The sequence below is a fragment of the Mytilus edulis genome, chromosome 8 (assembly GCF_963676685.1).
Source record: "Mytilus edulis chromosome 8, xbMytEdul2.2, whole genome shotgun sequence".
NCBI classification, from domain to species: domain Eukaryota; kingdom Metazoa; phylum Mollusca; class Bivalvia; order Mytilida; family Mytilidae; genus Mytilus; species Mytilus edulis.
In genome coordinates, this window is record NC_092351.1 from 76,987,709 (window position 1) to 77,043,222 (window position 55,514).

At 32.6% G+C, this 55,514-nt stretch overlaps 1 protein-coding gene across 1 annotated transcript; it reads right to left on the bottom strand.

Moving 5' to 3' along the window:
• Window positions 1–5,162: 5,162 nt before the first annotated feature.
• On the bottom strand, window positions 5,163–50,323 carry LOC139486316 (uncharacterized). The gene is made up of 18 exons (XM_071271171.1): window positions 50,238–50,323; window positions 40,263–40,944; window positions 38,995–39,220; window positions 36,780–36,869; window positions 36,022–36,357; window positions 35,533–35,685; window positions 33,935–34,015; window positions 33,153–33,260; window positions 28,740–29,066; window positions 27,861–28,010; window positions 20,594–20,647; window positions 17,348–17,416; window positions 16,726–16,788; window positions 15,348–15,454; window positions 10,521–10,646; window positions 9,433–9,472; window positions 7,294–7,330; window positions 5,163–6,393 (listed from the first exon to the last, which is right to left on the bottom strand). The coding sequence occupies exons 2-18, from the start codon at window positions 40,935–40,937 to the stop codon at window positions 5,454–5,456; spliced, it is 3,582 nt and encodes a 1,193-aa protein (XP_071127272.1). The 5' UTR covers window positions 40,938–40,944; window positions 50,238–50,323; the 3' UTR covers window positions 5,163–5,453.
• Between the last annotated feature and the right edge of the window lie 5,191 nt (window positions 50,324–55,514).

Sequence of the window (55,514 nt, forward strand, 5' to 3'; positions counted from 1 at the left end):
AAACTAGTTACAGTGTTAAATTGGTAACCTTTAAGAAAAGGTTTATCTAAAGTATCGATAAGTTTACCACCGTCGTTTCTCAATTTCCGTGCTCTGTAAACAGCATATCCGTCAAAATTAGGATGTGCTATACCATTTGAAATAAGTACTTCCAAACTTCAAAAGCATATCTTTATATTTATTAAGGAATCTAATTCCTCACCTAAAAACTTACCAGGAATACATAGAAGTCCAAAACGTCACAACAGACACTGTAATCACGAACGATTTGTGATAATTAATCACGACAAGATGGTACCACAAAGGAACATCCCCGTCCAAATAAAAGTTAGCAATAGAGTCCCTTTTGTCTTTAAACGTAGTGTAGAGTTTCCCGTGTAACGGAAATATCTTATTTAAGTTAAGGGTCAAAAGCTACTATCGTTTATATTTTTTATGTATTTTCAGTAACTTTCTTTGGGTAATGTCGGCATTGAAGATTAAGAAAATTCTTGATTATTCCACGAAAAATTTATTATCAAGATAGCGATAATCGTTGCTGAATTTGTTAAATAAATGCATTTTAGACGGATGCTTACTGAGTTTAGTCATAAATTGAGATATCTAACAGTACACGAACAAGTCTGCTATTAAAGGAGCGCAATTTATGTCAAGAGGAAAACCTGCAACCTGTTTGTAAACTCTATAGCCGAAACGTGTATAAATACTATCAATTGACATTTAACAGCTTCAATCATCTCACACCTCCAGTAAGTATATTTAGAATTGAGGATGGAAACAAGGAATGTGTCAAAGACCAAAGAGCAGAAAGCAGCCCAAGGCCACCAATGGGTCTTCAACACAAAAAAAAACTCCCTCATCAGGAGACGGGATTCAGCTTGCCCCTAAATAAAATTTGTACCATAAAATTGAGAATGGAAATGGGGAAGATGTCAAAGAGAGAACAACTCGCCCAAAAAGCAAACAACAGCCGAAGACCACTAATAGATCTGCAATCCTGCGATTAACTTCCGCACCCGGATGGGTGCTTTATATGGCACCAAAACAAAATGTATGCTATTTCAGTGATAATTGACGTCATAATGAACTTCAAAATATACACAAGAATATAAGATTTAAAATCATACAAGACTAACAAAGGTTTTTTGAAATCTCAAACCTCCCCCGATACGTCGTAATTAAGCCCGTAACATAAAAAGTACCATAGATATAAAAAAAAAAAAAACCAAGACAGGCGCTAAAACGCTTTGGGGATACACATGTTTTTTTGAGATTTCAACTCTCTCCAATACCTCTAGACAATGTGAAATAAACAAACACACAGTAAATCTTTTAAAAGAAGTTCAAGTCCGAAAAAGAAAATACCAAAGTTTTCAATTTTTCTTGACGATCAAAAGTCAGAAGTGCAAGTTTTGAGTCTAAACTTGACAAAATAACTGAATTTATCAATCTAACAGTTATGTCCATAATCTAAAAATCAAAAATTGGCAGCAACGTTTACTGTTGTGCTTACACCTTCTTTTGCACGTTCAAAATATGGCTTTAACATATTAATCTGACACAGTCTATTTTGCTTTCGCCGACCTTGATTTTTTACAATATAATTCAATAGTTATCAAAGGTACCAGGATTATAATACATAAGACTCAATCATTGATTTTACTCTCTATAGTATGAAGATCACAGAATTCAGCCTGTAAAGAATATACTAGCACTAGTAAAAATACAAGTACCTTATCACTAGGCTTGAAAAGTTCTTCAAAAACTGGTATCTGCATACTATAAGATTACATTTGAAAAGGTTATCTGTTTGTCCGATTGATCTCCAAATTTTAGAAACTGTTCAGAATAAGATGAAAATATGGTATAAAGATGACACTGACAGAGTTTTGGGGTCTGGTAAAACTGTACTTGTATTTTTGCCAGTACCTTGACATCTTGTACAGGTTAAAAACTGTAATCCTTATACTATAGAGAGTAACATCAATGATTTGAATTATATTGTCCAGGTCGGCGATAACAAGAATGCGTCACGTTAATGTTAAAACCATATTTTGGTTTGTTGAACGTGCTACATAAGGAGAGGAAATCAGTTGCCACTTTATCAATGGTTAAAGTGGAGAATGATTACGACAAACCGGATATAATTGACCTTTTAATAATAAGACTATTGAACAAACAGTTAGATTTAAAAATACAGACATTTTTAACGCATCAATGTAAATATAACGGAATTTGATGAGACATATCATCAAAGTGAGAGGATTAGCGCTATAAAACCAGGTTTAATCCAACATTTTCTACATTTGTAAATGCCTGTAACAAGTCAGGAATATGACAGTTCATGTCCATTCGTTTTTTATGCGTTTTGTTATTTGATTTTGCCATGTGTTTCCGAATTGATTTTCCTCTAAGTTCAGTATTTTTGTGATTTAACTATTTTTTTTTACAAATATTGATTAAAAAATTGCACACCTGACTTTTGATCTTAAAAAAAAGAAAACTTTGGTATTTTATGTCGGGTGTCCCAAGGGTTTTTTTCTATGGTTTCTGGGATTTTATGTCGTCCATTTCGGTGAAGTATTACATAATTGCAATTAGTGGGAAGTTGAATCCTTCCGCCGTGTGAGGAATTTTGTAGCTGTGTTAATGAACCATTGTTGGCCTCAAGCTGTTTTCTGCTCAAGTGTCGGATGGTTGTCTGTTTGACTTTCCCCGTTTCTCAAATCTGCACTAAGCTTCGTTTTGTTATGGAGATAAATAAGTACCCTGCCACGATTACTCTTTCTTTTGTTAGATGCATTCATCTGCCATGTCTAACGAATTAAGCCTTTTTCAACTGATTTTTATAGTTTTTTTTGTTATGTTTTACAGTTACACCACTGAACCATGTTAAGAGAGGTTCTGCGCCTTCCTACTAGTCTAATGTTAATGTTAAAGGCCGTACGATGACCTATAATTGATCATTTCTGTGTCATTTGATATCTTGTGGAGAGTTGTTTCATTGTCATTCATACCACATCTACTTATCTTTATATGAATGTGAAAATATCAATGACTTTCCCCATCATTAGATACCAAAGCATAGAAAACCAAGACCTTCCACGTAACTCATATAAAGCCTTCTACTGTAAGGGGAAAAGGTAAATAGGCTAGACATACTTACTGATGATTAAAGTTGTAATTTATCTCGTTGACAACTCATTTTTAGAAACACAAGCTTGGTTTAAGGGTTTGACCGTTTCTGCTAAAAACAGATGAACATACACGGTGTCACCGTATATCGATCCTTGGTCGCTGGCTCTCCTTTTTGTTTTTTGCGTTTTGTTTGTTCATAAATCAAATAGTTGGTAGTTTTGCTGTAACTGTTTGCCTTTCGTCATTTCGGGAATTGTTTTAAATTACTGTACGGTATTGGTTTTGCTTATTGTTGTGTGAATGCCATCGAAAAAAGGAAAGTATAATGTGTTATGATAATAAAAATAATATTTAGATATGTTGTATTTTTTTTTCAAAATGATCTAGACATACAAATAACATAAGACATACTTCTGTAGAATAATTTTACTAGATATTTTCCTTTATTTATTGATTATATTTTCAAAATTTACAAGCTTTACTATTTGAAAAACTACAAAGCGTACACAAGTATCTATAATACTAAAATAACGAGGTCCAATTTGTCAGCCGTCATGGGGTAAAAATGACAAATCAAAGAATTCAACTTAATATGTAGCTAATATAGGACAATGGTGTAGATTAACAAGCTCCACCTCGAATCCGATACCGAAACCAATAGTGTATTCACCTGTTACCTAGTATCTTATTTGTACGTTCCGCATCATAGAGGCGCAACACCGCCGCATCTGAGAGGCGCACCACCAAACGGTGTATTTAGGATTTTGCTATACACACGGTCATAATCACAGGGTTGACACTTATAAATTCTATCATTGTCAAATTGTTCCCCTTTGTAGTATTTAAATCAGTAAGACTTTCTAAGATTACAATACGAATAGTAAAAATCTTGACTTAAAATAAGGCGGAAAGGTACAGTGTTCAATTTGTTAGCGGACATGACGTAAAATAGCGAATCAAAGAATTCAACTTTATTTATAACTTATATAGGACAATGCTGTTGATTAAAAAGATACTCCGTTCTAGGACCTTTTGTTTTCCAAATAATTAATATTACCAATAATTGTTCCAGGTCGACGAGTTTACACAGAAAGAGTTTGAAAGCAGAGAAAACTGTGTATCTTATAATAATAAATCTGGTGCAGAAAAATTGGTATTGTTAATGTTATATTATAATCGGCATGATTTTATCTCAGATGACAATACCAAAACTAAAATAAGGCTAACACATAGTTATATATTTTAATTCAGTCACGGACCCGCAATTTCACGGATGTGTTCTAGTTTCTATAATAAATCTATTCCAATATCTAACATGCAAAACATGTGCAATTTTTGAGATAACAAATCTATACCATTATATTAAGTATCATTTGCTGTTTTCTTGAGATTAAACATTTAGCATATACTTTTTAAATTAGTTAATTTAATAACTATTAAGAACTTAAAAGTTAATATAAAATATTGAAATTATTGCACAATGATACAAAATCTTCATTACAAAATGACGACTAAACATCTATCTGGTCCAAAGAAAGGATATATGTCTTGACTTAATATTTATTGTCTGTTGTTAATCGCTGTATACAAAATGTAGTTTTTGATTGTTCCTTTTGTAATTTCTGTCTCCGTTTCGAATTAAAAACATGATAAAAAATGGCAATATGACGGATTATCTACCTGAAGTTATAAAGTGGTACTTGAACTATAATTCCAATACTTCCATACTATACATCCGAGTCCTTTTTCGGTTATATGATTTATTCAAATTTATCGAAGGTTTTTGATTATTCAAATTATTCCATGTCGAGAACGCTGACAAGACTTTAATTGTCAAAATTTGCATCTTCTGCAATTGAACATTTTTTAAAACCATATTAACAAAAACCATTTTTCTAATTCAAATTATGAATACGGACATTAACACAAATACATCAACTTTTTATATGCATTAATTACTCTTCTAAAAAAACATATTTAGATAATAAAAGAAATGGTATAAAAAGTAATGAACAAGGCGGTTATGCGAACAAGATATTTTAATAGACTTAGTCACAGGTTAATATGTTTGGATACAAAATATGAATAGACGCCACCTTGGCGTACGAAAGATCACAATGTTGATATTAAAATAGGCAAGTAGATATAATGTGAAATACACTTTTATTATACAGTACAGAAATATATTTATTATACTATATTTTCTGTTATAACAATTGATCATTCATACTGGGCTTATTCAGTTTTATCTGTCACCAAACACGCGGCAGCTGCATATTGTTGACATTTGAAATTGAATATAAATGTATATTACTTTAATTTTTCCGGTATATTTTTATTTCTGTGCAAGAAGTCTGAACAAGTAACAATTGTTTTGAAATATCAAAGCAAATCGTTTCTGGAAGGAATGCATTGGTGTTGCCCCCCAAATTAGATAAAACAACAATGGATTCCTCCCCGTCGTGTTTAGCTTTCCACAGAACTCTGTTAGAAATAAAATATATGTCACCCAATTCATCGGAAGTTAAACATTCAGGATGAAAGGGAAATTCTAATAGAGTATGCTCTTCTTTATCTGTCATATCTATGTATGAAATGTGTTTTTGAGGATTACTACTTACACAATACAGCTTTGTATATCCTAAAGGGTGAAGCATCTGAATATCGGGAAGACCAATATTAGCAAGGATCTCACCTTGTAAGTTCATTGTTCGAATATGTCTTATGCTTGCAACATATAGATTTTTGTCAATGAAGGCTATTGCCCCAGTCATCATTGTCATTACATTAATCGTTGTTATCAAATCTGTCTTCAAATTTACAATAAGAATATGACTTTTACATGGAACTGTAATTGCAACAGTATTTTCGTCGATAATAGTCATCTGACTTTTCTTCTGATCAAGTTCTATTCTCGTTTGGTTTTGAAATTCATTCTGTGTTCCCATCACCGCGCTATAGACACGTAAAAAACAGTTACGATTCATATACATTATTATGACAACCATTCCCTTTATACTTTTCATGTCCATCACATGAAATACGTCAAATTTTGACAAATCGAGTTCTTCGCTACAATCAATTAATATTTCGCCTTGATATTCAAATCCACGTGTGATGTTTTCTCTAAACACGAAAACATGATCTGGAAATTCTTTCCTATGTTCCCTTATACAATCGTCACAGAGAAAAAGCTTACAGTAAGTGCAAATACATGTCATTATACCACAGCCTTGGGAGCTGCATTGCTGACACCTAAAAAGAAACAAAAAATACTAAATTTTATTAACATAATAACAAGTATTTGCATTTTACTATTGGATTAACGGATATAATTTACTCTATCCCATGCCTCAGTGGTAGACGATTTTGGAATGTCTTCCTCTCATGCAGACCAATCAAAAATCGATAATACAAAGGACAATGCTTTTGAATTTACATCGATGAATAAAAGACAATGCTCATTTTCTACGTTTTGACTTAAGGCCGTACATTGACCTATAGTGGTTTACTTTGTTATTTGGATGGAGAGTTGTCTCATTGGCACTCATACCACATCTTCCTATATCTAATTAAGTACTTATTCATAGGCTGTCCAAATAATAAAACAAAAACATTTTGTTCACTTCTGTTGTTTTTCCTAATAACTGCAACGTTGTAACTTCATAGTTAAGTAATTAAAATTTAAGATTTAATAGTAAATAGTAAAAATAATGGAATATTCTGTATAGAAAAAATAATAAAATGAAGGTGAGAGGGGGATAGAGCAGATTGATACGCTCTGAAAGAATTTTGCATACATCGTCTTCGCCCAAGTTGATATTTTTTTCTCGGGGTAACAATCTGCTCTATCATCCTCTGATCTATGTGTTGAATATATATATTGTCATATTGGGAACATAACTTACAGGCAAACACACTATAGAAATTATATAAGAGAACATCCGTTTGAATGCATATAATTAGGTCAAATTCGCCAAACCTCTATAATTGAAACAATAAATGAGTAATTAACTGTTCTTATCTGTGTGTATAATACAATTTTGCGAGAAAAAAATGACTCTTTGTCCGCCCAGCGAAATAACCTTTAACTAACCCTGCTGGTTGAACCATGATTTGAAAGCTTTTTCATTGTGCTGTAATTGAAATACGTACTTGTTACTCGGAGATTCCAAATCAAAATTGAGAAAATCTGCAATTGAAATATTGTTAATGTTAGGCTTCTTTTACATTAAAAAAATCATGACATTTGTATCAACTGAAACATTTTTGAAAGATTAAAGAAAACGAACATATGTATAAAAAAAACAAAAAAAAACAAAGGGGGATGAGTATGTTTGCCAATGAGACAAGTCTCCATAAAGACGAAATGAAACAGAAATTAACAACTATAGGTCACCGGCCTTGAACAATGAGTAAAAAACGTGTCTCAAGGTAAACTATAACGAAATGACAAATGTAAAACAAGTCAAAAGAGGAAACTAACAAGCTGATCTGTATAAAATAATGAGCGAAAAAACAAATACCGCAGCAAATGACAACCATCGAATTAAGGGATCATGACTTGAGTCATGCGCATACAGAATGTGGTGGGGTTAAACAAGTTTGAAGGTATATGCATGCCTTTTATATGCCTTTTGAAAAACATCTTTTATTTTTAAATCTGGCCGTCAGAATAACCATCTTACTTTTAATAGTATTATCATTATGGAACTGAAAAACAAATTTTAGAATAATATAAGTATCGAATAGCTGTTGGTACCATCTAAAACTGTAATCTTACTAGTAGCACAACATTTGTCACCATCGTACGGTGTTTATATATCTCGACTTACACGATTCGCTCGTGTATGTAACAGCGTTTAAGATTTTAACGAGAGAAATTTATTTATTACTGAAAACTTATTACACCAGGGTTTTCGATATCACAAACTAGTCGAAACAGTTACTAACTTTTATCATCGGCATAAGGACATCATTCGTTAACACAACTAAACACGCAAACATCTTATACGTTCAGGTACTTCACATCCAATCTTTTATGGTAATTATCTTTACAAAGCACAAACATGTCAGTATTCAGCGTAGAAGGTAACAAAACCTTTAAACTTAATAAAAAGGGATACTGTTGTCAGGCCATTAAAGATTGCAAATTTAGGCTTTAATATTGATTCACTTATAAGGCTTTGCATCGGAATTAAACACATTTATTTTAAAACCAGCTGTTGGCATGACACGGGTTATGTTCTTCCATATTTCTCATATATTTTATGATGGTACATGTATAATACTTAATCCCTAATGGGAAAGATTGTGCCTGATAATCATATGATGAAGGCATAATTTTTCAATCAGTTTAATTGAAGTCTGGAGATGGATGGCATGTCAGTAAGTGCTAGTACGCTGTTGTTATGTATATATTATTGGTATTTTGATTATTTTCTTTTGTTACCTCTTTTGGCAGCGGACTCGGACTTATCTTGAACGGAATTTTACTGTGCGTTTATTTTCTACTTTTGCTAGAGGTATAGGGGGAGGGTTGAGATATAAAAAAAAACATGTTTAACCTCGCCGCATTTTTGCGCCTGTCCCAAGTCAGCAGCCTCTAGCCATTGTTAACTTAACTGTAACAAATAAAAGATATATTCAGCCGTCAGTGTATTGTTGAAACGTTTGAATGGTTGTTTTTTAACAATTAGAACAAAAGGTGTACCATATCATGCATATTTTGCAATTCTTGATAGTTTGTTGTCTAAAAGAACTATAATCTTTTTATGATTTACCTATTATGTCTGTTTGCTTTACTCTTACTTTGTTGTCAATATAATGGAATTCATACTAGTGAGAGGTTTAGCTGTTTAATCCACCATTTCATACGGAAACGCCCGTACCAAATTATGACAGTTGTTAACCATTCGTTGCATGTTTAACCTTCATGTTGTCCCAAATCAGGAGGCTCTGGCCATTGTTAGTCTTGTATGATTTTAATTTAGTTTCTTGTGTATAATGTGGAGTTTAGTATTACGTTCATTATCTTTGAACTAGTATAGATACTTGTTTAGGGGCCTGTGGAATGACGCTTCCGGGTGCGGGAATTTCACGCTGCATTTAAGACCTGTTGATGACATTCTGCTCTTATCTGTTGGGTCGGGTTCTTGTCTCTTTGACACATTCTCCATTTCCATTTTCTATTTTATTTTACAACATGTTTTTACTTGCATGCAAGTTTATCTTATAAGATATCCTGTAACATTTAAAATACGCTGTACAGTCGTCACAAATGTATATACGTACCCAAATCTTCCAAATATCTTTTATCTTCTTGTGTAACTAACTTCAGTAATATAAAAAAGAACGTTTATCAACTGGCAATGTAATATATACATATGAAAAGAAAGCTGATTTAATTGACGAAATTTAAAACTGTTGTCATAGATCACAACAATTCTCATTCATACTGTTCTATATCAGAACTTATTTAGACAGATCTCCCCAATGCAGATTCTAAAAGAGGGACAAAAAATACCAAGAGAACAGTCAAACTCATAAATCTAAAACAAACTGAGAACGCCATGGCTAAAAATGAAAAAGACAAACAAAAAACAGCACACATGACACAACATTCTAACAATTATATTAAATTTGGCATTTTCATATTGTTCGTCTTATGAGCTTGAATATCCAAATGATACCTTTCGCCCCTCTTCCTCTACTCCATGACGTTAGGGAAAATGAACTGACAGATTATTCTGATAAAAAAATGGTTAAAACTTATCCCAAAAACTGGAAAACAGTATTTGTTTTTATTATCAGTAAGATGTTTTGAATTCAAAAGGGTATATTTTCGTATTTTTTATTTCTTGATGTTTTTTTTCATTTAAGGAAGCTCGCTTGTCGTGTTTTGGATTTTTGGTTAGATTTTCGGAATCCGCTGGTTTTATCCATTTGAATGCATTAACAAATTTTGCCCGGTGACACCGATTTTGTTGTTTTTTATAATTCGTTTAAATGTAGTATGATAGACTGTCTATTAAACTCTTATAAAATTTTAATTATTTTTAATGGTTTTTGAGGATTTAAACTTGTCAATAATAAAGCTATTAAAAATCAAGATAGAACATTTTCCCGCCAAAATTCCCATTGGTAATATCTCGAAAACAAGCACGGTGACCTATATATTTGTTTTGCTCTTTTGATTCTTTAATTAATCCCCTATCAATATATGCTTGTGTTTCGAAAAGATAATTTCTTTGAAACTGAGAAGCCAACTCCCTTAAGCGACATTTAGATATTTAAAACATGTACCGACAGTATAATAATCGGCCTACTACATGTGTATTGATTCTTTACTGCTCGAAGTATAGGTAAAACTAACTACTTACTTTATTCTTGTTCGTTGTGACTATTTCTGCCAGTGTTTCAACAATACCGCTTCTTTGTTTACGCTGTCCTCTTAAGTCAGATATAATGCAGTCTCGTATGATATTTTTATATCTAGTGTTCCTTAACTGTAACAAAAAAAAGACATATTCAGCCGTAAGTGTATTGTTGAAACGTTTGAATGGTTGTTCTTTAACAATTTGAACAAAAGGTGTTCCATATCATGCATATTTTGCGAAAAATAGACATACTCTATGCAATTCTGGATATTTTGTTCTCTAAAAAAACTATAATCTAATTGTTACAGGACACCAAAATCAATAAAAATGTTGTATCTGCATTCTACCTCAATGAAATTTCATAGTACACATGTACAAGAAGACGTTTTTTTTTATGATTTACCTATTTTTTTCTGTTTGTTTCACTCAAACATTGTTGTCAATATAATAGAAATCATACAAATGAGAGCTTTAGCTTGCTATAAAACCAGGTTTAATCCACCATTTTCTTCTTAAGTAAACGCCTGTACCAAGTTAGGAATATGACAGTTGTTTTCCATACGTTACACATCTTTGGGATTTTGCAAGCAAATATATCAACAAAGATAAACCAACAGACATATGGACAAAGAACATTCTAAAAACCGAAAGTCAAAAATACAAAAATTACCATAGCACAATAACACATTGACGGTATGTACAAGTACCGAAAAAAGTAGATCACAAAAATACTGAAGTCATAGGAAAATGAAATCGGAAAGTCCCTGATCACATGGCAAAATCAATTGACAAAACAAATCAAAATCGAACGGACAGGAACTGTCTTATTCCTGACTTGGTACACGCATTTTCAAATTTAGAAAATGTAGTTCACTCCCATCGAAAATCTCCAAATTCAACAAATATGTAGTCAATAAGACACACCAGCATACTGATCAATTGCTATTCTGTGTAGCTTGCTTTATCTTTTTGTTCACTATTAACAAAACTATGTCGTTTGGTAACCCAAAGTAATACATTTAGAGTGTATACTACCATTTTTATGTTATGAAGCATTGTGGGTTATTTCTTTTAGACGAATTAAAATCAGAAAATCGGTTTATCAGATTGTGTTTATGTGTTTTTCACAATTGAGACTAAAATATTTCTTCTTTAATCCAGCAATCTGGACGAAAACTTGATCAAACTTATTAAAGTTGAGTCGGATATTATAACGTCGATGATCCGGGAGAACAGTGAAGAGTCAAATCTGACAGTGATGGGGACATCACATGTGTTATATGTTTAATCCATTTGTTCCCATTGTATCAAATGTCTTACTGCCAAAGGGAGGAGATGCAAAGGCAGCAGTTAAAAACATATGAGAAAGACAAATATAACACCGTACAAAAACTTCAAAATCGGCAACGTCTCCCTGCATGTTAATACAGTCCGGTAAAATATTCAATGTTATTTTACACTGGATAATTTAACAAGTTCGGAAGGGAATTTGATTTAGATAAACATGTTTCAATCAGCTCTTAAATATATGCATAAAGTTTTGGAGTTCTCATTATTTTGAACACGATTGTACCGAAGTCCTGACTAATGAGCTGATGATTCTTTAGAGGACTGAAAGTCCACCAGCAGAGGAATCGACCAAGTAGTGTAAAAAATGGAATCAATACGTTATATATTACAGTTGTCAGACGCGCTTTCCTTGATCTATAGTCACCAGGAATGATCAAAGTTGAATATGTAAAAGTCAAGGTTGTAAAAGATCTGACACAGATAACCAAAGAAAAGACAAATTAAACAAGAGGCTCTCAAGAGCCTGAATCGCTCACCTGGTAAACAATGCCTTATTGAACATATTGAACCATGCCAGGCAAACATGTACAGCTAACAATTCTTCAATATTACAAATATATATGACTTACTGTTTATAAATAAAGATAATGAGACCAAAACACAAACACTTAAAACTAAGCAATGGACCTAGGAAATGAGGTCAAGTTCAAATAAAACCTGCGTAACCGACATATAGATCATAAAATATTTTCATACACCAAATATAGTTGACCTAATGCATAAAGTATTAAAAAAATAGACCAAAACTAAAAAAGTTAACTTTGACCACTGAATTATGAAAATGAGGTCAAGGTTAGATGACACCTGTCAGCTAGACATGTACACCTTACAATCATTCTATACACCAATTTTAGTAGACCTATTGCATATAGTATAAGAAAAACAGACAAAAACACAAAAACAACATTTACCCCTTAAGGGGTCAATTGACAATTTTGGTCATATTAACCTATTTGTAGATCTTACTTTGCTGATCATTTTTGCTGTTTACAGTTTATCTTTATCTATAATGATATTCAAGATAATGACCAAAAACTGCAAAATTTCTTTAAATTACCAATTAAGTGGCAGCAACCCAACAATGGTTTGTTTGATTCGTCTGAAAATTTCAGGGCTGATAGATCTTGACCTAATGAACATTTTTACTCCTGTCAGATTTGCTCTAAATGCTTTCGTTTTTGAGATATAAGCCAAAAACTGCATTTGACCCCTATGTTCTATTTAAAGTAAGGGCGGCCATGTTTTTTGACGGATCAAAAATCGAAGCACACACTTTGTGCAGGATAATCTAAGAAACTATCATGCTAAGTTTCATCCAAATCCATTCAGTAGTTTCAGAGGAGAAGACTTTTTAAAGTTAGCAAATATGATGAACAAATTGTGAAAAATTGTCATTAAAGGACATTTACCCCTTAAGGGGTCAATTGACAAATTTGGTCATATTAACCTATTTGTAGATCTTACTTTGCTGATCATTTTTGCTGTTTACAGTTTATCTTCATCTATAATAATATTCAAGATAATGACCAAAAACTGCAAAATTTCCTTAAAATTACCAATTAAGTGGCAGCAACCCAGCAATGGTTTGTTTGATTCATCTGAAAATTTCTGGGCTGATAGATCTTGACCTAATGAACATTTTTACCCCCATGTCAGATTTGCTCTAAATGCTTCCGTTTTTGAGATATAAGCCAAAAACTGCATTTGACCCCTATGTTCTATTTTAAGTAACGGCGGCCATGTTTTTTGACGGATCAAAAATCGAAGCACACACTTTGTGCAGGATAATCTAAGGAACAATCATTTTAAGTTTCATTAAAATCCATTCAGTAGTTTCAGGGGTGAAGATGTTTGAAAAATTGTTAACGACGACAGACGACGACGACGACGACGACGACGGACGCCAAGTGATGAGAAAAGCTCACATGGCCTTTTAGGCCAGGTGAGCTAAAAAAGGCGAACTTTGCCTGAGGAAGTTGAAACCTTATTTTTTTTATTATTCCAAAATTTATTTTTAAAAAAATACAAAAAGGCTGGTTTTAAGTCACAGTATGGAAGTGCCAAATACTGAGCTGATTATACCATCGGGGACCGATAGTCAACCAGCAGAGGTATCGACCCAGCTCTGTAAAAGTTAAAATCAACACGACATAAAGGTCATGCGTTTGGGGCGCTTTTCGTGATTTACATTTACAGGAACTGTCAAGGTCGAATATAGTCATTGAAAGCCTAGAATGTTAAAGAATCGAAACAGTTTAAGAGCTATATTACCAAAGAGAACCAAACAAAATGAGAGATGGAGAAAAACATGATAACATGATAAATAAGTTTTTCAAAACAAGTTGAACATGTCTATGTGCAACCCATTCCACAAAATCCGGCAAGGTTCAAGTCAGAAATAAGTGAAGATTCGTAGACAAGAATCGATTTTCCTATAAGAATTTTTTGTTCAGAAGTTTACTTGTGGACTTTGCCCATCCAAAAAAAATGAAATCTTTATCATGATAATAGAGAACACTGGACCTAAACAATCGCCTATTATTGAAGAATTAGATATATTTCCGCTACATATTTTATTGATACTGCGCATTTTGTTCGCAGTTGTTGATGTTGAAAAGTTTGACTTGAGCATTTAGCATGTTTACACAATTATTTTGTTTCAATGCAGTTTATTTTTTACTGCTTCAAGTGGTCATCTAATTATGCAAGAATCATATGAGAGATATTTAATTGAACAGTTAATGAACCATTCAAATATTTCAAAAGTAATTTATTCATTAGAATAATCAAAGGTACCAGGATTATTAATTAGTACGCCAGACGCGCGTTTCGTCTACATGAAAATGAACACTTCAACTAAATTGATTGTTTGGGAATGTGCTTTCTTTTAACATAAAAAAAAGAAATTGACCAAAACAATATACAATATATTATCAATTGTCAATGAACGTTGCTACATCAACAGAGTAATGAAGAAGCCTTACTATAATTAAACCCTAGGATTTTTTTGTAATCACGAACTGATATCTCTAAGATGTTTGTGTCCCAACTTGTAAGTCACTGGATACCTTGTCTGATCCGTTAATGTACCAACTGTGTCATATGACCAATTGGCTCATTTTACTGATTGTCGATTTATATGGCGGTGATGAAACCATAACAGCAGACAATTACATTTGAAGTGGTTGAGATTTGTGGTCATTTTTGGTAATTATTTAATGGACTGATGACATTTGACATCGATTAACTACTGTTGGCTCGAATTTATCAACACAGTGCCAGTACGAGCTTGATATACTATTATGTACTTTTGTATAAGTCATTGAATGCTAATAATGTTAAATTTTAATACGTTTTTTGTTCTATGGGGATTTTCATATGATATCAAGGTCTAAATACATCACAGTTTACAAAATTTTTGTATAGATTTATGTATTGACTTTTGATGTTGAATTAAAACTATTAAAAACATAATTTTACCATTGTTCTCATTTCTTGTTGTATTTGTCTTATTTTCATGTCAATCAAAGGTATCTCCCCAAGTTTCTGTAAGGCCTTTTCTTTATCAATCACATAACCCTGTAATTCTTTGATAGAAAGTAAAAGAAAAACTATAATATATTTATGAAATGCAGATGAATACAGATAATGTTCGCTTATTGTCCATCAATTATTTATAGGATATAAGAAGAAATATACTAAATGTTTAGCCTAAAACTAGTTAAGGTGTCATAATTGAAGTCCAAAGTGTTGCACACCTAATCCCTTCCATTCAAAAAACTGTTGTTACATTAGCTATACAGTATTTTAGGAAATGTAACTGTGATGTCACTTTCTTTGCGTAATTACATTCGTGTGATACACAGTTCTTAATTATATTGGGTTGTACTTGTGTACTGTCGTAACATAATTTTATCTGTTCGTTGTTATTCTGTGGTTTACATGTTGAAATGTACTATTATGTTGTTTATTAGAGTATTGCTATGTGCTAAGGGGGTCTTGCTTTTATTTGTACTGTATTCCTGTCACGTAATGTTGGCATTTTAGCGGTATATTTAATATTGCCATATAAGCGAGAGGTTTGGCTAACCATAAAACCAGATTCACCCAATAATTTCTTTCTTAAAATGTCCTGTACCAAGTCAGGAATATTGTAGTTGGTTTCGAATAGTCGATTTTTATGTATGTTGGCGTTAGTTTTTGTAGCAGTTCAATGTTTCAGTAAAACGTTGTTTTCCTCTAAATATAGTTGATGTGTTTCCTCGGTGATCTGAATTGTTTCTGTTAAATCGATGTATGACAATTAAAAAGCGGTACACTATTATTCCTTTTATGTATTGTATTTAATATATCAAGATTTGAGATAGATTGGTGATGGTTGTGGTTACCATAAAACACAGCCGTGTAAACTACCTGTACAGAAGTAAAACTTAAAAATCAATAAGGAAGTTGGTGAGCAAATGTTACAGGTCACCGTTCAGCCGTTGATTCAAGCACAACTGATTAGCCTCATAAAGAAAAAAGTGCCACATTATAAGGCTATTATCTTTGATGAGCTTCGTCAACAAGGAGAGAAAAACAAACGATGTATACACAAAACAAAATAGTAACGAACAGCCCGATTAATGCAAAAACAAATACAATAGAAGGGAACATCTCATAACCATTGAACTGCAATAATTTCCAATGTGACCAGCGGAGATGACATCGTAAAGGTTCAGGCCTGCACTGTGGGGACACTTGATTAAATAATCAACATCAAACGCCCGTATACCTCTAAAAGAAATGCAATCAATTTTGGCTTACATAAAGTTATTTTTTAATATATACAATACACAACTATAATCAATAGTCTAACCTGTGTCAGTTGACTCGTCTGTCGTTGCAGTGGACATTTTTATTTTCTTCAATGCCTGATCTTCTGCAATTACGGAAAATTAAAAAAAAACATTCGGACAATATATAATTACAGTAAGTGAAAAGGCAGATACAAATGAAATCCTTTAAAAATTTGAGGTAGTGAAAACAGATATGTCTACAAATTAACTATACTAGAAAAAGTAAGATCACAAAAATACTGAACTTAGAGGAAAATCAATTCGGAAAGTCCATAATCACATGGCAAAATCAAATAACAAATGCATCAAAAACGAATAGACAAGAACTGTCATATTCCTGACTTGGTACAGGCATTTTAGATATCACGCGGACGTTCAATAACAGGTTATTCTATTAAAATTATCATTGTTATCCAACTCTTACATAATATTTCATGAATTAAACTTAATCAATATAACTAGCGAAACCTTGAAGAGATGAAATTGCTGAAGTATTCTTGTTATTGGTGCAGTAGTTCTTATCAGTTCCGCAGACCAATATTTATCGATGATGTCATTACGATGATATTTATTTGTGATTAGAATAACTACACTTGAGTAGAAAATACTACATTTTGTACTAAGGAGCTTAAGATCTATTACCATCGTCTTTTTCTTGTAGGTCGCTTGATATTCTAGTTTGTGTTTTCCTTTTCCTTAAAACTAAATCATCTGTAAAGAAAACAACATGAATAAATTTCTAAACGACCATCGCGTGTCGGGTTTTATTTCTTACTTGAATAAAAGTTAGAATAACTATAAATAATATTCCAAAAGGGGAACTATTTATGAAGGATTTTATCCATCTTGATAGCAAATACCCCTAGGCTTGCATTTTACTTCACAAACAATCAAATATAAATCCATAAAATCAACACTTTAATGATTGTTCGTAATCAACATGTACACATTTAGCAGAATAATCATCAGTGGCACATATGCAGCAAGATACTATTTTAACAAAATTTCATGTAGGAAAACATTCAACAAAGGCAACAGTAGTATACCTCTAAAAACAACAAATTATGATTTGCAGTTTACATTGCGACAACATCAGAAATAATGCCATTCTTGTTATAATTTCTATAAGTTTTTTTTACATAAAAATGTTAAATAACAAAAATACCAAACTCTGAGTTGAATTCAAAACTGAAAGTGCGTAATCAATTGGACATACCAAAAAAAACCAAAACATCAAACGAAAAGATAACAAATGCATATTGTATCAAATTGACGATTAAAACATATTGAATTCGCCTTTAATTAATAAATAATGAATTTATACGAAACTACTCCCTTACGCAAAGATAATCTAAACGGTGATACTTTTTATTGCACCAGGTGCACATTTCGATAATGATGATTGAAGCCAATATAGGTGTAATACCACCAAAGCATGGTAAGTCACATCCGGTTATATACGAAAAGAGGTCCAAAAAAATTATCTTTAATTTGACAGTTGTAGCTAATTAATCCTACATTTTATTGCAGTTAAACATTTCTGTGTCATAAACATTTGTCTTGGGTATTTCAAAGCACCATTATTTTTATGCCCCACCTACGATAGTAGAGGGGCATTATGTTTTCTGGTCTGTGCGTCCGTTCGTCCGTCTGTTCGTTCGTCCGTTCGTCCGTTCGTCTGTTCGTCCGTTCGTCCGTTCGTCCCGCTTCAGGTTAAAGTTTTTGGTCGAGGTAGTTTTTGATGAAGTTGAAGTCCAATCGACTTCAAACTTGGTACACATGTTCCCTATGATATGATCTTTCTAATTTTAATGCCAAATTAGAGATTTTACCCCAATTTCACGGTCCATTGAACATAGAAAATGATAGTGCGAGTGGGGCATTTGTGTACTGAGGACACATTCTTGTTTATTTGTGTTTCTATAGAACATTTTGTAAACTTGAGGTTACATGGTTACTTAATCTTGTACACAGGTTAACAAATGAGAGAAATTTGATTGGTTGACTTCCACTGATGGTTATTTTCTTATATGCAATGAAATGTTATGGATTTTTTTTTCTGAATTTAACAAACACTAATAGGGGAACTCAATGGTGGTATTACACCTAATATTGGAAGCTGAACATGTACCTTTGACCTTGTGAGTACTCACATGTGTTAACATTTTTTGCTATTTAAGTGAAATATTTCAAAAAATGAAATATTCTGAGAGGATTGAGTCTCCAAAAAACACATTTTATGAGAAAATGTCCTTGAAATAGGCCTCTACCATGAATATTCAGTTGACAGAACAAGCCATACTTAGTTTTTTTGGGAACTATTTCTCCTTATTTCTTATATTCTGGTATGATAGAACATTTACTTTAGTAAATATATAAGTCTTTTATGTCCCTCTCTGGAACGCGGTGCAATTTTACTTTTTACGTAAGGACTTATTGAAACCTCCTTCAAGACAATAAACTTTATACAGATTGTTCATTCTGCTTGAATACCTCAATTTCTCATTTCTTATAAAAATTCTATCAAAAATGAGGGAAATTTTCCCTTTATTTTTATATAATTTTAAAACTTGGAGGAAATAATAGGTATAAATTGACCAAAAGATACCTTAGAAAGAAGACAAAGAGATCTATTAGAGGTATTTATTTTCCGAAAATCATCTTGTGTATCATATTCAACTGTTTGTAGGCAGATGAGATAAATATTTGATCATTTATAGGTCCACACACTATATTATCTTGGTTCGGCTTGGTTTGATGACGAAATGCTTGTCATAACCAGTATTACACAGGGGAAAAGTCAAATTCAGTTTATTTAACAATAATGTCTTCTTTAGGTGTAATACCACCAAATCATTGTAAGTCACATCCGGTTGTATACTACAATATGTCGGAAAAAAAATATTCTCTTGAATTTAACAGTTGTAGGTAAATAATCCTACATTTTATTGCAGTAAAACATTTCTGTTAGGTGTATATTTATCTAAAGTACTGGACAGAATATAACTTTACTCATGCCAAGTATTTCTTTATTTGAAACAAAGATAAATTTTGCAATTTTTTAAAAGCGCAAATTTAACAAAGACTAGTAGGTGAAAATCAATGGTGGTATTAAAACTTTATTTGAAAGAACTTTGAAGATCAAATCAAAATTGACCTCAAATATAACTTAATCCAACTTAGGAATTCGAGCTTTTTACGAGATAACTGCTTTGATTATAAATAGTTTCCAAAATTTCATACCAACAAATTTCAATTAAAGCATATCCGTATTTTCATGCAAGTACGAAAGCCAACATTCGATGAATTTGTTCATATTACTCCTCCTGTTATTTTTGATGTCTATTTAAACAGGGCTTTCAAGTATTGTTGCTGGTAAAAAAAAATCGGAAAACTGTTTGAACACATAAAGAAGGACAGTATAAACCTAAAAAAAAAGGAATTTACTTGTCATTCGTAACACAATTATTCCATCTCACTAGAGGAAACTGTTAATATATATTTGTTGAGGGGCCAGCTGAAGGACACCTCAGGGTGCGGGAATTTCTCGTTGCATTGAAGACCTGTTGGTGACCTTCTGCGGTTGTCTGCTCTATGGTCGGGTTGTTGTCTCTTTGGTACATTCCCCATTTCCATTCTCAATTTTAACCTTAGAAGAGAACGTGAGGTTATTATCCTTCTCTGGAAAGTTAAAATTTCATGTTAATCAACCAATGGTTTCTTATAAAGTGACTGTTTGCATTCACTTTTTCTCTATTTACAATGATAAACAATAATGTTTTAATGTTTTAAATGTTCTATTGATTCTTATATGTATAACAAAAACGATTGCATGAAATAGGCGCCTGTGAATCATAAATATGCATAAATATTTATTAAAAGATTTACCTAAATCCAAATCCTCTTCTTCTGCTTCCATGGATTTAGTATCATCCTCGAAATCTGGTATAAAATGTAATCTAAGATTAAGATAGCGTTATCATAATATCAAGAATGTGTTACTCGCCTATAAGGAGATGAGTTTTGAATTGCATTGTCCAGAAATTGTTCATCTATACATATATACATATGTTTGTTTATAGTTTAAGTTGGAAAGTTATGTTTCCGAACAATTCGCTTGCAGTCAATTCAGTTGTTGAGATTAAAATGACATTATTTTTTGTTAAGTGTCAATTAAAGAAACAGTCTCTTATTCTTAACAGCGTAATGGAATGACTGACTACACGGCTAAAAGTTAAAATGAGGATATAGTAAAAATCAAAAAAACATATAGAGGAAATTACATATTTTTTCAAACTTACTTTCTGCCAAAGTATATTTAATTTCTGACATACAGCGATTTAGACATAAAAAGCGGAACAACCAATTCTCAAGGAATTTTAATATATCAAAATTTTATTTAAATTTTGCGAGCCTTGTTATTAAACCAAATATATATTAATTTGCGCTCACTTTTCCCTTTCTCACTGACTAGTTATGTCCTGTGCTTTTTTTACACAATCAATCAAATTATGCATTCTCTTGGTTTTTATAAATAAGAATATAGATTTTTTATACATTTGAAAACCAATGTTCAATATCGTCTACAAACTGTTCCGCGGATACGTTTTCTCTCAATCGATTTATGACTTTTGAACAGCACTATACTACTGTTGCCTTTATTAATAAAAAAAAAAACATACATGGCTTTATCATTAGACGATCACAAAAATGTGATAAGCAATTAAGGCATGTTCAGTCGATTGAGCGTGTAGGATATGTGTTAAATGTCGCATAACACCAGAGCGACTACCAATGTCAAGTCTACTCTCAATAGATGACTTCAAGGACTAAACGCTAATTCATTCCAAAGTGCATTGTTACTAAAATGAAAGACAGAAAAATCAAACTTGCTTCTTACACTCCAAGTGAGTCTGAGCTTTCCAAAATTAATAGAAAGTGGAACTGTTTCTGTTATTTTTGTTGTTGTGTGAAATGCTAGACACATATTGTTCTAATATGGTAATAAGTATATAACTGCACAAACTAGAACATCACTAAGGTGACAACATGTATGTTCAGACACAACGAATACAGGGTAGATTAAAAATGATTTCAGTAGCTCATTCATTGTTTCGATATTTTTCGCGCTGTGAGCTGGGAGTTGTTTGAAAGCAGAATTAACAGCTATAGCTTTGCAATTCATTACTACCTCTCTGATAAGTTTTTTTGTCAGGTAAGTAAATGACAATTGTTCATATGGGAATGATTACAGTGCAGTCTCATGTGTTACTGTGACAGAAACCCATTACTCTAGATATGTTTGAAATATCCATGTATTAAAAACCAGTACATTCCTGATAAGAGATGGCATGCATATTGTACAAAGAATGGTGTAAAAAGGTACAGGAGTTTTAGGAGTAGATATTTTGCCATGGACTATATTAAAATCTGATAGATTGTTTTGAAAAATTGTCAGTTATGTCGGGTACGTGAAGGAGGTACGATTCAATTGGTGGTACGGTTTTTTAGGCCATTGAAGGCAGTTCAATTTAGAATGGGAAAATTTCTATGTGCACCCGAAAATAAACAGAGGTTGATCAGAACTTTATGTGACGATGCACTCCAGCAGTACAATGAAAGTACAATGCAGGATCATGGGCCAAAATATTCCTAGCAGGATCTTTTCATACGATGTGTACTATTATGAACTACACGACACGTGCCATTCAAGGGCACCTGAGATCACAACTTCGTTTTGATGGTGTTTGTTTTACTTAGTCGTTAGTTTTCATTTCTGTGTTTCGTGTACATTCGTGTACAGTTGTTCGTCTTTTTGGTCGTTTTCTTTTTTGCCAATATGTTCTTAGTTTATTTTTGACTTTCCAGGTTGATGATGTCCCTTTGGTATTATTTATGTCATCTCTCCTTAAAATTTAGAGTCTTGAAAATTTGGTGCCGGAAATGAAAGCGATTGTAATCAGTTGTTCAGTATACAAAAGGGAAAGGCAAATGCAATTTCTGTTCTACCGTCTATTTTTGCTAATGAATAGGTGATAAAAAAGAATTCCAAGGGTCTTGTTTTAATAAATATCATCCGATGTCAAAGTTGATAAAGTGTGGTTTTTGGACTGCAATCTTTTTTTCAGTCAAAGACGAAAGACATTTAAAAGCTTTTCCCGGCGTAATTTAAGTATTTGATGTTTCGCACACTACCAGATGCTTACAAGTCCTTACATGATGTGATACAGCGCCTTGTTTCTTCGGGTTTTGGAAAACAATAGATAGTAAGGCGTTAAAAGAACATAAATGTATCCAAGCTGGTTCTTATATTGACCGAAAGCCAGGAATGTATAAATACCTTGCAACGTTAAGAATATTATTACAAAAAATTATCTTAACAGAATAGCAAATTTTTCAAAATAATTTAACATATTATATTGTCAAGGTACTCCGATGTAACAATCTGATAAATCAGACATTTTTACGAAAAAAAAAACTGTTCTCGTCTTTAGTGCCTTAAATGTCTTTGAAGCTTCCAGTAGCAAACATAAACACAAATGTGTCCTCACCAATATTTGTTTGAAATTTAAATTACTATGCCCCACCTACGATAGTAGAGGGGCATTATGTTTTCTGGTCTGTGCTCCGTTCATTCGTCTGTTCCTCTGTCCGTGCGTCCGTTCAGGTTAAGTTTTTGGTCAAGGTAGTTTTTGATGAAGCTGAAGTCCAATCAACTTGAAACTTAGTACACTTGTTGCTTATATATGATCTTTCTAGTTTTGAAGCCAAATTAGACTTTTGACCCCAATTTCACGGTCCACTGAACATAGAAAATGAAAGTGGGAGTTTCAGGTTAAAGATTTTGGTCAAGGTAGTTTTTGATGAAATTGAAGTCCAATCAACTTGAAGCTTAGTACAAATGTTCTCTATAGTTTCATCTTTCTGATTTTAATGCCAAATTAGATTATTACCTAATTTCACGCTCCATGGAACATTGAAAAGGATAGTGCGAGTTGGACGTCCGTGTACTTTGGACACATTCTTGTTTTGTAAAATTAAACACAACAAATTATGCATTGCTATACATTCATTTAAACTTATGAAACCTACTGATATCGTTGATGTGTTCTTAAACAAGTAGTTTAGAATTACACCATGATTTTTTCTTTCTTACTGCTTATAACGTCTTTACACGTAATCAGTCGGTTGTGTTCTGATTACAACATTCGTCTTAGGAACATGATGTTTTGTACAGTAGCATTTGACTTTAAACAAGTTTTCATTAAATTCGACTACTGCAAGCTTGGTACATATGTCCTTATATTATTTGTGTGTTTCGTGTGAAACTGATGAGTTAAGCCATAACCGACTTAGGTTTACAAATTGTTCTTATTCTACTATGCAACACCCCTGTTTTAGGTAAGGCTAGAATGTGTGTTACCAAGGTTTCAAAAAACACTAGGTTATGTTGGTTTCAATATAGAATTTGTCATTATATTTTAGGGACAAATGCTTTACTATTTAAAATGAAGCTTGTTAATTGTAATTTGTGTACATTTTGCAAGGAAGAGCCCGAGACTATAGAACATTGTAGGTATAGGTTGTCATATTGTAGCCGACATTTGACACAATCTAAATTCATAGATTTTCGATAAGGTTCTTAATTTGAAAATTGTCATTTTTTGGCCTCTATGAAAATTATAAACTGAATTTTATTAAGAATAAAGTTATCTTACTGACGAAGTACTTTATTTACAGATGTAAGATGCAAGATATAAATAAAGGCAACAGTAGTATACCGCTGTTCAAACTCATAAATCCATGGACAAAAAACAAAATCGGGGCAACAAACCAAAACCGACGGAAACGCATAAATACAAGAGGAGACAACGACACAACACCACAATGTAACCAACACACACAGAAACGGACCAAGCATCAGACAAAATCCCACGAGAACAACAAATATAACACCAAAACCAAACACATGAACCTGGGACAGACAAGCACCGTGCACGTCCCATCGCAACGTCAACCCACACCCAAAAATAAGAGAAAACAAACGACGCAACGTTAAATTGTAACACACACAGAAACGAACTATAATATAACAATGGCCATATTCCTGACCCGGCACAGGACATCCCCAAAGGAAATCAAAGAGCTGAATAGCTCTCAGGGGAAAGACGGCCCTTGTTTCTATTTCATTGGGGGGGGGGGGGTATCTTTTGATAGTCTTCATATAAAGAATGAAAAAAAAAAGAACAGCTAGAACATGTGGAAGGTTGACACTATTGGAATCAATTGAATGTAATTTCGTTTCTTTAGTTTAGGATTCAATTTAGACCAATGGAAGAGATCTGCATCTTCTAAAACTAAACATTCAATTAAAGTTGATAGTTAATTATCTAAAATTCAACTAGTTGAATTCTGTCATTTAACAACAACTACAATTATTTTTGAAATCTTAATAGTGTACGACTAAACTGCAGGCTAGGGCCATTTTCCATTTTTTGTGACAGTACTCTTAAGATTTTTAATTTTTTTCTTAAGAAAGTTAGGACTGAAATTTCCATTGATAAAGTTCCCAGTTACATCTCTTCTCACAGGGATACAGGTACTAATAAAAATAACAATATGATTAATGTAAACTGTTTGAAGCTTGTTTCCAAATCCTACATTTCGAAATATTTGTAAAATTTAATGAATAAACAGGTTTAAACTACAAATGCAACATTTGTAATTTTTTTAGTAACAATTACACTGATAAATGTTGGTACACAAAATTAAGTTTTAATGGAAGACTACTTATCATATACTATATGTCACATTTTAAGTGTTTATTTTAGTAGATAATTAGCTCATAAATTGAGGTGCTCCTGAATTGGAGGAAGATTCTCAAAACAGAGTTTTACAGAAAAAAAATGGAAAAGATCGTTTCTCTCCCCGATCTCATATAGCCCCTCGGACTTCCTGTTTACTTTTGTTGACCTACAAATTAAAGTATTGCATGTTGATGTTTGAATCATCTACAGCAAACATCATTATGTTTAAATTTAACAAATACTATTTTTTAATAAGTGCACAATTTTTGAGAATGATTTAAATAACCAGTGAAGGATATCCCTGCTTCTGCGTAGTGTGGCATTCCAACAATGACGTACCTATAAAATATAATGTAGGTTGGATATATTTAGAATATCTCGTCATACTGATTTTTCCGGATTGTAAAAGAAACGTAAAAAGTGTAAAGGAGAGCTCAATATACGATAATTTCGAGAGAAACAGAAGGGAAATGTGGAAAAAAGTGTATAAAGTCAATTTATTCATTTGTGTCTCCCCATCTCATCATTCTCAGTAAGATATGTTGGGGGGTTTTCCACACTTTAAAAACAAAATGAATGATGTGAGGGAATGTCACTCTGGTCAACCCCATTGGGGATTGACGGCAGGAAGCCGTCTTCCCCAAAAATGGTGGGTTGAACCCGGCCTTGCGGCACGCCAAACCTCGCACCCCAACGGCATTTCCAAACATAACATAGAAACGACAACACAATATTACAGTACCACAATACAAATAAATAGGAAAACGCACTAGACAAAGAAACACACGACTAATGAACAACAAAAAGCACCAGGTCCAAAATCCAATACGCCAAAAACGCGCCCCGTCCACACAAGACCCACCAGCGACGCCCAGACACAAAAGACCGAAAGCGAAAAAAAGTACAAAGCCGCACAGCACCGAAGACCAAAGGTTGAAAAAGGCTGCGTCAAATACGGCTAAGTTTGTATGCCTGGGATAAAACCTAATATAAAAGGTCTTAAAAATTACATAAAAGAAAACTTCATTTTAGAGAAACATATTTTTTTCAAAAAAAAAATGTGTGGAAAAACACAACTTGTACTGGTCCCCCTGGGCTAAGTTCATTGATTAAATTGATAAATCGTTTGTATACTGTTATACCATACCATATGTATGCTCATATATTTCTTGCGCTACTATTACTATATGAATGAAAATGTTATTACTATACTTAATCCATAGATTTCTAAGTGTTAGTTCATAGAATCATTATTATGCTTATTTATTTCATTTGCTTGCTTATTGTGTCACAAGATAAATATATGTTGATACTTGTAAATTCATGAAGAAAAAAAAATATAAACAAGAATGTGTCCAAAGTACACAGATGCCCCACTCGCACTATCATTTTCCATGTTCAATGGACCGTGAAATTGGATAAAAATATAATTAGGCATTAAAATTAGGAAGATAATATCATAGGGAACATGTGTAATAAGTTTCAAGTTGATTGGACTTCAACTTCATCAAAAACTACCTTGACCAAAAACTTTAACCTGAAACATGCACTTTCATTTTCTATGTTCAGTGGACCGTAAAATTGGGGTCAATAGTTTAATTTGGCTTTAAAATTAGAAAGATCATATCATAAGGAACATGTGTACTAAGTTTCAAGTTGATTGGACTTCAACTTCATCAAAAACTACCTTGACCAAAAACTTTAACCTGAAGCGGGACAGACGGACGAACAGACGGACGGACGGACGAACAGACGAACGGACGCACAGACCAGAAAACATAATGCCCCTCTACTATCAAAAGGCTAGAATGAGTGCTTATAATCATGTTAACCACGTCACATTCTGTATGTACTTTACAGAACAATGCAATTCATTTGCTGTCGTTAGTTGTTGTCTGTTTTTGTTTCCTATTATAATTTCGTCCTAAGTCATGTCGTTGGTTTTTTGAGTTAAAATTGTTACGAATTTTGTCATGTCGAGGCTTTTTACTGGCTAGTCGAATCGGGTTTTGCAATATGTTAAGTTACCTATAAGTTGGTTTAATCTACGTCACTTGAACTCTGCGTTATAGTTATCTTATTGTCACATGTCAAAATGTGAATCAATAGAACAGAGAGAACAGAATGTATGCAATCCTAATAATTGGAAGCATTGACAGGGGTGTCATTTTTGCTAGCACAATGTACATATGTTGAAATTACCAAAACGTTCATGCTTACAGAAAATTCTAAGCAAAAATACAAAATTATCGGTAAGAAACAGTTAATTTGGAAATAATTTTGACAAGTAAATATTGTTGATGGAAATGTTTCAAACATCTTAATTTATACTAAGACCATGAACTTACCCATGATAGTTTCCCTTTGCACTTGTAGTTTATAATTCAATTTTGCTATTAGGTTCGTATTGGTTCGGCACACAAGACATATCAAATGTTTCTTACAGTCGACACATGTAAGTATTGTATCCCCTGAATTTATCTTCTCTGCATTTGCGTCTACATAATTTTAACAATAAAATAAAAATATAAAATAGTAATATGATTGATAAAACTTAAAGAAAAGGCGTTAATAAGACATGTTAATTCAAAGTTAATGACTACGCTGACATATGGTTAGGTTTTCCTATACTTATTTTAGTCCCATGTATTGTTCCTTAAATAATGTTGGCTCAGCAAAATATTAGCTTGCAATTTCCAAGTAGATACATATTAAGAGAGCAATATTTAAGTACAATGCTTTGTTAGAAAGTGTGTGATCATGAGTTTGAATTTTCTACTAATTTCAAATATGCATCTGAAAAGAAATCATGGAAGTATTGAATTGTATTATATTATTATTGAACATTGTATTTGATTGTAATATTGTAATATTGTAATATTATAATATAAAAATATAAGAAAATAATACTTATCTATATGATACCCTGTACTTATAGATACTAACCATTTCAGGGTACCTTACAGTTAAAGCTGTAGCGGTAAGGTCATTGTTAACAGCTTTAGTGCAATAAATTTATATTCAAGTGTTAAAAAAAAAAGGAAATCATGGAAGTTAAGCAATTATATCAATGTAAATGAGGTTTTGGCTTAGAACTACACAGCAAAAGCTTTTTTACAAGATAAAATTACCAAAGTCATCACGAAACCTGTTATTCTTTAAACAAACTCATAACCTTATGCCTTTTTATCATATATTAAGTCTATTTAACTGTAGTAGTTAAGTACCTTTATCATCAGTGTGTTGACGTGTAACATCAATGTCAATCAATTGCTCTTCTCCCAGGTATTTTCTGAGGTCACATATTTCAATGAACTTTCCAAGAAATGATTTCACTGCCATTTCAATTGACGGAAGCGAGCTGAATGTATGACTAGCTGTTGTTGTTTGTAGTGCTAGCCTACCGGATTTATCAATATATGCATAATTTACATGGAACCAGTCGCGTAGGTTTGATATTCTTCTATTAATTGTTTCTACTACGGAAAGTACATCCCATGATCGTTTCTTTTGTGCGTAATACCATGTCCATATCACAGAAAAATCGGAACTTCCTACAAGAAAATTGTACATTTAAAGAAGCTTACTATAAAAAAAAAAAGAAGATGTGGTATGATTGCTAATGAGACAACTCTCCAGAGACCAAAATGGCACAGAGATTAACAAGTATGGGCTAATAGTTATAGCACCTTACTTAATATTATATTTAAGAATAAATTGAAACTAGAGGCTCTAAAGAGCCTGTGTCGCTCACCTTGGTCCATTATCATACTAAACAAAGGACATATATAATAGATGAGAATATAATTCATGAGAAAATTATGTTTTGGGTGTTTGTCATGATCTAACTTTACTGAATATTCTTGCTGTTTACAATTTTCTTTATCTATTAAGAACTTGGCTAAGTAGTTTTTAAAGGAAAATATTTTTCGAAACTTTACGAATACTGTTTAAAATTTACTATAAAGAGCAATAACTCATTAAGGGGTCAATTGGCCGTTTTGGTCAGGCTGGCTTATTTGTAGATCATACTTTGCTATACATAACTGTTTGTCTTTTTTAATTTGAGATAATATTGAAGATAATAACCAAAAACAGCAAAATTTTCTAAAAATTACCAATTCAGGGGCAGGAACCCAACAACAGGTTGCCGGATTTGTCTGAAAATTTCAGGGCTGCCCGACAGTTAGATGTTGGCTAAATGAACATATTTAAATGAATGTGATTTGCTCTAAATGCTTTGAATTCAGAAATATTAGCAAAAAAATGCATTTTGCCCCTATGTACTATTTTAGCTATGTTGGTCATCTTGGTTCGTGAACGAGGTCATTGAACACCTTATTGAAACTACATACCCTTAAGATGATGGTTGCCAAGTTTGGTTAAATTTGTCTCAGTAGTTTCAGGGGAGAAGATTTTTTTACAAGATTACTAAAATTTTAGAAAATGGTTAAAAATAGACTACAAAGGGCAATAACTTCTTAATGGGTCAACTGACAATTTTGGTCATGTTGACTTATTTGTAGATCTTCCTGTGCTGAACATTATTGCTGTTAACAGTTTATCTGTCTAATGGTCATATATTATTATCTATAATAATATTCAAGATAATAACCAAAAACTACAAAATCTCCTTAAAATTACTAATTCGGGGGCAGCAACTCAAATTCGGTTGTCCGATTTGTCTGAAAATTTCAGGACAGATAGATCTTGACCTGATTAACAATTTTTCCCTGTAAGATTTGCTCCAAATGCTGAAGTTTTACAGTTATAAGCCAAAATCTATATTTTATCCCATATGTTCTATGTTCAGTCATGGAGGCCATCTTGGTAGGTTGGCCTGGTCATGGGACATATTTTTTTAAAACTAGATAGCCCAAGGATTATTATGCTCAAGCTTGGTGAAATTTGGTCATAAAGTTTCAGAGTAGATTTTTTTTTAAAAGATTACTAAAATTTTAGAAAAATGGTTTAAAATTGACTATAAAGGGCAATAACTCCTTAAAGGGTCAACTGATAATTTTGGTCATGTTGACTTATTTGTAGATCTTATTTACTTTGCTGAACATTATTGCTGATTACTGTTTATCTCAGTCTTTTATAATATTCAAGATAATAACCAAAAACTGCAAAATTTTCTTAAAATTACTAATTCGGGGCAGTAACCCTACAATGGGTTGTCTGATTTGGGCCAGGTGAGCTATGTACTATTTTAGCCATGTCGGCCATCCTCAATGGCGGGCGGGGTCATCGGACACTTTTTTAAAATGAGATATCCTTATGGTGATTGTGGCCAAGTTTGGTTAAATTAAGTTTGGTTAAATTTTCATAGTTCGTCCTTATTATCTAAAAAGGTTTCATGAAATTCTGTTGTGTGCTTTCAGAGGAGTTGTGATGATAGACTGTTGCAGTAGTATATTGAAGCAAATAAGTTCAAAGGAATGTAACACTCCTAGAAAACAAATTGAATCATAATTTCCTGTCGATATCTACATAGTATGTCCTTATTATCAAAAAAGGTTTCATGAAATTCTGTTGTGTGGTTTCAGAGGAGTTGTGATGAAAAGAAACACGTAAAAGGCTGACGGACGGGTCAAAAACATACCCTCCGCAACTTCTTTGCATGGGGTTTAATAACCACAAACTGCAAAAATTCCTATAATTACCAATTCAAACAGCAAGCCAACAACAGGTTGTCTGATGCATCTTAAAATTTCAGGGCTGATAGAGCTTGACCTGATGAGTTGGTTTATCCTGTCACATTTGCTCTAGATGCTTTATATTAGTTTCAGAGATAAAGCTTTAAACTACATGTCATCCCTATGTTCTATTTTTAGCCATGTCGGTCATTTTGATTGGCTGGCGTGGTCATCGGAAACAATTTCAAAACTAAACACCCCAGTGATAATTTTGGCCAAGTTTGGTTAAAGTTGTCCCAGTTGTTTCATCGATGAAGATTTTTGTAAAAATTAACGGACCACGGACGCCAAATGATGAAAAAAGCTCACTTGGCCTAAGGGCCAGGTGAGCTTAAAATTGAAGAGAGGTCGAGAGCTACAACAAAACATGCTTCTTTTTTCAAACAAGCATCACCCATCATGAAAATCCTGATTTTAAGTATAAAAATCAGGTATAGGAAACAATTGATCAATTCTGATGTCTAATGGTTAAGATTGCCAGAAGGTTGCTAATTTGAAAATGAAACAATGTATCGATCAAGAAATCCCTATCGCTGAACGTAATACTTATCCATTACTTTGCTGGAGCTGTTTTGTGTATGGACTACATACATAGTAGTTATTAGTTTGTATTAAATGAACATGAAAGAGCGTTCCATATCAATGATATTTGTTAAAGGGACGAAAGATACTGGATGAACCGTCAAACTCATAAATCGAAAATAAACTGACGTACAACGCCATGGCTAAAAATGAAAAGGACAAACAGATAAACAATAGTACACATGACACAATATAGAAAACTAAAGAATAAACAACACGAACCTAACCAAAAACCAGGGGTGATCTCAGGTTCTCCGGAAGGATAAGCAGATCCTGCTCCACATGTAGCACCCGTCGTGTTAATGTGTAATACAACCATTGATTTTTCGTTTTAGTCTTTGTAATTTGCACTTTTCAAAATATTGTGCTGAATTAATCTTCGTTTCAAATAAAGAAATACTTGGAATGAGTAAAGTTTTATCCTGTCCAGTACCATAGACGAAATTTCACATAACATTTCATTGCATTTAAGAATATAATTACATGTATCACTGAAAGTTAACCAATCAAGTTCTCACCCTTTCTTCTTGTGTACAAGTTTTATTAACCATGTAACCTCAAATTTCAAAAAAAACAAATAATGATGCTTTGAAACACCCAAGATATATGTTTAAGACTCAGATTTGTTGTCTGCAGTGTAATGTAGGATATTAATCCTACAACTGTCATAATCAAGGGAATGTTTATTCGATCTTTTTTCGTATGCAACCGGATTTGACGTACTACGATTTGGAATTTCAAATCAGAAATATACACTCTTCTACATAATGACACGTTTAAGTGTAATACCACCAAATCATAGTACGTCACATCCGGTTGCATACGAAAAAAGGTCGAAGAAACATTCCCTTGATAATCGTGTTTCTTAAAGACTCTAGCATGAATAGATCTGTAGCAGACCGTCTTATTTCTATCGTATTCTTAATGTCAAAATACAAGTGTATCTCAAAACAAAATGTGCCGTGACTGTAGTGTACACCAAGGCAACATATTCGTGCCCAAAAAGTATATACCTCTTGTTTTGACACAAATAGTAATTGCTAAATTAAGTTAATACAACAAAAAATTGAATTTGAACATTGAAACCCATTTTATTAAATGAATTGTTATCTCCTTACTTTTGTTTAAAATAAAAAGAACAATGTATCTGTAGTTCGAAGTTACAAGTATTTAATTATCTTTTCTCTGTATGAGAATAAATTGTTTAATTACAAAAATAATGTTAAAGCTGATGAAAAATTGAGTATTATTATTATGTATAAATAAAAATTAAAATTCGTGTTGTTAGATTATTTGGCTATTAAATGCTTAAAAGGTGAATATTCTGATAAATCTACTGATATAATATGAAAAGGTTACCTTGAATATTTATTTCGGATTCTGCATCCGATGATTTTGATAAACTTTGAGGACGACCTTTGATTCGCATGTTGACAGTTACATTTTCTAGATGAATTGACACTATCTCTGTAAAACAATTTTCGAATACAACAAATTATTCCAACCACGAGAAAAAACCGACACAACACTTTCATTATGAAAACAAAAATGAAATTCGACGTTATGTATATAGGCTATGTCATCAAAATTATTTTATATATTCTTTTTTCCCCGTCATGTTTGATGCACTTTTTGAACAAAGATAGATAGATAGTTTATTCTCATAAAACCATGATAGTACAAAGGTTACAAAGAGTTCAACTTTTGCTTAGTTCATTATTCGCGTCAGATAAAACGCAAAAATTGGAATTGAAGTGTATGAGACGGCTAAGTTATGCGGATATGAAATCCAACGCAATATACCAATCTACGGTATTTGAATAAGATGTTTCACATTTTCTAAGCCTGACGGTCAGTGATTATATCCGGGTATTGCGCCACCCTCCTCAACCGAAAAAACTGACCGCCACGAAATAGCACAAAATCCTGGAATTTGCGATCAACACCAACCAATCAATCAATCAATCACTTTCAAAGGTAACTATCTATTCACTCTTTCTCAAATTATGATTTAAAATTACATCTGCTATCGAGCAGTGAAATAGTAAAATATGAATACAACGGTGACAAATTCATGCTGATGTTAAACTATGATATCATACAAAATATATGCATATCTGAACACATATTTCATACTACACCTATTGCATCTTCTTGTCTTTCTTTCTTTACATCCACACCTGTTAAGCGTTTTGTGTTGTCTCGATTGTACAGAATTTCACCTATGACAACATAATATAGGTCTTTTTTATAACAAGTCGAGGACAAAATTATAAGACTACAGCCGCCAAAAATACGAATACAACAAAATAAATATAATTTAACAAATGCAAAAATAAAACTGCAACAATGGTAAAACTAACTCCTTCAAATTGATAGATTGACACTTCCTTTTTACCTGACGCCTTTTGATATTTTCGTTGTCAAATTTGTTGATGAGTTAATCAAATGATAGGTAATCTGACGTTTTTAGTTGCGCACATGTTTTTGTTTTTCCTTTTGTTTAATTATAGTTACCGAAGGTACCAGGCTACTAATTTGATACGTCAGAGGCACGTTACGTCTACATTAGACTCATCAGCAATTCAACGGGTATAACGTCACAAAAAAGAAAAAAAGTAAAATTATAAACAAATTTTAAATATTTCGAATAACTTATATCATTCATCAGTAAGACGTCAAAGTCTTAAAATTTAATTCAACAGTGTTAAAATAAAATTTCTATAATGACAAATTTGAGTTTTTTAATGGGAGTTGAACTCACACCTCTCATGCACTACAACATTAATCACTTCCTAATGTCTAGCGTTGTAGTACACTCGACAACATACACTATATAGGAATGTAACTTCACTAATCGTAGTATTACCTTGTCACGTAAGGCAAATCTATAGAAAGACATTAGATATGTTTTAAACGTGTAAAATGTTACATTATTTTTTTTAATATTCAAAGTACTTATATTTGTCACCAATCTTACTTTACCTTTTTTTGTATATCGCACGCGAAAGGAATCAATTGATTTTACAGTCACTAGAAATAAGTAAATCATACAAACAAGCCTATGCAAGTGATAACCATACAATATCTATGCCCAATGGATCTCAGTATGTTTGAGATATGTTTAATACAACAATTTGTACAAGTCTGAAAATTTGTTTTCTATATTGCTGATATATATGTTGTGTACAAGATGTAATTTTGTACAAATTATAATTTGTACAGGTTTTTTACAAGTTATAAGTATTTTTACACCTACCTTCTTGCAACAAGTGATAAAAGTTTATCTTTTAAAATATATCAGTTTAATGTCTTAGATTCAAATTTATATACTTCAACTTTTTAGTGCTATCCTCATTGTCCTCAAACTGGAAATGAGGATAACCGAATGGTTTAAATTCTAATTTTATTTTTCTCCTTATACCAAAATCAAATATTCATAAAAAAATCTTTTCGTGTTCTCATAATCTTTTTTTGCATCGATGCTCAGTATAAACTGTATCATGTAGTTGTGGAAAAGTCACAGAAATAAGCAAAACAAAAGACTGTGTGCTTGCATCATACAGTTGTGTTGAGCGGTTCATAAAACAACGATAACTTATACAAAAAAAATTGTACAGTGAGTACTTTGATATATAATATTTGTAAAGCATATTCTAACTGACACACTCTTGTTTATGTTAAATTTAAATGCATTAATGTAATCTTATTTAGGCTGAATCAGTTTATTGATACGTACTTGTTGAAGAAGAACCTATCCCGTGATCAGGTTCAACGGTTGTTGCTTTAACAAGTAATCCTGGCTTTTGGTCTATTTGCAAATCAGCCCTGTTATCTAGCCCGTCCAAAGTATCATTTGCACTAAATACTTTATATACAACATTCTTCTCTTCTATTAATATACAAATTATTTGATATGCATAAAAATATGTTCAATAAATAATGTGTAGTGCTATCATTTAGCAATTGAATTTGTGCATAACGTATACAATTCAGTCAAGAAACAAATCAGTGTTGATTATAATATGCAAGTTTCAAATGTGTATTTTGGGATTTTCTTATAAATTGGCTTTGTGCACCACATAAATTTATTGTTATAAACCACATCCGGTGCAGTAAAATGTGTAAAACTAAAGCAAAAGTATAATTTTATTGTACACCATTTTAATCAAAAAATAAAATTTGATGTTGAATTTGTCTATTTGAGTATTTAACAAGCTATTCATACCTATGGTTAGTTTACTTTTCACTGTGATATTGATATATACTGTGGATGGAACATTCTCATCGAGTTCACCGGCCTTTACAAACTGACGGATCAAAGATTTGATTGCTTTTCGCAAATTGAGTGGACTTTGGAACAGTTCTGGTGAGGCACTTAATTCTAGATGTATACATCTGTTTTCTACTTTCTCCAATTGAAATTCTTCTTTATTGGCGTTATCGTTATCGTTTTGAACTGTTTGTATTGCGACTGCCAAGTTACAAGTTGTCCTCTCTTCATCCCATGTCGAAGAAGAAGCATCTACATCAAAAGTTACTTTTCTTTTTTTCTCATCTAAAACTTTAAAAGATATAAACTCTTGAATTACCATAAACATATGTTTTGTTTAAACACGTTTAAGTATTGAATATGAAAAAAGAAGTTTGATGGTCCCATATTACATTTTCATAGAAATGCGTGATGAATTAACTTGCATGACATGTTCCTTTTTTATAACTTACTACATGTAACATGTACATTTACTTTTGGTACGATTTCACATTATATGAATTACGACAATATATATATATACATATATAATATTTGGGATATGTTAAGACTGAACTAACGACTGTGTCTTATACATTTGAACTGTATGTGATAATTTTTCGAGTGTAGATAATTCATATTGTTAGCTTAATAAAATGTGGATGATTGTTTATACTATTTTAGATTTAAAAGACATCTATCAAATTATTTTTTTTGCATTTTTCCTTTATTACCCATGTCATCAACTTCTAGATTTTCTCCTTGTCTTTTTAATAACAAACCGACCATAAACTCTAAGTTTCTCAGCCTATGATTTACATCTCCTATAATAAAAAATATAAAACAGGAATTACTATTCTATTGAGCAATACAGAAAACGCCATGAATCACAAACACCGGACTCATCCAAAAACAATAATGTGTCCGTACTACACGGATGACCTACTCGAACTATCATTTTCCATGTTCACTGGACCGTTCAATCGGGTAAAAGATTTGCAGTCAAAATAGAATGAATATATCATAAGAAACATATGTACTAAGTTTCAAGTTGATTGTGCTTCAACTTTATCAAAAACTTCCTTCACCAAAACATTAACCTGAAACGGGACAGACGGACAGACAAACGTACGGACGAACGGACAAACAACCGATCCGACGAACGGACAGACAACAAATGGACGGACGGTCGCTCAGACCGACAAAAACATATTGTCCTAAAGTGGGGCATAAAAATATGTAGATACAAGAGCGAAAACGATATCATCTAGAAATTAATCATCTCTCTAGAACCGTATTTACATTCCTAATATTTAAAAGTGTAGGACATATATATAGATCAATGATTTTAAAGGAGCCTTTTGAAATGAAGAAACAGCATAAATAATGTTTCTTTCTTCTACATTTTCTATGGATGAAGTGACGTATGAACAAATATAGACATAATTTTAAAGATTTTGTAACTCAACTCAAGTATAGAAACATAAACAAATAATTACATTATGTGTATGTTTCATTATACATTTGTAATACTTTTTTTTCATTGGCTTGCAGCAAATCTCGGGTCATTCTAAAACATTACATTCATTTTGGAATGAATTGTAACATACATGATGAAACAAAAAGTACACAGTCAGGTAAATAAAAGACACACTTTATCATTTAATCAAGCTAGGAATATGTCAGTTCTTGTCCATTCGTTTTTCATGTGTTTTGTCATTTGATTTTGCAATGTGATTATGGACTTTCCGATTGGATTTTCCTCTGAGTTCAGTATTTTTGTGAAGTTACTTATTTTTTCATGATCATAGCTAAAAAAAATGAAATCCTAAGCATTGAATGCTTCTTTAAGTAATTGCATAGGGCCGAAGGCGCTTCATACAAAATGTACTTCGGTCAACGTCTTAATGAATTCACAAAAAATGCATTTCATTCTTAAATAATAGTCTTAATTCGTTATTTGCTATGCAATTTATGCAAGCCTAAATCAAACTGATCATGAATACATATGTATACAACTCCGAATACAGTGAGAACTAGTCATTATGTTTGTTATTAATCAATAATTCTTATGTCATTTGCATATCTATAAATACTTGAATTGGATTGGTCAATTATAATTTTTTCTCTTGGTTTACACTTCGATAAACCATATGTTTCCGAAACTACTTTCGTAATCTATTTATGCGCGATACACGTTCTTGCAGGATACTGGGATTTTCAGCAAATTGAGATTATAAAAAAATTGCGTAACAGTTGTCTGTATTCTAATGCAAATATATATAACAAAACAAAGAAATGAAATAGATGAAGTAAAGCTTCGAAAATGTATAAAAATAAAAGTTAAATAAAGTTCCGCGAAATTTCATGAAGGATTTGGCTTATTTACGTCAGGGCAAAACACGACGTCATACGAATGAAAATTATCAAGGGAAAGCTTATTTCGTTACGTGTACGCTTCAAATTCGGATAATATCTAATTTAAATGAAGTTTGAGAGGTAGGTGCTATTTCATTTTAGATTTTGTTGCATTTATCGGATATTGATGGTTTTTAGAAAGTCAAGATGGCGGCGTGCTCCTTAGTTACGACATGCAATTGTGCTTTTGATGCATGGTAAATATAGTAGCCATCAAACAAATAATGTAAATTAATAATCGCGTATGTTTGGCTGAAGAATTATAAGGATTAAACACATTTTTTCTAGAGGTTATTGATGTGTAAACCGGGTCTCTTACTCACAAACTTGACATAAAAGTCCGAAAGTCCTTCGGACTTTTATTCAGTTTGTGAGTTAAACGCCCCGGTTTACACATCAATAAGCTCTATAAAAAATGTGTTTAACGTACTGATTAACTTACAAATAAAACATGAATCCTGCGGATCTAATGGGATAGACAGAGACAATTGAAACACAGCCATTTAATGTGAACCATTTGAAACTGCTTACCAACTTTAGTGTCAACTCCAGAAACAGCAATGTTAACTCCAGCAACATCGGTTTTAATTCCAGCAACACCGGTTTTAACTCCAGCAACATCGGTTTTAATTCCAGAAACACCGGTTTTCACTTCAGTCACATCTTTACTATGTGTTGATATTTTGTCAATGACTGCGTTTTGATTAGACAATATTGATCGTACAATCGGAATAACACCATTAAGGTCTACGCGTACCTAAATACAGGAAAACATGTTAAAACATTTACTTAAAATATTTTTCAAAAATTGAAATTTACTCTGTACGCTATGTAAAGGGAAACGTACATTTATTATTTTTGCGTTACGCTGAATTTGTCATTAGTTAAATGTTATCGAAATGACAATGTGTTTTTGTTTCTCGAGTTAAAAGAAAATACTCCCCCACTTTTGCAAATCGATCTTTTATCTATAGAAGGATCAAGGGCAATATCTACAAAAAAATGTGTTTGTTCTTTAACACTTGACAGATATTTTAGAGAAATGAATGCTTCAGAGCAAATTCAATGTAATTTCCAATATAGTTAATATTTCCAAAGGGCATAACTCGTTAAACATATTTGATCAGTACTTATGTCGAATAAATTTCTGATAAAACCAATGTACAAGTGTCGAATAAATTTCTGATAAAACCAATGATATAAATTCATACAATTCTTGAATGGAACGTACACTTTACAACGCTAACAATGTAATTTTTGTGATAAATAATATCTCTCAGGCTATAACTCTTTTTAAAAAATTACCGGTAAAGATTTTTAAACTCGACGAAGACACTGACAATATAAAATAAATTATCAATTCCAAAAAATTTGACAATACACATAAAAACAGTAACGATGCAATTTCTCATTAAAATATTTAAATTTGACTGTTAAGAGAAATATCGTAATACACGAGTTATATAGCGAAAGAATATGTTTATCTAATGATTTATATCCTTCCTTTTCAGAGATTTGCTGAAAGTTGTGTATCTTATGCGTGACGTCATCAGGCATGGATAGCCTTTTTCAGGACATCACATTAGGGAATTCAGAAGAAATCAAGAACAGTTTAACGTCTTAATTAAGTTCCGAAAAATATTTAGATGAGAACAGATATTACACTAGTGTGGAGAAATATTTTTCTCACACCGATCAAGAAATGTGAAAATAACACAAAATATTAGAGAAATCAATATGTATATCATTTATGATATAATTTATTGATATATTTAACATTGAGAAGTAAAAGTACTTACCTCTGATAAATTGTCCGTTGTCTTCAATATACTTTCCCTGAGAACGGCCACAGAGCAAGTGCTTATTTGATCGATTGCCATTTTAAATATTTTAACGCACGAATGGCCGATATCTCCTGCAAATTCCAATGTTGCAGTTTCTAGTTTTTTCCATGTCTGATCGAAAACATTTTTATCCAGTTTTCCTTCTGCCCAGTGGGAAAATGTGTTTCTTACCTCTTTGATATCTGTCATCCATCGAGATATCTTTGAAGTTATATGCAAAGGGCAACAATGTTGAATGATTGCATTTAGCAATGTGATATCAATATCAGTTATTTTAACTGTCTTTTGAGCTGATACCTTGCATAAACAGTGTTGTGATATATGACTTCCTTTTATCTTTTCATGACCAGCAGTAACGGGGCCATTATCATCATAAAGTTTAGAAAATTGTTGATATCCCAAACAACCACGCTTACAAGGTGCTGCGATGGAAATTGGTGTGCAGTCACAGCAGGGTATTTTAGGGTAATGTTCATGAAATAGTTTATGCTTATTCTGAGGATCATTTAGGAATTGTTCAAAATCTCTGAATTGCTGTATAATCTTAACTTCAAAATAGTGCTGTACGACATCAATTGCGGGTCCAGTGCAAAAAGCCAATATCTGTAAAAGCCGATGTTTCCCTTCCATTAAAGAACTGTAAATATAAAAATTAACATGAATGTTATAACCAGATGCTCCACAGGGCGCAGCTATATACGACCGCAGAGGTTGAACCCTGAACAGTTGGGGCAAGTAAAAGTGAATATACATTGTATATTGTATAAAACAATGATTTCAGTTGATTCAACTACTATTCTGGACAAAGAAAGATAACTCCAATTGAAAATTTCTTGCTATTGCACAATATTGTGCAATTGAAAATATTTGCTATTGCACAATACTGTGCAATTGAAGATTTCTTGCTATTGCTGAATACTGTGCAATTGAAAATTTCTTGCTATTGCACAATACTTAATATAATAATTTTGGATCCTGATTTGAACCAACTTGAAAACTGGGCCCATAATTAAAAATCTAAGTATATGTTTAGATTCAGCATATCAAAAAAGCCCAAGAATTCATTTTTTGTTAAAATCAAACTTTAGTTTAATTTTGGACACTTTGGACTTTAATGTAGACCAATTTGAAAACGGGACCAAAAATTAAGAATCTACATACACAGTTAGATTTGGAATATCAAAGAACCCCAATTATTCAATTTTTGATGAAATCAAACAAAGTTAATTTTGGACCCCGATTTGGACTAACTTGAAAACTGGGCCAATAATCAAAAATCTAAGTACATTTTAGATTCAGCATATCAAAGAACCCCAAAGATTCAATTTTTGTTAAAATCAAACCAAGTTCAATTTTGGACCCTTTGGGCCCCTTATTCCTAAACTGTTAGGACCAAACCTCCCAAAATCAAACCCAACCTTCTTTTTGTGTTCATAAACCTTGTGTTCAAATTTCATTGATTTCTATTTACTTATACTAAATTTATTGTACGAAAACCAAGAATAATGCTTATTTGGGCCCTTTTTTGGCCCCTAATTCCTAAACTGTTGGGACCAAAACTCCCAAAATCAATCCTAACCTTCCTTTTGTGGTCATAAATCTTGTGTCAAAATTTCATAGATTGCAATTTACTTAAACTAAAGTTATAGTGCGAAAACCAAGAAAATGCTTATTTGGGTCCTTTTTAGCCCCTAATTCCTAAAATATTGGGACCAAAACTCCCAAAATAAATCCCAACCTTCCTTTTGTGGTCATAAACCTTGTGTTAAAATTTCATAGATTTCTATTCACTTTTACTAAAGTTAGAATGCGAAAACTAAAAGTATTCGGACGACGACGACGCAATGTTTGCGGTCGTATAAAAAGGATAATTGTTTATTTACATATTGTTTATATATATCACTTAACAGAAGTTCAAATGGAAACTGTATTATAAACATTGCCATAATATCTATTCCTGTTGGAACAAATAATCTATACCATTTATTATGCTCACTCGAATCAATCTTCTGTGATTTATCCAGTTTGTTTTTTTTAAATATAAAGAAATGCAAGAACTTAAGTTAAGACCGTAAAGTAGAACCAGATGACCATTTATGCTTACACTTCCGGAGCATCCGAGATCACCCCTTGCTTTTGGTGGGGTTCGTGTTGTTTATTCCTTAGTTTCCTATGTTGTGTCGTGTGAACTATTGTTTGTCCTTTTCATTTTTAGCCATGGCGTTGTCAGTTTATTTTCGATTTATGAGTTTGACTGTCCCTCTTGCATCTTTCGTCCCTCTTTTATCTGTTTATTACCATTAAAATGTATATGTCTCTTTGATAACTATACATTTTTTTTTGGTAGCGAGTGAAACGGGAGTGAAGTTAACACTGGCTGCCTTCGTAATATTCCTGTTGTCTTCCCAAGTTCTGAGATAAACTATCAAAGCACGTAAACAATAAGATGTTTATTTAATTTAAAAGCCGTACAGTGTATACATATGGTTGAATATAAGTTATATACAATACCATAAATATACAGTGGGGCTGCCGCTAGTTTACTTGTTAATGTTATTGTAACCGTCCCTAAAGTGGGAGCAAAAAGATGAGAGTCCTCTCAATTCAAATCCTATTATTAAACTGTCCTGAACCCAATGATGATGATGATGTATGGGTTTTTCTGTCCGGCTATCCTTTAAGGGTATTACGGACTTTCTACTTATTATCTGGTTCTGCTGACCGTTTAGCTTTTACTTTGCTTCTATGTGTTTGATAAGGCGTATCTGGCCGTTCTAAGATCAAAAGAGCTGATGTAACTGCCTCTGGAGATGGCATCAATAGTGGCGATGTGTGAGGTGATGTTGTCCGGAGCAACTCGGGATCGTCTAGGTCGAATCCCTCGTCATAGTCGATCCGGCATCGCTTGCCTCTGTCTTCGGTTGGCTGGAGGTAGTATTGGCGATGGCATGCCTTCCTGGGGTTGTACGGACTGATGACTGTGTCCGTCTTGATGCAAATGCCCTCAGGTTCCCCTTGATACTTTGCGGGTACTATCTCCCTGCTTCCATCTTGTGCTGTTGTGGCTTATGTTTGTTGGTTCTGGTCTACCTTGGTGGAGTGTGGTAAGACCTCAGCCGATGTTGCAGCAGTGCTTTTGGCCTGCACCCACTGGTTGTAACGCTTGGCGTCCCTTCTCCTGGTGGATGGTGGCTTACTTTTCAGGGCCGGCTTGGCTTTACTGGAGTGTGCCTCTGGTTCCTAAGCCTTTGTTTTGGTCCACGTCAGCTGTACTGACACCTGGTCAGAACTTGCGGAAAACTTCCAGGCAGGTTCTTTTCCAGTTAGCTTCATGGCTGCTAGTAATGCATTCAGTTCATCTGGTATTTCCATTATGACTGTCCAATGAGTTGTGTTCAGCTGTGTTCAGTACGAATACTTCAACGCGAATCTACGAATCCTGAACCCAATGAGTGACTCCATACTTATTTATAGTTCCTAGCAAGGGACAAAGAGTCCAATAGGGCTGGAAGTCTGGCAAGATCAAAGTCCTGACAAGAATAATAACATGGCAGGTTGCGGTCTCGGGAGAAAGAGTTACGGAACTATAAGTTATACTAACAATACATTACACCAGACTAGAGGTCTGTGAAAACAAGTCACCTGGCATAAAATGAATATCCTGGCCTGGTTTCTCTATTGCGGGTGACTGGTAAGAACACATTCATAAATCATGGGCTTTAGAATCTTATCTAAGAATGTCATATCAAATTAATTTTTTCACAGAATTGGATTATAAAATTACAGAACCAGGTGCTCTGCAGGGCGCAGCTTTATACAACCCGCTGAGGGTGAACCATGAATAGTTGGGGCTAGTATTGACACAACATTCAAGCTTGATACAGCTCTGAATTTGGATTGTGATCAAATTTTTGACATACATGTAATATGAGTTTCTGACACTAAGCAAATGTCAAGATCTTACAAATCTATTTTTTACAATATTGTGCAGTTAAAAATTTCTTCTTCAAACTTTTCAAAAATTTGGAATTCAAGTAATTTTGAAAAAAAAAATTAAAATGACAAAGGGTATGGAACAATGAAACACTGTCAATGCAAGAACGGAAGAAATGATATGTTGGAGATTAAAATTTGTAGTTTTGTTTAAAAAACGGACGGACATTTTATAGAATGGGAAGCAGGGAAGGTTAACATAAGGAGATGGGAAAAAATATCAAATTGAACAAAAGCAGGTAATTTTGTGTAAGTATCTGAACATAATTAGCCGCCCCAATACATAAACCGGGCTAGCAACAGGCTTGCATAGTATGTTCTCGAAAAGTCCAGCTGACTCCAAGAATATGACATGTTCGTCCCTTTGTTTTCGTTTGATAATATAATCTTAAAGAAGAGCGTTAGAATCTTCTTTCGAATTCTTTTAAATTATAATTTTGTTTAGCAGGGCTGTTTTGGGGCGTCTGTTTGAATGATGTTTTTTTTTTAAAGATTTTTTTTTTTAAAAATATTTAATTCAGCTTGGGGAAATTGGAGGTAGATAGATCTGTACATTTTTGGGTTGCATTTGTAATATAAGATTTTGTTTTTGGTTGCTATGATTAACAGGATAAAAACAATGACGTTTTACCCGATGGTATAAATTAGAATTACCAAAATACCGATTAACGAGTAAAATTCAAAACGGAAAATCCTTTAACAAATGGTAAAATCAAAAAAATTTAATAATTTTATCAACGGTACAAGGACAGTCATCATTCGTAAATATAACTCAACATGTAGACATCTTGTACATGTACGTTCATGTATTTCTTATCCGATCTTTAATGCTAATATTCTTTATAAAGCATAAAAATGTCAGTATTCCCCTCAAAATCCAACAAAACCTTTAACCATACCTTTAATTTCGAGAAGGGATATAGTTACGATACTGTTGTCAGGTCATTAAAGATTGCATATTTTGGCCCTAGTATTGATTCACTTATAATGTCTTTGCATCGGAATTAAACATATTTATTCTAAAACCAGTTGTTGGCCTCAGAACACAATTATTCTTCCCCTTGGCTACAATGCATTTTTTAGTTAAAGTCAAAGTGAATTAATACATTTGCACCGCCACAAACATGAAATAAATTTAACTGCTTATAGACCATTCTTATTCTAATAAAATATGCTTGTCCCAGGACAATTTGTATGGTTTACAACAAATTGTAAATAAACCGACACGAGTAACAGATAAATGTGCAACTACCATAGACCATATATATACGACCGATGTAGACCATATTATAGAAGTAAAGGTGCCTAGTTATGCTGTCAGTGATCATTATCCTGTTTGCGTAACAAGAAAACTTAACCCAAAAATATCAAAAATGGAGCATTTGTCCATAGAATATAGATCATTCAAACAATTTGATAAAAATAAATTTATTGAAAATTTAACAAATACTCCTTTTTATCTCATTGAATCGATTGGAGATGTTGATGAAGCAGCTAATTATTGGTATAATTTATTTCTCAGCACCCTAGACAAACATGCTCCTAAGAAAATTAAAAGGGTAAAAAAACATCCAACAACCAGAGTGGTGGACTTCTGATATAAATAGCGCTAGACACCAAAGAGATTATTTTCAAAGAATTGGTGATATATATAATTATAAAATTTGGCGTAATAAGGTTACATTTTTAGTAGAACAGGCAAAGAAAAAATATTTCCAAAATGCTATTTCAAATTGTAAAGATAGTAAAACTATTTGGAAGTATGTCAAAAGTCTAAATCCTAAAAAAGCACATAATAATATCACGCATTTAGAATATAAAAATAGTGTAATTCAAAATGATGTTGATATAGCAAATACATTTAATGTGCATTTCACAAATATTGCTGAAGGTATAGTTGATAACAAATTATGTAATAAAGATGATGGTGCCAGTTTTGATGCACTCAATAAATTTGTAAAATCAAAGTTACAAACGGGTAGTGAAAAATTCATTATACCAGAAATGAGTATTTTAGATGTAAACATGTATTTAAAAAAACTTGACAAGTCTAAAGCAACTGGTTTAGATGATGTCGGACCAAATATTTTGAGTATGTGCAGCGATGTCATTGCACCAGCCTTGACATATATATTTAATCTAAGCATCAAAAGTGGTAAATTTCCAAGTATTTTTAAAACTGCAAGAGTTTGCCCAATTTTTAAAAGTGGCGATGCCTGTAATCCTGATAATTATAGACCAATAGCAGTTTTGCCTTGTCTCTCAAAAATTATAGAACGACATATAGCTAATAGTTTGTATATATTTTTAAATAGTAATGACCTTCTTAATACTACACAGTCAGGTTTCAGACCTAAACATTCGTGTACTACTGCTCTTACTAAATTAGTAGATGAATGGTTAGCAAATATAGATAATGGAGAGATAAACGGAGTTATATTTTTAGATTTAAAGAAAGCTTTTGATCTGGTTAATCACATAATTTTATTGAAAAAACTTGAATACTATAATGTTTCAAATTGTACACTAGACTGGTTTAAGTCTTACTTGTTTGAACGAAGCCAACAAGTTAAGGTCAATAACGTCATGTCTAATACTAAATGCATAAAAACTGGGGTACCACAAGGTTCTATCCTGGGCCCTCTGTTATTTATTTTATATATCAATGATTTACCACTTAATATAGAACATTCATTAATAGATTTATATGCAGATGATTCTACATTACATTGTAAAGGTAATAATTTACTTCAGTTAACTTCTAACCTTCAAAATGATATTCATGTAATTGAAAACTGGTGTTCGCAAAATTGTATGAAATTAAATGCTAAAAAGTGTAAATCAATGATTATTGGTTCAAAACAAAGGCTTTGTTCAACTGGAAACAGTTTAGATATCAATATTTCAAATGAACAAATAGAAAATGTAGATTGTGAAAAACTTCTTGGTTTATGTATTGACAAAAACCTAAGTTGGAATCAGCAGATAGATAAAATGTCATGTACTATATCAAACAGAATCAATTTATTACAAAAGATAAGAAAATATTTACCTATGCATATACGTATTATCTATTTTAATGCTTATATTCTGCCATTATTTGATTATTGTTGCAATATATGGGGAAGCTGTTGTGAAAGTGGAATAAATAAACTTAATAAGTTATTAAAGAAATCTGCTAGGGTTATAGTAGAAGCTGACATAATGACATCATCCAGTTTATTGTTTAATAGTTTACACTGGTTAAATATGGAAAAACGCATTCAATACCAAAAGGCAATACTTGTATTTAAATCATTAAATGGTATGGTTCCTAACTATTTACAAGAAAATTTTCATTTTACTGATAATCAAAATTATAACTTACGTTCAGCTGATGAAAAGCTATTAAATCTTCCAAAACCAAAAACAAATTTTTTAAAGAAAACATTTACATATTCAGGTTCTCAAATATGGAACAGTTTACCAAATGAAATAAAAATGAGTAATACACTTGTATCTTTTAAAACAAAATGTTACAAATTTTTCATCAATTGTGCAAATTAATATACTTTTTCATTATTATTTAAATACAATTGTATATTGTGTATAATATAACTTTAAAATACTCTATGTACTTATAAATATGTTATTATTATTTTGAGGACTCTCAGGAAGATTAGTTTTAACTAATGGGATCATCCTCTTGAAATAAAGATTATTTATTTATTTATTTATTTATTTAATCCATCAGTGCTTTTTCTTTTGAGGGCCCTATTAGCATGCAAATGGTAGGATTTGAATCTTGAATATAAAATGACGAAGGCTAATTTCTACCCTACTTTCAGTTTGGCCAAATCAGTACTTTCACTTTCAACAATATTTTTTTTCCACATGTTTTACTTATTTCAATATATATGCAACTGATAGAACCACTTAAATAGTAAACATTTCAAAGAAAATAGTAGACAGATTACTTGGGAAGAAATACCCTATATAATAATTGGGAACTATATTCCACGACCAATTATAGACCACGAACAAAGGGAATTAATTGTGATCTGAGGCCTGTTGGCAAGACACGGGTTATGTTCATCTCATATATTGTATGATGGTATAATACTAAACCCCTAACGGGAGAAATTGTGCTTGGTATTTTTATGATGAAGGCATAATCTTTCAATCGGTGTAATTGAGGTCTGGCCTGTCAGTAACTGCTAGTAGTCCTTTTTAATTTATGTATTATTGTCATTTTGGATATTTTGTTTAGTTTCTTTTGTTACCTATTCTGACATCGGACTAAGTTTTACTATGCGTATTGTTGTGCGTTTGTTTTTGTACATTGGTTAGAGGTATACTATAGGGTGAGGGTTGAGATCTCAAAATACATGTTTAACCCCGCCGCATGTTTGCGCCTGTCCCAAGTCAGGAGCCTCTGGCCTTTGTTAGTCTTGTGTGATTTTTAATTTTAGTTTCTTGTGTATAATTCGGAGTTTAGTAAGACGTCCATTATCAATGAACTAGTAACATATTTGTTTAGGGGCCAGCTGAAGGACTCCTCCGGGTGCGGAAGTTTCTTGCTGCCTTGAAGACCCATTGGTGACCTTCGGTTGTTGTCTTCTTTATGGTCGGATTGTTGTCTCTTTGACACATTCACCATTTCCATTCTCAATTTTATACTATATATATAAGTAAAATGTGAAAAATAGAGGTACATCAGTTAAAATTGTGTTATAATCTTAATCAATAGAAAAACTAATAACTATTTCAATAAAGAAAAACAAAATGTTGTAAATTCTATTTTAGAAGAAGGTGACTTATTAGTTGATTGACCGAAATGAGATGATCACTCTTTAAGTACTAATATTCGATATAAAAATTTAGTAATTCGGTATGATTACCAATGAGACAACTTTAAACTAGAGTCAAAATGGCGTAGAATCTTTCTATGATTTGTCACCAAACGAGCTTCAACAATGAACGAACACAGACCGCATAGAAGCTATTGAAGCCTCCTAAATGACAAAATGCGTACAACTCAAAAAAGAAAACTTGATTGATGGAAAAACTGAAAACACAAAAAGAAAATGGTTGCAATACCTCTATCTCATGGCGGGATCATCAATTATTTGTTTGCTTCAGTAAGATGAAGAAAGATTTGACTTATTCGGCCTTAAGGAAGTTCGCTACTAAGTTTCAAAATAACAAACCTTTCAAAAAACAGTATAGATTGATAGGGGATGAATAAAGGAATCAAAAGAGCAAAAATAAAATATAGGTTAATGTGTTTGTTTTCGAGATATTAGCCATTAAAATATTTGCAGGAAAATGTTCTCTCTTGGTTTTTCATAGCTTTATCATTGACAAGTTTAAGTTCTCAAAAACTCGGGGGTCAATGGGTAAACTGTTTTAAGGCAATCAAATGGATCAAACCAGAGGATTCCCAAAACCTGACAAAATTTTCAAAACACGACAAGCGAATAAAAAAAAACTATAAATGGAGAAGCAATTTATTTTTTTCCTGTTTAAATCAGTTTATAAAATGTACATACTTTCCGCGCTATCATTGGACGCGTGTTACATGTATATTGCTTAAATATAGGATAATGTTATGACATTGATAACTCAAAGATAAGCTTTGTGAAGATATAGTTACTTTTTTACCTTTACATGGATGATGGAGTTTGCAGATTAGTACCAGAATACAAATCAATAGATCTCAAGTTGTACTTTAAATCCACTTTATATATGTTGCTTTATAAATGCACTCTCAATAAAATGGCGTCCTTGTTGTGTGCAGTATAACACAATCTAATTTACTCACAATTAACTGTGTATTTTGAAAAAAAATCTTTCAAGGAAAGAATGTCTATTAAACGATGAAGCATCTTAACAAAACGGCCTAACATAACACGTTCAAATCATGCAAAAATGATTTCAACTTTCGTTTTTCATTACCTTTTTAAATGTGTTTTATCTAAAGCGGAAACAAATAGTACATGTAAAACGATACAGGAAGGTAACGATGCGTTCGCTCTATATTTTATTTATTTAAAACCAAAAAGAATTTTATAGGGAAACAAAGGAAACATCACATTAGATGATTTATAAAAAGAAAAATGCAATATGTATTTTAGAAACGAAAGTTGAATAACGAAAGTTGAAATCATTTTTACAAAATCAATCTCGTTGAGATGATCAACGATAATCTATAACTATCACACCATTAACTAGAACTTACGGAGCCCCTTTAGTGCCATAGATGAAATGTATAATATTTGTGCGCATCACTTTTAAACTTGTGCGCACAACTTTAAAACTTGTGCGCACAACTTTTAATCTTGTGCGCACAACTTTTAATCTTGTCAGCGTTAAATTTACATGGCCTCACGATTTTGTGCTCTCTTTATGCCAGTTCTAAACTTTTTAGATATATATATATATATAGTATAATATACCAATTTATCAAAATTCTCGGGGTTCCTAGTTTCTTTTGAAAAACAGCTCCGTATTTTATATTAGTGAGAGATTTTATTTAACTCTCATTCTCAGTTTATCTCGTTCGCCCCCAAGAGGTTTCTGGAAAATTAGGCATTTTCGAAAATTTACAATCATATGCAAATTAGCAGACTCTTGATGCTGTAACTAATGCTCATCTATTAAACTATATATTGAGATTTGGGGGCGGATGGCATGGGTTGGGGGTGGGGTGGGAGGTTGAAGATTTCTCGTGGGTTTGAAGCCACCCCCACTGAAAAATGGTCATTTTCCGTCTATTTTCCGATTTTAAAACGACCTTGAGACTGAGGAAAACATTGACCAGACTGTGTTTCTTTGTCGTTCAAGTATTGCCCTATAGTTACTACAGTCCATTCATGTCTAGCTGGCGAATTATTATTATTAAGTCAGGTCTGCCTAAATGTCTGTTTATACGAATTTTTTACAAAATGGTGACCTAGATTTTATAGACTAGTTTCCTTGTTCCCACCCCCACTTGATTTTGGCTACTTTTCACGTTCGGGATTGGGGGTTAAAGGGTTAACATGTTTGAAAATAAAGGATTTCCATTCAAAAGAAAATGACTGAATAGTTCCATTCGCTGAAAATTGTTTGAACAAAACAAAATCTCATCTTCTGCGATTAAAAAGTCGTAAAAAACCCGAAAACAAACATACCCAGGGGCAGATCCATGAGTTAAGGTTGGGGCAGAAGGTCAAAATTTGTTTTGGTCAATCAATCGAACTATTTTGTATTAATCTGGGGATAAACCATGCTTTTCAAATTGAGTACGACATTTTTCCGCCTGGATCCGCTCCTGGCTCCCTTTCATAAAACTAGGTCCATTTTCACTAAAATTGGTACACAATTTTATTTAAGGGGCAGCTGAGGACCACCTCCGGGTGCGAGATTTTATCACTGCATTGAAGACCCATCGGGAGTTAGAATTGTCCAAAGAAAAGACCTCCCTCCAGTCGGTCTTTCATTTGAACAATTCTGACAACCCTCGGACCTTCAATCGAGGACAAACTATTTATAGATTTAATGGAGTCTAAACTGAAACAAGGGTCAGATAATCGGTGGACTGCACCTCTTCCGTTAAGCCAAGATAGACCTGTGTTGCCTAATAATAGAGTACAAGCAGTGCAGAGAGTTAATTCTTTGGAACGTAGTCTTCACCCGAACCCTTACAAAAAAGAGCGGCATACTTGAATTCATGAATAAGATGTTTGTGAGCAAACATGTTAAGAAGGCACCAAATCTACCCATAGGAAATAAATGTTGGTCTTTTCCCTTTTTGGAATTTTGGTCCCCAATGCTCTTCAACTTTATTTGGACTTTTTATATTTTTTTTTGGATTCGAGCGTCACTTATGAGTCTTTTGTAGACGAAACGCGCGTGTGGCGTAAATCCAAATTTAATCCTGATATCTATGATGAGATTATACGATTAGAAACACCTTAAAATATGCATTATCTATAACATTTCTTGTTATTTGCTCTACTACTTCAATTTTGATAGACCGGTCCACTCGGAGTGAGAATAACGTGTCCAAGTCAGGTATTTTGTCTTCCTGCGGAATGTAACCTAGAAAACGTTAAATTACGACTCAGCGTGTAAATCTATTACAAAGCAGGGTTAATATACATTATAACATGTTCTCGTCTTGAGTATTAAAGTAAAAGAAGATGTGGTATTAGTGCCAAAAAGACAACTTTCCATCCAAGACATAATTTATAAAGTAAACCATTATAGATAAAAGGTATACGGTCTTCAACAATGAGACTGGGCTCGATCCGAAGAGAAATACAAACTCTCTTCTTATGCCTAATTTCAAATCTGAAGAAGAAACAAGAAAATTTAAAATAATTGAATAAAAGAAGATAACAGGCTTATAATTTGGTACGCCAGACTCGCGGCGTACAAAAACAAAATTTAACATTTTGTCACCTTCTAATCATAAAAGTTTGAAGGTCAAATCAAGCTGACAAGCATTAAAAATCCAAAATTTGAAATAGTTGTACACAATACGGCTAAAGCAATCTATTCCTGCGGTATGAAATTCTTAGTGTCTGAGTAAAGTCTATATTTTAAATCAGAACATTAACATCAAACAATAACTTATTTTAGTTCAAGTATTACTGCATAAATGTCATGCTTTTTTTCTGTTTTGATATCATATTAAATAATTGAAGATTACGCTGAACTAAAATCTTAACGGCTGTATTAACAAATACCATGTATATCAAGGACAAATCATTCAATAGAATTCTTTGAATAAAGGTTCATTGCAACAGGTGTTAATTTTGAAATCTGATCACTTACATCCTATATGATTTTGATACAAACTTGTATACTTGGTATATTTTTGCGAAAAGACAATGAAGAATATCTTTTGTATTCTTTTCTTACTTTCTTCATCGCTGACATTTTCAAAGGCGGGAACAATATTGAAAAGATCTTCAGAATCAGAAACTAAAGGACAGACCAGTCCGATAACATGGTTTATCTTACAACAAGTAAATGCGTTGGGGGCAAAACTGGAAAAACTTCGAGATAAAACTGAAAAGAGCCAGGAAAGCAATCAAGCATTACAAAAAGACGTAGAAGATCTGAAGAAAAAACAAGGAGACTCAGGATCTACAGCGGAATCTTTGACAGAGAAAAAACATAAAACAACTGGGGAAAAAAGTTAACAGAATTGATGAGCTCAAACAACAGATCAAAAAGTTGGTTACTCAAAGCGAAGCACAAGGGAATAACACAATAGCTTATCAGAACAATACAAAAAAACCTAAGGACTGATGTAAATCTGATCAAGACGAAGGCCATTGAATCTACTGAAAACAACAATAGAGGAGAGATAGGTAAGCTAAGATCCAAACTGAATATTGTTATGCGTTTACTTTTCTACATTGGCTAGAGGTATAGGAGGAGGGTTGAGATCTCACAAACATGTTTAACCCCGCCGCATTTTTGCGCCTGTCCCAAGTCATGAGCCTCTGGCCTTTGTTAGTCTTGTATTATTTTAATTTTAGTTTTGGAAATTAGTATGACGTTCATTATCACTGAACTGGTATATATTTGTTTATGGGCCAGTTGAAGGACGCCTCCGAATGCGGGAATTTCTCGCTACATTGAAGACCTGTTGGTGACCTTCTGCTGTTGTTTTTTTCTATGGTCGGGTTGTTGTCTCTTTGGCACATTCCCCATTTCCATTCTCAATTTTATTAAGCAAAGAATGGACGCTCGGAAGAAGATTGTTGTTGGCCAGATCACGAGCTTACAGAACACTGGTATTAAAGAGATAATCGTAACTGCAATTACGATTATCCCAATATGGCGACGGTAGATATAGGTAAAATCTTTACACTCATTTTTCTTAATTGTAGCATGTTTTTGTCAATAGTTACTCAGCTGCAAGGTTTATCTATACCATTTCATCATATTTGAATCGTAACGGTGCACTGGAATTGTCTAAGCGCTTTGAAAATAGCCGTTGAAAAATTCGGGATGATAATCGTAACTCGGAAAAAAGATAATCGTAATTATGGTATTTAAAAATAAAAAAGATAATCGTAACTGGAAACTGTTTTATTGATATTGACACTAAAAACGTATATCTGATAGCATATTATGAAATTATGGCGATGAATTATTTACGAAACGTCCCAACATCTTATGACATTTCTTTTTATGCATATATAATTAATTGTTCTTATGAAAACAGCTACATACTAGTATATTATAAAATTGGAAGGGTGAACAAGCTTCAAGAAATTTGGAAATGGGAAAACACGAACTTTGTTAATATACAGAAATTTATTAAACTAGGTATGCCACAAAATATGTGAATGAGCGATGGAAATTATGATACATGACAATAATTGTCAGGCGACACGCATGTGTCACCTTACATCAGATTTCTGAATAAGACAGTCAACAAAAAATAATTTATCCTGAAGTAAATAGTAAATACAGTTAATATTGTTTAAATTATTTTATTGTAGGTGGTTATATGTGCTATTTCTGCCCCGGGAAGCCACTGCTGGTTTAATTCTAGAACATACCCTATTATGCCATAACGAAGTAGGAAAGACATTTAGTATTCGTCAAAAACCGTTTGACGAGAAATTAGTGGCTACAGTTTTCATGTCACTTCGATCATTTTTCATGGATGATATCGCAACTTAAAAGTTATGATGACCAAGGGATAACTTTGAAAAGTGTTTTACACTACAGTGTCATTTCTTTTATAGCTGACTATGCGGTATGGGCTTTGTTCATTGTTGAAGACCGTACGGTGACCTATATTTGTTAATTTCTGAGTCATGTTGGTCTTTTGTGGAAAGTTGTCTCATTGGCAAACATACCACATCTTTTTATTCATATTAGCTACTTCATGACTGTCACTGAAATTTCAGTATCTCAGATATAAACTATAAACAACACAAATTCAATCTTGAATTATGATTATATGACATCCTTAAAACATTTAATGCTATAAAAGACTAGAGAATGTTTGGCCCTAAATGGGATTCTTTGTGTATTATGAAATTAAGTAACGTGGAGTTCATTGACAAACATGGATTTGTGTTCTTTTATAGTTTGGCCAAAAGCCCGAAAATCAAAAAATAAAATTGATGTAGCTTTAAATTTTCTTACAAGAAATACTTATTCAAAGACTGACTGCAAAGATGAGAATAAAATAACGCATATTCCGCAAAATTAGAAACA

Bases quoted from the DNA above. Each gene is read 5' to 3' on its own strand.
- LOC139486316 (XM_071271171.1), bottom strand. From the start codon at position 40,937: ATGGAAGGGAAACATCGGCTTTTACAGATATTGGCTTTTTGCACTGGA. The intron at 36,870-38,994 runs GTAAGCAGTTTC...TTTTTATTATAG, and splicing joins TGGAGTTGACACTAAAGTTG to GAGATGTAAATCATAGGCTG. The intron at 35,686-36,021 runs GTATGAATAGCT...GTATATTAATAG, and splicing joins GAAAAGTAAACTAACCATAG to AAGAGAAGAATGTTGTATAT.